This window comes from Leuciscus leuciscus (assembly GCF_965113295.1).
Source record: "Leuciscus leuciscus genome assembly, chromosome: 23".
NCBI lineage: Eukaryota > Metazoa > Chordata > Actinopteri > Cypriniformes > Leuciscidae > Leuciscus > Leuciscus leuciscus.
The window spans coordinates 8,786,367-8,858,455 of record NC_138747.1 but is presented as its reverse complement, the minus strand read 5'-3'; the positions used below and the strand labels follow the sequence as shown (position 1 = coordinate 8,858,455).

Sequence of the window (72,089 nt, the reverse complement as noted above, 5' to 3'; positions counted from 1 at the left end):
AGGAGAGCCGTTTACAGACAGAACATGCTGGAAGCTCGGACAGACCTTTCTGTGGGTCCTGTGCACCAAATATAATGTCACAGGGAACATAATTGGCAACATGCACACAGATTTTTTGGGGGGGATATAACAAACGCATTTAAATGCTGGAGTAAATCCCCCGAATCAAGGGGATCAACCCCTGGGGATATTCATTTTTATATATATATATAAAAAAAATCTTTAGTGTTGTTAAATTATCAGTGTTTTTTTTTGTTTTTTGTTTTATTTCCTGAAAAACTGCTTTGATTTGCACCTCCCCTGACAGGTGTAGGTGTTCCCACAGTGGGTGTAGCCTATCATACAAATATTTCTCCCTGAGAAACTTTGCATCCGCACGCAAAGAACTTGAAATTTTTGCAAGCGAACGCAAAGTTTCTTGGGAGAAACATCGACATAATTTTCATATGAGTTTCTCGGGAGAAACATTGACATTAATTTCTCATGAGTTTCTCGGGAGAAACATTGACATCATTTTCATATAAGTTTCTCGGCATAATGTTCTTCCCCCATCATCATGTCCCTTTAGGGGCACCAAAATCAGAGAACTGTGAACATGCGAATGTTTTGTTAAATGATTGAAATATTACTTACAATCTCAGGGGGTGTTTGAAATAAATATTTTAGGTTAAAGGGGTTCGGCTGACAAAAAAACGTTTGGCAAGTTTGAAATTCTGCACGAGTTGCGATGATTGACAATGGCAACCATAGCAATGTCAGGTGTCTCGTGGCTGTGAACAAGTTGTTCACACTTTTGGTATCCGCTAATTTTGGCCAACATAAAATTTGTGACCAAAAATGCATTGTGCTTGGCAGTTTTAGATAAAACACAATTGACAGGCATATTGTTTTGTTTATGCTTGCAAAGCTTTTACTCAAAGTTCATTCTCTGCCATGTCTATTTATTATAAGCATCTTTGGGCTTGTTTATAAAGTCGCTTATAAATAGGTTGCGATTTTTTTGTAGTCATTTACAGAGTGCAGTCACATATTTGGGTTGTTGAGACTTATTTTTTGTTAGGCGAGTTTTATTTTGGGCTTGTTTTGTCAAACCAAGTTACGTAATATTAGGGAGCAAAAGTGCATTATGTCTGGCAAAATTTAAATAAACCACAACAAGCAGACAGCATTGTTTTGCTTGTGCTTGTAAAGCTGCTTATAAATAAATTGCGCTCTCTTTGAGGGTTGCCATGTCTGTTTATTATAAGCGTCTTCACTTAGGCTATAAATAGTTTGCTATTTAATTTTTTCTTTGTTGATGTAACCGGTCCTACTCGTCCCGGAGCGGGATTTGAACCAGGTTCTCTGGCATGGGAGGCGGGTGCGCTAACAAGGACGCTGAAAACCGCAGCTGCTAACGCACCTCTTGAGGCCAAGGGAGTGAGGTTAACTTGAACAGCTCTTACTGGCCAACGTCTGTTACACTCACCCCCCTATACCTCACTCCCATCCGGGTCACGGCACCAAATGTAACCGGTCCAACTCGACCCGGTCCGAGCAGGATTTGAACTGGGGTCTCCGGCGTGGGAGCTGGGTGCGCTAACAAGGATGCTGAAGACCGCAGCCTCTATCATCAGTCGCTAGCGCGCCTCTTGAGGCCAGGGGAGGTTTACACGCACAGCTCTTAATGGCTTATGTCCGTTACACTCACCCCCCACTAAAACGTATTCCCATCCGGGTCACGGCACCAAATGCAACCGGTCCAACTCGACCTGCTCCGAGCGGGATTTGAACCAGGGTCTCTGCTCTTACTGGCCTACATCCGTTACAAAGGCAGAAGGGCTGGTTAGCATAATTAACAGGTTAAATGACAAATTTAGAGCTAGACAAATTTAGCAGTAGTGTAATGTACACGTGACCAATGATTCTTAGCATCAGTGGGATTAATCTTATTAGCTGATAATCAGTAAGGTACAAGGAACAATTTGGTCATTTCAACAAACAAAATTGAAGTCCTTTGATATTTAGAATCTAGTAAGCAAGCTTTATGGCAATAACGTTTGATCAAGTTTCACAAATTTCTCCTTAAGGGGTTTATTCAAATTTTCTAGTCACTGTAATCTTGCTTGTTTTATAACACAAGAAGCTTGGCTTTATAGCATCATTTGCAGTGGGTTGATCTCCTGAGGTGCCAAGCAGAATGTTTAATAATTACCTATGAAATCGTGTCCCTGGTGCTCTAGGAGAAATAGACTGATTGTTTTTTGAAGAAAAAAAAAAACCAAAAAAAAAAACCTGGGGCATCAATATCAACAGGAAGCAGAAATTGGTTATTACATTTTAAGCTCTCATAATTTGAATGTCAGGCAGTCTTGTATAAACAAACACGCATACACACACAAACTACATCAACAACAACTTTTTATAAACTTGCCACTATTGATTCCTCTTCTATGAAACCATTAATGTCAGAGAGAAAATAGACCTTGCACGCTCACATCTATTCATCTCAGTGATTACCGGTGTGAATACTGGCTTATATTTGGATTGGTTGGAAATTGACATTTATTATTTTTGATGACAAAATGCACAGGCGGCAGACTCCATCATTGTCATCTTCCTTTACCGCTGAGAGTAACAGGCATTTCAGACTCTGAGGAATCTCTGCCTCTCAAATCAGGGTTTATTATTGAGCGCTTTTCTGTAAATTGTAGTCCACCGTCTCTCAGGATGAATGTGCTGAGGTAGAGCGCGGAGTAATTTGTAGATGTGCTGAATTCAAGGTCATGTTTTTGATTCCAGATATGCTGAACAATCACGGATTTTGCACCGCTAGTGAAACGGGAGCCTGGGGCCTTTACAGATCTACTGTAAGAAACATCATCCCTACAATAAATGATGCTAAAAAATAACCAAAGGTTTACTTGATGATGTAGTTTTTTGGTTTACTTCCATTTCTGAAGTTCTAATAACTTATACCTTTCAGGAACACACTCAAAATCGGACTTTTACGCCCTGCTTAATTTACTTAAAATAATAATGCACATGAAGCTAATGCACAAAAATACAGAATTTGTCACAACTTTTGACATTATGTGCAATCCATTAGAATTTTCTGAAACCATCTGTGTTGGAGTCAGCATAGAAAACTGGTCTGGAAATGTCTAAATCCCAGCATGCTTTGGCCTGGATTTGGAGAGTAAGTGTTTTTTTAAGCACGGTGATCTTAGTGTTTCATGTTCTGTTATTTGGGGATTTACAAGAGTTTTTGTGACTTTTGTGCTGCAGAGTGCTGCTTATGCTTGGGTTGAGGATGGCTAATTTACATAAATAATAGATATTTCCATTTAAAAGGCATATGTATTACCAATGTCTTACAATGACTGGCCTCTGCTTCCTGCTGACTTCATTTATTATACATGCATGGTAAAAAAAATAATGTTTAGCATGTTTTAACTCGTTAGTGTGCAACTACAAGAGATTCAGTTCAGTTGGTTATTGCAATTACTTTAGTGATTTAGCTAAGCTTCAGCCATACATGGTTAATTGGAATATATTTTACAAAATGCATTTTATAGTGTAGTTGTTATAATGATGGTAGGTTATCAATCATAATGGGTACACCAGCGCAAAGGAGAGACAATAGCCTTGTTCAGACTGTCAGTCCAAATCCGATTTTTGTGCATATCCGATTGGAATCCGATCAAGTGTGAAAAAAAAAAAAAAAAAAAAAAAAAAAGACATGAATGCGATTTTTAAAAATCTGTTTTGTACTACATTGATGTGTGGTTTGAAATCCTATTCAGATCGCATTTCTGGAAATCTGTTTCTAATCGGATTTCACTTGGTTTAACTTTCTCACGTCACGTAAAACGTAAAACGGTTGAGCAGAAAATTACAATATAATGGAGATTGTCATTGTCATGTTGTAAATAAAACAACAACTGTTTTTAAAACCACTCCACAGAGTTATTGTTGTTGTTTTTGGCGTGTGCCTACTAATGAAAAATGAAAAAAATTAAATTACATTTGTGTGTCCATCAGATCCGAACAGTTGCGATACACAGTGTGGACAGTCAATAAGTTAGACCAGATTCCAATCGGATGCACAAATAATCGAATTTGGACTCACAGTGTGAACATAGCCAATAAAGCCTCAACTCCAGCAACTCCACTTAGCAAACAACAACAATACCAACCAGTTCATGATGGACAAAATCAAATCTGTGTTTCACTCATATATACCGTATGTCACAATAGGAAAGAAAAATGATCACAATTTCCATTGCATGTCAACTTTAAGCACAAACCCACCTCTTTCAAAACATTCAAACGCCAACCTGCTAAAAATATCCGACCCCTTTATCAGAAATGCTGAAGTGTACTTTGCAAATGGCTCTCCATTGGACATCATAAATGATGCAAGCAGTGGATTTATAGCTTATAATCGGTAGCTCTTAGTTCATGGGAAATATTGCCCATGGAAATCTAAGACCTAAGACGGTGGGAAACCGGTTTTCCGTTAGCTTGTTTGTTTGACCAAGACTAATTTATGTTTAAAGAAAATATTTATCTTTTGTTCCTGGGAGCTTGACATATATTTTAACATTACAGATTCAGTACACCTGAAGAAACACCCAAAACACCACAGCAGTGAGTTTTTAACAGAGACGCATATTTTGTTCAGAAAATGTAAAAAATAATCAAGGTCTTGTTATTGCTTGTTATTGTTATTGTAGAAAAAACGTGGCTATGAATAAGTTTTCCCAAATACTGGCCTCCAGATACAAATCCACATTTTCTCATGAGATCAGGCAGAATGAATTATGCCAATCCATGCTGTTGCAGGCCATTTTAGATTTTAAAACAGATTTACAGCAGATTTACAGATAAGTGCATATCAATGTTTTAGTCTGAAACTTCATAACATCCTCCAGATGTCACAAATTGTGACTTGTAAGTTCATGTGTGTAAATTGACACTGTAAATGTCAAGTGTTGCATTTTTAGAATATAAAGTTGACATGTAACATCTTACAATAGCAAACACTCCCTTCATAAAACTCCTAACTGACCCTGGTCTAGACCCACACTATAGACATCAGGCACTGTTAAATTAAGTAAACAAATTCATGAGCAAATATGATTCATGCAGCCCAACTGTCAAACAGAGAAGGACACAATTCCCTCTGGGAGCTTAACTAACCTTAGCTGTTTGCCAGGTCATTCCTGCAGGGCTTGGGAGGCCAAACTAAAGCCAACCCAAAATACTATGTTCCACAACCCGTTCCCATGCAGCTCATTCTAGATGTGACAGAATTAGACCTTTCGTCTCCAACACTCCAGAACGAGACCAGCCTGCACTGGAAAATTAGCCTTTTAAAGAGAACATAGACTGAATGTGTGTGCGGTTAACTTTGGGAGATGTCAGGGTTAGGAGTGCAATAACAGCTCTGGGAGAATATGTTTGGATGTCTTTGAGACATTGTTGATGATTCAGACGTTCATCTGTTGAAAATATTCAGACCTCCCCTGCAGTGTCATTCTTCTGGCCGCAAACCAAGAGAAGCAATTCACAAGAACGTGAACTGACCATACATGAATTGATGCATTAAATCTGCTGATCTGTTAAAGAAATATTGAAATGAAAGATGTCAACTAAAACATATCCTCGACTATTTGTGTGAAACAAAATATTCTAATAACACAGTAAATAAAACAAACGCTTCCACATACTACTACAGAAGGAGCGCTGTAGTGTTTGTGGTCTGCATGTCAGATGATCAGAGATGATTCCCAGCAGCAACACTGACTAACAGATCTGACTGAGCAAGGGGTCTAGAGCCTCTAGATGAAACAGACACTACAGAGAGAGCCGGGAAGTTTGTGAACTCATTCATTCATTTTAAGTCGGCACGAGAAGTTGCGATAGTCTTTTATTCCTAATTGTGACATATATATTTGAGTGAAACTGCTTCTCGATCAAGAAAAATATTGGACAGGACTTGATTTAGTCCATTGGGAATTGATTGGATCGTTGGATCATTGTCGTTTACTATTGCTGTGATCTCATGTGAGTGACGGGTTCTTCAGCCCCAACATCATCAGAGACCCAACTGCACCGTCTTATGCCTAATATCTAATAAACTTGGGTACGGCATGTATGTAGACTGTACGATGATGACATCTATTGAATCGTAGGCTACGACGCAAGTTAGTATAGAAGAATAAAACGTCATCAGCATGCGCTAGTGGTAAACAAATACAGCAAGACAATTGCATTTTGGCAGTTGTGGTTTTTATGGGCGCTGAAAAAAAAGAGGAAGCGAAAGAGGATAATATGGACACAGTCATGGCTAGGATAAAGAGGCTAATTTGACATGCATTTTGCAAATGGAGCTTGAGGTTAGTAGTTTTAAGTTTTAGCGCCATGTCGTGTTATTAATATGCCATGTCATGTTGTATTTTTATTGGCTAGTCAGTAGACGTAGGTCGTAGCAGCAAACACACTGTGAGATAATCATGCTACATATCTGACACTGTCAGTAAATTATTGCAGGCTATCTTTGGTCGCAAGACTGTGACAATGGCCTTCTTTGAAAATCTCTTACTGTACGACATAGAACCACTATTTAGGAGCCACGACCACAGAAATCGCCACGACTGGTCATCTGGGACAAGCTAAAATCGTTCAATGTGTACGTATTAAAAGAGCAAGTCTCCCTCCACCCATCCTCACCAGTGTGCTGACCAGCTGCATCACTGTCTGGAATGGGAACTGCAGTGCTGCAGACCACAAGATCCTACAGCGAACAGTGACCACAGCTGCAAAGATCATCGGTGTCCCTCTCCCCTCCATCCTGGACGTTTTCCTTGCATGATGCTATAGCAAAGCCACCAGCATTGTAAAGGACCACACTCCATCAGGAAGATGATACCGGAGCATCAGAACATCTCTGCCAGACTGCTCAACAGCTTCTTCCCCCAGTGCTGTGAGAGCCCTAAACTCCAATCACTCGCTCACTGTTCAAACCCCTACATCCTGAACCAGAAACATTTCAGCACTCACCCTACCACACAATTTACCTCTTGCTGTTATTGCACCCCAAGGACTGTTACAATTCTTTTGTGCAATACTATGTGAGGGAGTAGGCTACTCATAAGTTGAGTGGGCCTTACAAACCATCCATTTGGCACTGTGCCTGTTTGCACTGTTTTTTTGTTGTTTTTTTGCCCTGAATGTCTCTTTTTGCAGTGTCTTCTGTACCACTGCACTACGTGTTGTTTCATGTGTAAATTCATTCTATGTCTAAAGTTTCATGTAAAGTATATGTATAGGCAGATTTCTCTTTAAATAGGTTAGCTATGTGTAGGTTTATATCAGTTATATGTTTATAGGCTCTATAGGTATATGTAGATTTACAGTATATAGGTTATATGTTTATATATTTTTTTATGTTTTACATGTTTATATGTTGCACTGTGGTCCTGTGAGGGACTACATTTTGTTCCCTTGTATGTCTCCACACACAGTATAGCAAAATGACAATAAAGTTCACTTGAACTTGAACTTGATTCGAAGAGATGCCGTTGCAAGAGGGAGGGGATGTTATTTTGGTCAAAGTGGCGTTACGTAACGAAAGTGCGGACTCAGAGGAAGAACGCAAGTGCTTAGGGTGCCATTTGGGACAGGGCCATAGTATTTCAAATTTCTTGGTATATGCCTGGTCAGCCAACAAAAATAGTTCCAAACAAAGCCATAGTAGAATTGACCATTAAGATGTGGTCACATTTACCATTGTTTGGCGAATTTTCTGACAATAGATGTACCTTTTTTGAAGGTATGTAAATGTTACGCATCTCATGCAACTCAAAGTAGTGCTGTTTTGTTCCTGAATGAATCAGTGTTTTTAACTAATTGAATGTTTCAGTGACTCGCTCATATAGCCAGTCGCTTTTTTATTTCCTGAAATACGAACTGACTGAGTGAATCAGTGACTCACACTTGTTTAGTTCCTGGACAAATTTTGATTCAGTGACTCACTGCTCATTTTTGTCATTTGTCTTAAAAAGTTAGAATAGCTTTTATTGGTTTCCTGCAAAGTTGAGACATAAAGTTGAGGCAAATCTGATTAATGCCATGAGACATGATGTGATTTGTATGCATGCACATAAATATTTTTGTTGCATAAAATAGGCCTATCAGCCTTGATACCATATATATCAGGAGTGGTGAAATCCTCATTAAACATGTAGTGGTCTCTAGTGGGCCGGATCTAATAGGATTGCACTTAAATGTGTCCGATTGGCCAAATTAAAAATTAATCTTTCGGATGCTAATCCACGAATTGACTCCAGTGCCACTGTAGAGATAGAATAAAAAGTGCTTTACCAGTAAATGTGAGGTGAGGTCAACATTTTCTGTGTCCAAAAAAGTGAAAATGCCATTATTCAGGCGACATTATTGTTCGAAGATCATATCTCTGTATTATACAGTCAGAGAGAGCACTGAAAAGACACGGTATGAGGTGTGGTTGTGAACATCCTTTAATTTAATGCAAAACACTCTCCGTTTCTGTCTGCCTTTCTCTCTGTTCATCTTTTTTATAAGCAGACATGTGCTAATGAAGTGAAAAATTTGCGCAATGCTTGCAATATCACACCCATGAAGTCATATTTCACCTCGGACAGACATGAAAGTTATTTCATGTCTGAATGAATATGTACTCAAGGATATATTCATCTATCCATCTAATACCATATGAAATGTAATCCTTCTCCCAGGAGTGGATGAAGAGATAATTAGTACTTCTCTCACTCCCTACTGCTGTCTTTCCATCCATTGATGATGCTCTGTGTCTTTCTCTCTCTTTTTTCATCACTACACTTATTGAGAAATGAAATCTTATATTTGATTTGGTTTCCATGGCAGCTCCTGGTGGGGTGTCAATACAGCAAGAGACGGATATGAGCGAACATCATGTTTACGTGTGAACGGAGAATGTGTGTGTGTGTGTGTGTGTGTGTGTATGCGAGTGAGAGAGACAGACAGACAGCGTGCTTGTGGGGATAGACGGAGAGGTGTGAGCGTGATCAAATTAGCACACTGGCACTTCTTCCAGTCCTCTGGAGAAAGAAGAGAACAGGTGTAGCTAAAAATCTAGCTTTAGCTTTGCAGTAACAAAAGAAAGAGAGCAATTGTCTGATAATTGAGATGTTTTTGACGTGGGTTTGAGTTGGGTTGTGCTTAGTGCTTTATTTAAGCAATTACATGTGAGGCTGTGATATATTGTGTGAATAAATCTCATAAAGAGTGTCACAAAATGTCTGGGTGAAGATCAAAAGAAATATATCTTTTAAAAAAGACCACTTAGGAAAATTAGACCTATTTTATTTTGTGACATTTACCCTAGGAAAAGTAGTGCAAAGAAATCTTAACGATAATTTTTATTATTAATAATAATTAAGTACATTTTAAAGGTATATAAGTTTTTGTAAACTTATGTAAGTTCAATCTTGGTATAGTGTGTGTTGTATCATATTTATTTTTTCAATGTTTTCCATGCAGGATGATTTTCATTACTGTAATGATGAATAATTAAGGAGTTTGCATTGAAAATAGATTCTACAAAACGTGCCCTTTTTCCCCCTGAACATTTCACAGGTGCTGTGCAGTCAAATAAACACTATCTAGAATGTTTTAAGGCAGTGTCATTATCATGTGTCAACAGGCAGCCTATGGGAGTTATATGAGGCTCATTCTGTGTATGTTGGGAAGGCTTTCTTTCATGTGATTGTGTTTGTTGGCTGCCACCTCATAAAGTCAGAGTGCAATTCAGTTGTTCAGATGAGTGAAGAAACTGCACTATTCATCCAAGAAGAAAGTGGAGGAATGAACATGACAGAAGTTTTCTTATGCACATGATCATGTTGGATGGTGTTTGCACTGCTGATGGACGAATGGGCGAACAGACCAACTCATGCAGTTTCACAGAATGTTAAAAACTAAAGCATGAAATCTACATTACCAAGAGGCAAAAAGTGTTTCTGTTCACTATAGGTTAGCTCAAAAACCCATCTCCATTAGATTTTACAGTCCCGAATGACTACCCGCTTAAGTCTTCATCTTAAATGATGCATGACCATATAGGATTCAAAATGCAAGTATTATATAAAAAATTCAGTGTACATGCAAGAATACTTTCAGTAAAGCTGTATATTAACTGCTTGTGCTTAGATCGCCTTGCACCAGAAAGTGCATAAAATGAGTCATAGACAAATGCAGAGAGAGAGAACGTCATAGGAAGTTAGGTTCAGCATCTATAGTTCACTGGGCATGTGGATGATACAGTAAGATGACTTGCAATGCAGAAGACAGTGCAGCTGTGAACCGTGTCAGCATTTAAGCCTCTGTTAAGGAGATATCACATGACGTTCCATGGACACGCTGAAACTTTTCTCACGCCACCCTGTAGGCGATCCCTGACCCTCACTCGTTATTCAGACTTTAATGTGTACTGTTGTGATTGTGAATAGGTTATGGTGAGATTTCTCCAATCCCATTATGCATGTGATAACTGTGCCTGTAGCTCTACCTCCACACCACTAGATGTCACCATCCCATGAGTAATAGTTGGATCAGCTTGCTGTCTTTACTTGATTATGCTATTTGATAGTATTGGAAGTCATGCTTCTTTTCCTCTACAGAAAATAAAAGTTAACCAAGTAACTTTTGTTTATGTATATGACATGGAACAGTGTATTTTAAACTTTATACTTAAGGCTGTCAGCGTCACGAAAAGCACAATTTAACAGGAGGTATAGCATTCTCTGTAGGTATAGCTACTTCCTGTTTTTCATTTAATTTGACTTATAACGCACTGAAACTAAACCCTTTGTTTCTCACTTCTTATTATATATATATATATATTACACACACTCAGACAGACTCATGAGACTCAGACATCCTTTATTGATCCCTGAGAGGAAATTAAGGTATTACAGCAGCATATCAGAAAGAACAAGACACAATACAAAATTAAACAATACAATCAATAATCACAATAACTAAAAAAAATTACATAATATAATTTGTTAATTAGATCAATTATAATTATAAAATGATATGTATATGTCTGTGTATATATACATATACTGTATAATATATATATATATAAATTATTTATTAAATTATATATTTGAATTATAAGCTTTCTTTAATTGGCTTAATTAATTTCTCAGCAATCCCACTTTATTAAAATTTCATGCAAACTCAGTATATCATAAAACATCAGGGATTCAGGATCAAATTTAAAACCCATTATTAAGCAGAATGCGAGTCTGAGTGTTTCTTTGTTCTCTTGACACCCGATAATGTCTAGTTTCTGTTTTAGTGATGGCCAGGTGTTTTTCATTCAACTGAAGCAAAGACCTATTTAATCTAGGCTAATCAAAATACTTGTCTGATTGACTTTTTTTCATCCAATATAGAGACTGGAAGAAGGAAGGAAGGATTTGGGCCTGTCTTTGTTCTTATAATGCCATCAGCCAATCAGTGTTGTCATGATGTCACCCATCAGCAAAGATGGCATGGCAGATTCGAACTATGTACTTCCGATCAGCCAAGCAAGTGCCATTGAGATGAAGGCAAGGGAATGCTAACGGATAGCATTCTCTTCCTGGTCTTATAGACCATGTATTGTTTCACAGAGACAGGACATGTATGAAACATGTCACATTGTGATCGCCATATGATGTGTCTGTCTCTGTATTTTATTCATAGTGAAATTCAAAGATGTCTTCCTCTCTCTCTCACACCATCTCTGCTACTTTCCAATTCAGAAAGCACAAACTGCAGCTCAAGGAAGGAGAGCTAATGACTAGCCTGAACAGAGAAGCACATGGTGGGGGAGCTGTCAGTCAAAATCTGTCATCTGCTGTATGTGGCAACAATTAACGCCTACAAGATAAGGTACACACGCCTTAGACTTCTCCTTCTGCCTCATTTAATAGACAATGCCTGTGTTTATTCCATCTGGGTGCACAAAGTGATGCGAAACACAAGGAAATGTACAAAAAGTGTCGGTCAGGGGAATGAAAGTTTGTTGCATCCTCTGGAGGAAGTGCCTGAATTACAGCTTAGAGTTTGAATGAGACAGAGTTTGCTCTATTCACTCTGTTTAAAGGGAAACGTAGTGACAGGGCCATTTATGCTGGCAGAAATCTTTTATTCAAGTCAGAAAGACAAGCTGGAGAAAGTCATTTGGGATGTTTAACCGTTTTTTTTTTGTTGTTTTTTTTTTGTCCAATTTAAGATCACGCTTGCTTTGCTCCACTAGCGATATGCAAAGCCACGAGAAGGAGCAGAAGGCGAGGCAAAGCGATTCCAAATTTTAGCGTGCTGTCTATTTTTGCTACAGCTTTTAAGGGTGGCCAAAGGTGCTGAGTTGGGTAATCTGAATATGTGTGTTTGTGTGAATGCATTCAACAAAGCAGAAAATTGCAGATTCAGACCCAAATGTTGTTCAAAGCTGTCCTACTCATATTTTAGCATTCTAGGTCATTCTAGTCCACTGCATCTCCATATAGGGTTGGTTGGCATCATTTCTTTTTTTTCTTTTTTTTTTTTTTGCTCAATATTTTGCTAAATAATTTCTAAAAATTATTATGCCAGTCAATCAATCTATCTTCAATTATGCTTTTATTTGGTCAAAATTACAGTAAAACAGTAATATTGTGAAATAGTATTGCATTTAAAATGTAATTTATTCCTGTGATGCCAATCTGAATTTTCAGCATCATTACTCCAGTCTTCAGTGTCACATGTCACTTCAGAAATCATTCTAATTTGCTGATTTCCTGCTCAGTAAACATTTATTATTATTATTATAATAATCAATGTTGAACATGTTGTTAATATTTTTGTGGAAAATGTGATTCTTTGATCATACAACCCTATGTATGTATATATTACATGTAGATATAATTAATAAAATATGCGTTGAATGATTCATTCCTCTTATATTATAGTAAATTCTATGTGCCAACCAACCCTAAAGCCAGTGTGCCAAGCATCTTAATTCACACTCTTTTTCTAAAGACTTTAGGCAGGCAACATGATTTATCATGTGCTTCCAAGTATTATTCCACTGTCTCTGCCAATTTACAGTTCCTCCATCATACTATACACATACAGTACACTGACACACAAGCAGCAATGGGACCTTGCGTGAGAAGGAGACATGTAATATGCATTTGACCTCCTGTCTGCTGAGTTACTGAAGCAACGATGCTGCTAAGACTAGCACAACTGACAAACACATGCAAAAACAAACATATGTCGCTTAACAAACTACCTGATGATTAGGGAACTGCTCACTGTTCCCGCAGAGGCTGGCCAACAATCTCCATGCTGACAAGCGATTCACACATGTGAGTTTGCCAAACCAAGTTCTGACAGGTGTTAAAATGCACCCGTGGACGTGCACGATCGCACAGAGCTGTCCAGGCCGCTGGCAGAGAAGAAATGACTGATTGCATATGTGTGTCTGCTTTGCACTTTTCTGGCTGCAAGAGAATTTAGCGGCAACGCTGTCTTCCGCCCAATAAAGTGCTGTCACTTCTCCACAGTCATCATGCTCTGTGGCCTCCTGTTAAGCGGTTCGCGTTCGCACGCTCAGCTGTCACATCAGCATCAGAAATGTCAAGTGGAAAGAAAGAAATCTTGTGACACTGAAATCTGCGATCACGGATGCAAAGTCCCTGCGAGAAAGTTACAACCATGTGAACATCTGATTACCCACAGTTCAGGACATCCAAAGGTCATGAATGTGTCAAAGGTTGTGCGTGTGTCATAGAAAAAGAGAAATAATACACATACACCCGGTGTTTTTTGCTAGTATCAGCCCGACGCAGTTATCATTTTAATGTCCTGCGCCACGTCGTTTAAATAGCAAATGCATTTGCTCCCATTTGTGCACCCATGGGCAAGGTGTGTTCAGGCGCATTGTTGGCGCGTTGAGGCAACTGAAATAGACTGGCCATTGACCAACCTGATCTAAAGTCAATGGCGCAATTTGTTATTATTATTTAAATAGCGTGTTAGTAATATGCGCCTAAAAGGGGGTCCACAACACGCGTACACTTTGTCCCGTAGATGGTCTGCTCGCAAGCTTTAACCTCGCGCACGAGCAGATCCGTTTCCTCGCCAGAGAAGCGTTTTTCCGCTACCAAATTCCGCCATGTAAATAGCGAATCCACCATGGTGTGAGCACAACTGACTTTTAAAGGAAATAGGAGATTAGATTCTGATTGGTTTATTGCACATTACACCCGATTCTGATTGGTTTATTGCACATTACACCCAAAACACCCATTACTCATTAAGAGAATAGGGACAGCCCCTTTAGACCATGCGCCGGGAGCGCCAACCATTTTTCCCGTCGTTAAACTAGCAAAAGTGGATTCAAATATGCGCTTTAGACCATGCCCTTAGATTGTTAAAATAGGACCCAAAGACTGCCTCAGAGCCGTAGACTGTGACCCAGTGTTCCGTGAAATTTAGCGAAACAAAAACAGAGGATTTTTATGGGTGAATTTCATCTCACAGAATATCTGCTGCATGGTGACAGTTCACCCATAACAATTTTTGCCAGCCATATATAATTATTTTTCATTCTCAAAGTAAATGCATATTTATATATAAGTAAAATATTTTAAATAAATTGCTTATTATACATAGATAATATATACGAAGTAAGTAATATACACTCACAACCACTTTATTAGGTACACCTTGCTAGTACTGGGTTGGACTCCCTTTTGCTTTCAGAACTGCCTTTATTCTTCATGGCAAAGATTCATCAAGGTGCGGGAAACATTCCTCAAAAATGTTGGTCCATAATTGACATGATAGCATCACGCAGTTGCTGCAGATTTGTGTCTGCACATCTCGTCTGGCTTTAGACTTTCAGCTTCTTTATGTGACAACACAATGATTAGCATTTTACTTAATCTTGTGAGGCACAAAACCGAAAATAGCCATATTACTTTAAATACTTCTCCCCTTTAATGAGTAAATAAACTAATTGCTCATCTAGCTTGAAGAACAACTTAACCCATAAAACGCAGATGCTCTATAGGCAGCGAGAGAGCTGGAAATGCGTCATATTGTAAGGCCCGAGGTACAGAATGCTTCTTTGACAGGGACGGGCATGAATATTCATATCTGCCAAGAAAAACATTCAATATAAGCCTTTTTGTCCTTGTCAATGTGGAATATAGTGAAATATATTTGTGGGCAAAAACAACATTTAAAAAGCAATGTGAAGATGTGGTGGATAAATAGCCTCTAAAAAGCTTTTTACAAAAAACCTATGAATTCAGGGCAGTGGCAGCACGATTGGGGTCAATATGAGTGAAATTACAATAAAATCCTGCCAGTTTATTTGCTAGCGCTGTTGTGCCACTAGGATAGTTCAAATCCCAGATGCCGTGAAAAGATCTCATCTAGTATAAAAACTAACTGCCAAGGCCAAGTGTACAAGTGCAACCAGGCAGAAAGTGACACATCATGAATCAGGTGATGGGTGATAATCTGCTCAAACATTACAGGGGAGGAAAACATCCACAAGCTATTAAGTGGGGTGGGGGGTGGGGGGGGTCTTACAGCGGCCTAGTCGTGGCCTGGGGAGCTACAATATGTTTGGGATGGAGGGTGACTTTCTTTTCATGATGACATGCTGTTCTATGTAGGAGTGACAGAAGTAGGCTGTGCTGCTGCGCCTCAGGAAGAGTGCTGGCACAGTCACAAAACAAGAGGTCAAGAGGTCGTATTAGTAACAGAATCTCCAGCAGGTGGCGGTACAAGGTGGAGATGGTGGTCTAGTGGGTTAAACCACTGAACTGGTAAATCGAAGGTTGCTGGTTTGATCCCAGCAGTCACCACCAGTGTGTCCTTGAGCAAGACACTTTACTCCATGTTGCTCCAGGGGGATTGTCCCTGTAATAAGTGCATTAGGCACTTTGTAAGTCGCTTTGGATAAAAGCGTCTGCCAAATGCATAAATGTAAATGTAAGTACATTCTGTCATTACCAGTATTTACTGACCCTCGTGTTGTTCAAAATCCATTTCTTTACTCAGTCAGTTCAACAAAAAAGGAGATATTTTGGGTGAAATATCCCTTAAAAACTGTGAAAACTTGTTTAAACTTTTCTTTAAAAAAATAATAGATTTATTCAGCAAGGATTAAAGACTTTACCATTGTTACAAAAAAAAAAAAAAATTCTTTTCATCATAAATCCTGTAAATAAATAAAAAATACATGCATTTTACAGAAGAACATCGTTTTGGTTGTGCTTTGGCTCTGTATGACTGTTTGGATGAATATCCTACTGCTCATAAAACATTCACTATTAAAAGATATAGCTTGTTTAGATGGAAAGGATCTCAAGCTGACTAGCTATACCCATTAATACGCTGATTTCACGCAGCCGTTATTTTGAAATCGAAAGCGAGGCTCCGGTGGGAAGAAAACCGGAAGTGTCGCCTTTAATCACAGGAGAGTCGTGAATGCGATGGCGTATTGTTGTGTTTAATGATGTTGTGTCAATTCTAAAAATGTACATACATTTCTTTCATACTTTAGACTATATACAGTGAAATTCATTTATAAAGAAAATATTTTTTTTATATATAATTCAGAATGTAAAAAAAGAAGCAGGAATGAACTATATATATATCCTATATTGAATAGTAACATCCAATAGTGTAAATCGCGGCAGCAGCTTCAGGTTGGTAATCCAAGGCATTGTTGTTTATCTTTACTTCCGGGGTTCTTCCCACCGGAGCCTCACTTTCGATTTCAAAATGGCGGCTGCGTGAAATCAGCGTATAGACACGGTACTTCCTTGAAAGTAAATGCATTGCAACAACCATAATGAATGAATTGATGATGTATTGACTCTAAATTTTGTTACTTTTGAACAAAAACAAATTAGAAAACAGTTGTTTCAAAATATAATAGCATTTCACAATATTACTGTTTTTACCATACTTTGTCAAATAAATGCAGCCATGGTGATCAATTTTTATTTAATTTTTTATGTATGGTTTCAGCACATTTTCTTTACCGCTAAAGAAACTTGAACCTGCAACATTTGCATTGCTAACCCAGCTCCTTAACTCCACCATCAACCCCGTACCGTCCACTAACTGTAGAAATGGAGCTGTTCTGCTGTTAGTACCCGGGGTGTTAATGACATCCACAATCACAGGTCTATACTTGTAAAGTGCAGCAGTCCCTGTAAAGACATTTGAATCGTTGGGTGTGAATAAACAGCAAATTTTCTCAGGCATGAACCTAAATTACTGATTCCATATTAAATGGTCAGAGCGGTCAGGCTGCTGTGTGAAAGTTCTTATACATCTGTGAACTGAAGCATTAACAGTTTACACTGCTGTAGATTAAGACATTTTTTGTCCTGGTGGTTTTAGAGTTTATTCCAACAGCTACTGGTGTGGAAGGATGACGTTTTATTAATGTTATCATGTGTTCATGCCTGCCGCTTGAGGTCCTGATGTGTGTCTTTGTCGTTGCTATGTTTGTCTGATCCCTCCAGGGGTGGGCGAATGTAATGAGCTGGAGAAAGCAGGCTAAGGCGAGGATCTAAATGCAGGGTTTTTAAATCAAGTAACACAATGAACAGATAAAGAACTCAAGGAACAAAACCACGATGATAACAGAACCAGAAGCAACCATACATGTGCAACAACTGACAATGTAACAAGTGAAACACAAGGGCTATAAATACACAGGGGAAAACAAGCTTAACAAGGTAATGAGGAAACAAGATACACCCGAGGAAACTAATCAACATTAAAAACTACAAAGAACTACAAAACATGGCACAACAAGACAAGAAATAACAAAAGTCCTCACACAAGACCTATCCCTATCCCTCAAAAAACACAGGCTGAGGTCGTGACAGCGATATGACCAAAATCTTAAATCACGATATGAGCCATTTTATTTCACAATACAATATATACAGTAGGCTATCACAATATTGTTATTTTTGCTTTAAATAAGGTTTTTATAAAAAATAATTATACCACTGACATTTCATAATTCTTTTCACCATTTTCAATATATAAAATAATAATAATAATAAAAAAATACAAGCCTAAGAAAAAAAAAACTAAACAAAGATAGAACAAAGAAACTAATTACAAGCATAGGAAAACAAACTACAATAGAACAGGCACAAATGAAATAGACCAACCTGAAAAACTTCAGGCACTAGAATTAAGAAATACTACATAAATTGTATAATCAAATGTAGGCTATATAAAAAAAACACACTGCATAGTCTTCACTTAATTACGACTTAACTTGGGATTTAACTTTTTTTCGTATTAAAGTTACAAATGTTATTCAGTCAAGAGCAGTGAGATATTTTCCCTTTTTTTATGATCATTAATAACGACAGCAGGTCAATTTGGATGCTGTCACTTTAAGACCAACTGCACGGATCCAATCTACTCATGCGTTTTCTTTCTCAACTGTTTATGTTCACTTAAGACATAAATTACTGTGTTTACTGCAAATCATTTTTCACTTTGACACATAAGTATGTGTATTTAACCATTCAAGCCCAATTAGTCTGCAAAAAGCACTCGGTTCAGATCTCACGTGCGTGATAAGTGGGCGGCTTCATGTGCTCGCATCTCTCAGACAGCGCAGAGAAACAGTCTCTCTGACGCAAAATGAGTTGTCTTTCCCTGCTAACTGCGCTTCAAAGATTTAAAGTCACTTAAACCGCAATACTTAAAAACGCATGCAAATGATAGCGGTCGTGAAGTAATTACTTATTTAAAGTTCCTACTCAGGAGAGTGTGCAGTTTCAGATATACATAAATAAATATATTTTAATATATATTAAAATATATTTATTTACTTTTTTGGGTGGCATCTGTGTCTCACAGCCTCGTTTTATGCCCTCTGTTGCTGTAGGACAGAGCAGTGTTTAGATTAGTATCCTGAAAGAACAGACCTCTCATGTTGTAAAAAACAGGCACTGCTTATTTATTTTTTCTGCTTGAAGCTACTTTTCAAAAACATATCTGTCAAATATCTGTACCTTTAAGATGATGCATATGGACGGCTGATCATTACAAATGCTTTATGATAGTTTAGTCTACAGTGACCTCTAGTGGAGAAAGAAAGAAGTCAAGTCTATCATGCGAAATTCATTCACAAACTAGCTTACATATGTCCTCATTCCATTTTAAAACCCAAAGGATCAGTTTCTTTCTCCGCTTGTACAGTAATTAAGTATACGGTTTTGCAATAGTTTTTAACTTATAAATTGTATTATTGTGTGCCATATTAGTAATTTTGTTTTATTTAAGCCCTTAATACTTTACCGATCAAAGGTTCGGGGTTATTCACTTTTATTCAGCAAGGATGTATAAAATTATATAAAAAATTATATTGTTACAAAAACAATGCAATGCATAATGTATTTAATTATCAGGCCTATTTTATATATATAAAGCAGCATATTAGAATGATTTCTGAAGGATCATGTGGCACTGAAGGCTGGAGTAATAATGCTGAAAATTCAGCTTTGCATCACAGGAATAAATTACATTTAAAGGTACAATATGTAAGATTTTTGTAATAAAATATCCAAAAATCACTTGCACAGTGTGATATATTTCCTGCTGTTGTGTACTTACAATATCCCAAAAGTTCCCAAAGATTTTTAATTTCAGAGAAATTACCATTTTAAGTAATGGCTGGTCCCTGGTCATTGTCGCCTGTCAATGATGTAATATCTGCGTTATTCCTGGTTTCCACTCGTACTGCCATAGTAACCATGGCAACAGACGTGGACAACTGCGCTACGTCTAGCATCACGCTCACGCTGTTGTTGTTGTTGCGTTCAAACATTATGGACCATGGCAAGCAGACTCAGAGCTTCACATCCGCGACTAACTTTGACTTGACAGAGACGCCGCTCTTGCATGTACTTTATTAGACAGGTGAGCAAATGTACATAAAACTAATCAATGTTATATAGTTCAACATGATGAAATGTTAGAATATGATCAGTATGTTATTCTAATGTTGATCCAGCTTACTGCTAGTCTCATACAGCCAACAAACTAACACAAAGAATAACATTATAACTTTCAATACACTCAAATGCAATTTAGATAGTGTAGTAGACCAAGTGAAACAGCGCTGCGTTACCTCACAAGTTTAATTCGTATAATAAACTGACCTGTATGAGTATTAATTCTGCACTTGCGAGTAGTTCGGTAGTATGAAATGTCATTATTCCTTTATATCCGCTGGACTCGCGTGTGGCGCTGATATCTGTCTCTTATTAGCAATTGTGCCCTGCTTGATACCACAGTCATGTTAAAAACATCAATGTTTTCACTTATCCATAAACATTATTATTAGATCCATAAGCATGACGACAAGTCCCATCATTCCGCTTATGCGTCATCAACCTACGCCTTTGTTATTGTTAGAGGTTAGTGACCCCAGGCGGCGAAAAAAAACCCACATATTGCAGCTTTAAAAATATCTTAAAATAGACTACAGTTTTTTATTTTACACTATTACTGTTTTTACCACATTTCTGATCAATATTTACTGACCCCAAACTGTTGAATAGTATGGTAAATATATATGAGGCTAAATAGCCACAGCTGAGTCATATTATTATAAAATCTCTCAACAATGTCAGATCTTGTCAAAAGATAAAAAAGAAATAAAAATACAAAAGTCCTATTCAATTTTGTATGGTGCTAAGCAGCACATAATAAATATAAAAAAATTAATGTTTGATTTTCATGTACATTTTTGTTTGCTTTGGTATGGCAAACAAATTTGGTAATGCATACGGAAATGCATTAACAGCCAAACAAGAAAATCAAGAAATAATAGTTCTCATCAAACATAATGCATCATACTCAGGAAAGCAATTAAAACTTTTGAAGGCCACACCAAATAACTTGACACTCAGAAGAAGATATACTGTATATGAGTGAGTGAGAGAGAGAGAGAGAGAGAGAGAGAGAGAGAGAGAGAGACAGAGAGTGTGTGTGTGTGGTAAACAGGACACCTGCTTTATGCGACAGCCAAGAATATCAAAACTTTGTCTTGGGGAAGAAACACTTTGGCCCCGTTTCTTACCAGCTGTTGATCTTTCACTAATGGAACTGAGAAGGTGGTCCAAACATCAAAAGACAAGTCACTCACAGGCTGAAAAACATCCCACATTGCAGTTGAGTCTAACTGGTTAAAGAGACAATGTGAACGTAAGGGCAGGAATTTATTTGGTATGTGTGGCTTGAGGAAAGAAACAGCCTGTGTGTGTGTGTGTGTGTGTGTGTTTATCAAAGTCAGATAAACACCACTATTGTTTTCAAGACAATAGATCAAGGGTGGATGTTCGCTGGCACTGCTGACTTTATATGGGTCAAGGTGTGCAGTTAACCTGTTTACTGAAGGCTAAACTGCAGCGCTCAACCTCATTTAGATGTTTGGAAGTAAAAAGCTTAGGTGACGCCCAGTTAGATCTGATAAAACAAACTGTACACTTCCATTAACATAAACATAGTAAAAAAGAGTATTTGGTATTTTAAAAGACATACTTAAATTTACCTAATAAAATAAACATGTACAGTACACTATCATTCAATAGTTTGCAAACACTATTAAATTGATTAATTGCATTAATTTAGTTTTTTTGGAACTTTATTCACCAAGGTTGCATTCAGTTGATTAAAAATTACAATTAAGGCATGTACAGTGTTTAGAAATGTCTTTTCAAATAAGTGCTATATTAGGACATCTTCAACTTGTATGTTTGCAGACCTTTGGCATTCAATCTGTCAGGTTATTAATATAATCATGTTAAGTTTCTTTGCATCCTTTCTGTAGCACTTCTCCCAGACCTTACGTCCAGCTCAGTGTCAACATTATTCAGTTGTCTTATGTTTTTATAGTATTGCAGATGTGACTTTGTATTTGAAACTCTAGCATCTTGAAATTGGTGTTTGCTATGACCTGTCCAGTATCTGGGGCTTCCTCTTCTCTCATTGTCCTGCAGTTTGCTTTCTTAATAAATTTATAAATACAAGTAGCACAACCATTAACTGTGTTGAGATAACAATAAAAGTTTATTCGTGGCAAATTAACAGCAAAGAATGATTGCTTTTGCATGACTTTACACAATTTTTCATAGTTGGCTAATAAAATTATGAAACAGTTATTTTAAACAGTAATAATAATTTGCATCTTTAATAATGTATTTGTATTAAAATGCTATAAAAATGCTACCTTGGTGAAGTTTCTTTCAAAAAACATAGATTTTAAGATTTTTAAATGCCTCGTATGCTCACCAAGGCTACATTTATTTGCTCAAAACAGTAAAAAGAGTAATATTGTGATTGTGAAATATTATTGTTAGTTCAGATAACTGTTTCCTATTTTATATACAGTGTATTTAAAAAAAGAATTGATTACTGTGATGGCAAAGATGAATTTTCAGCATTACTCCAGTCTTCAGTGTCACATGATCCTTCAGAAATCATTATGCTGATTTTCTGCTTATGAAACATTTCTTCTTATTATTATTATTATCAATGTTGAATTATAAAATGAGTTCAATTCAGTCATAAGCAGCTCTGCAGAAGTGTTGATACTCACTCTCTGCCTTTGCATGTCTTGATCAGAAAATTATGCACATTTACGTTTAAGCACAGTTATGCACTTATGATAAAAAATACTGCTTTTTTCCTTTGCCAGGCCACCGATCAACACATAGTCCTGTCAAAAATAGAACATCCTCCTGAGGTATAGGGCAAGAGAGAGATGTAGGGAAGATGAAGGAGGGGGCGATGGCCTCAGGCTTGGGATAGCCCTCCATAGGGACAGCGATGAGGACTGGTCCTGGATGTGGGCCCACCCTGAGCTCTGTATGACTGAAGTACTCCAGGGCTGAGATGCAGTCTGCATAAGAGAGAGATAAACACAAACATGCACACTGAGACTGTAAATAAACATGTCCTGTGTGCGTATCCGAACTCGCTGTGACAGTTAGGCCAACAATGCCCTCTGTGAGAAATTGTACTCCAAACATCAGCCATGCCAAAACTAGACTGACAAAGTCATGGCCGTCGCTTCACCCTTGAACCCAGCGAGGACAAAACAATCTCAGTCATGAAAGGCTTGAGTGTTATCCAAACGCTACATAAAACAATTGTGACGACACTTACAAAGTGTTTTTCCGACTGTAATTGAGGTAAGGGAACTGTCATCATGACTATCACAAGTTTCGCATTACATAAGCAGCATATTTTGGCATATACATGATGTAACTGTTACATGAATTCATAAGAAAAATAAATGCTGTGCACTGAATGAAACCATCTACATAAACCAACCCAAGATCATCGGTGAGGAAGCAGAGTATCATTTTAGTTTTATCTTATACAGTGCAAAGCTAATCTTTATTGCTCCCATGAGAATAAGATTCATTGGTAATGGAAATTACTTTGCATACTTATGCTACACGATCGGAATGCAAACCAAGATTTCATTTGGACTTTGCTTTATGATATGACATCAATGAGTACAGAAACTAAAGATTGATAGACTATATATAACTTTTATGGCCGAATTGTAGAGATTTTTATTTGAAGGAAACCATGTAGCAAATATAGCTTCATAAAGATTGAAAGGTGTAAAGTCTAATTAAGGTAAGTCCTTTTCCATTAAAAAGCAGTTCTGTTAGGTTTCTTTTATTTTTATTTTCAATATTTTTTTTTATGTTCCTATATGATTTTAAAATAGACTTTTCTTCCTTTCTTCATTAAAAAAACTATGTTAAATAATTTGCTATGCTAAATAAATTTAAACAATTTTTTTAATAATTTGCAAATAGTTCATACCTACAATTAGACCCAGAACTACATTCTTATTTCTGATAGTAAAAGTTTGTTTTAAGTGTTGTTAGTTTATTTTTGATTATTTTTACTTTTTGGCCTTTCTATTATGCAAATTTGGAGTTTATTAATTCGTTTGTGGTTTTATAGCCTACTTTTTTTTTTTTTTTTTGAAGACACAGATGCAGTATTTCTGCTCATTAAATGTTTTTGGGCGATTATATATTTATTTGTGTTAATTTTCACTCTGCCCACATGAAGTTGAGAAGCACATGTGAATCATGCCCACAGTGTTGTCTATCCTGTCTCTAGTGCGCATGCTCACATGGTTGACGTGCGCTGAGCGCTGAAGAAAAGGAACAGCAGGCGCCATGCGCTTCCATCAAACTCACGGCTCGCGCTGAGACTTCACAAGTGTCAAACCATAGATGTCGCGGGAATGTGAGAGCGTCACGTTGCCCTCCGTCAAATGGAATGAAATTGGCAGCGGGGGCCCAGGGACAATTTCGCTTGATACTTGTAGTGAAGTTGCAGGCTGATACTGTAATACAGCACAGCGCTGAAACATGGAGGGAAACTCAAGGGAAAGCGACAGTCTGGAGCGAGAGCGCCAGTACTGCGAGCTGTGCGGGAAAATGGAGAACCTGATGAAGTGCGGACGGTGTCGTAGCTCCTTCTACTGTAGCAAAGAGCACCAGAAACAGGACTGGAAGAAGCACAAGCGGGTATGTAAGGAGGCCGAGGAGAAGCAGCAGCAGCAGCAGCAGCCGCCGCCGGCTGAAGAGCCCAGCGCCGAACAGTCGAACACTTCAGAACAGTCGAACTCTTCTCAGAGTGACTCTGCTCTTACGACACCCGGCGAAAGAATGTCAGATTTTATCACGTCCGCCACGAGCTCTGACGGCAAACCGACCGCGGACAGCTCGAAACCCAACGGACAGACGCGGTCGCCTCCTCAGAAACTAGCCACGGACTATATCGTGCCCTGCATGAACAAGCACGGAATCTGTGTGGTTGACAACTTCCTAGGGGACGAGGTCGGACGCAGTATTCTGGAGGACGTGCGGGCGCTTTACCTGACCGGCGGATTTACGGACGGACAGCTGGTCAGTCAGAGGAGCGACTCGTCTAAGGACATTCGGGGGGATAAGATCACCTGGGTGGAGGGGAAGGAGGCCGGCTGTGAGAGGATAGCGTTTCTCATGAGCCGCATGGACGATCTGATCCGACACTGTAACGGGAAACTGGACAACTACAGGATCAATGGAAGAACGAAAGTAAGTAGAGCTGTCAGTAACTTAGAGGAGAACTGTGATGCCTGTCACTTAAAGGTGCGCTCAGTAATCTTTGATGCAATACAAATGAGAGATTTGAGAAATATCTTTAAAATGTCAAAGACGTCATGTGTCTACATACGGCTCTACTATTTTCAAAAGGTAGATCCTGCTATATCATGCCATTTATGCCTTCCTCATGTCACATGACCAGCCACACATCCGCTGCAGGTAACCAGATGCGCACCATTAACATGTAAAAATCTTTCTATTATACAGTATGTTGTGACGATACTGGATTTTCCAACTTCGATATGATACCTTTAAAAAAAAAAAAAAAAAAAAATGGGGAAAACCGTATATACCTCCATACAAAAAAGAATTATCCTATAAACTCTTTCTTTAAGATTCTGACTTTATTCTGACTTTATAACTCGCAATTGCAAGTTTATATCCCGCAATTCTGAATTTATAACTCGCAATTGCAAGTTTATATCCCGCAATTCTGACTTTATTATATAATATAATATAATATCTATTATATTATAATTCTTAGAAAAAAAGTGAGAATTGCAAGATGTAAACTCGCAATTATGAGAAGAGAAGTCCGAATTGTGAGATAAAAAGTCACAATTATGAGAAGAAAAGTCAGAATTGTGAGATAAAAAGTCACAATAATTTTTTCAGGTCTTATATTTCCAGGTTTTTACAGATAGATCTAACAGTAGTTATCTATAGATTAGGTACAGAAATTGCATAAAGTAGCCAAATGTAAAATAGGTAACTGCATAGTCTTCACTGTATACATTAAATATAGATGGATCCTTATTAAAGTTACAAAAGTTATTCAGTCAAGAGTCTTTGGCTTTTTGATTAACATTAAAAACACAGACAGCAGGAGTATTAGGCTGCTGTTACTTTAATTAATACTGTTACACATGCGTTTTCTTTCTCCACTGTTTACATTCACTTTAGACATAACCGACTGTGTTTACTAGGATGCTCGCCAAGACAGACATTTTGACATAATTTTGTGTGAAATTGTCCGTTCAAGCAAAAGAAGGCGTGAAAGCTTAATTCAGTATTCACCTGCTGTCAGACGCGGCTTTCTGGGTTATCTTTCACGGCATCTTTAAGTGCGATAACCCACGAAAAATTTGTCCATTTGGCTCTCGCGAGCTGTTTGAGAGGTGGCTTTATGTGCTCGCCACTTATACAGATCAGTGGTGCACGCGCTTTTTGTGTGAGCGCGAAACCTGTGGGAATGACTACAATTATGCACAATACAAGCACTATTCAACTGGAGAGAATGAGACAAGTGAGTGAGAGAACGCGGGTGTGTGTCAGTTCGCCATTAGATGGAAGAAAGAGCGAGAACGTGCAGCTGGTATCGGTGAATTTGATACTGCAGAAAAGGAATATTGAAACCGTTTTCAATATTTCAGTGTCAATACCAAAATATCGATATTTTTGACAACACTATTATTCAGATTTGTGTAGGATGAGATACACAGATAAGAAACAATACAAAAACTAAACAGCTTTGGTGTGAATTAACTAGTTAATTAGTAAACAAAGCCATGCCGATAGGTGTCCAAAACCTCTGTGACGAAGAGGAGGCTTAATACAAGCAAGAGCAAACTGAACCTGTTACATTTTCTAGACGTTATCTGGGAAAGGGAAAGCTGAAAGTATCAGGTCATTTTAAAGGCCTAGAAATTCAGAAATTTCATAGGCAATTTCTTTATAGTTGCGCTCATCTCTGCTTTATGTCAAGTGCAATAGCTATGAAATTGTTATTTTCTTATCTAGTAATGTCATGGAAAAGTCATGGAAATTCTCAAAATGTGTGGGATCATATGTTTGGGGGATCAAGTGAAAGCACCAGTTAAAGCACATCTTTTATGGATTTGGTTAAAACGCAGATCAGATTTGTAGCAAACATGAAAATCTCCTACAATAAAAATTCTGGACTAAACACATTAAAGACTCTGAATATATGCACCATCAGGTCTCTTCCCCAGATTCAATTGTTCTTGAATTTTCTATCACCACAAATATGTCAGGCTGACCGTTTTTTTAAACAGGAGCTTCCTTTGGGGCCACAGACTGTTACTGATAGTGCCTTTGTGAGTTATCCACGACCAGCATGGCTCTCATATTTCCCCAGGTCAGGGGAACGCCTGCGACCACCAGCTGCTATCAGGCGTACCCAACGCATGCACAATGTTTGGACAAACCTACAACCTCTCAGGGTTTAGGGAAGCCATCACCTTTTCCATCTTGCTGTAAACAACACACGCACACTTATTGCGACTTACAGGAAATTTGTAACACTTATGGTTTTGCAAGAGTTGGTATGATTATGTACAAGTTAAGTTGTAGGCTATGTCTCGTTTTATATCACACACTATGGTGAATCTTTTGGATTTCAAGGTCTTCAGGTCTTTCGGCTCATTAAAGTTAGAAGGGTCTCTTATTCAAAGACAAAGACCGCAGTACTTCACTGACTGTGCCTGGGGGAGTATGCGTTCCCTTTTTTTATTTTTTAGATTCACTCCCTGTACGCCACAGCAAGCCGTCACAGGCATGCTTTCCGATCAGTCACATACACCATTATCAGACGGTCAATAGAAACCAAAGTGTTATGAAAGAGAAACACTAATGCTTAACATTTATTCTTTAAACGTAAACGTTTCCTTGGCTAAAGATAAAATAGCATAAATAGCATAAAAATGTACTTTATTAATTTGTGCTTAAAGCAAAGGCATATGCTGTGCACAGGATGTTGTAGTGTGAATATCAGAAGGCTTGATGGGAGGTGATAGCACTTCCTGCGACTGCATAGTTTTTTTAATGTCATTGTGAGTGTTGCAGATGTACAGCTGGACAATTCAGGATGCTCAGCAGGCTTATGAAAGAGTCACCCGAAGGGAAAGAGTCTGTTACATAAAACACAATGAACGGATAATGTGTTTATGTTTTGTATTGATATTAAACTATGAACGAGCTTTGTGGTTGTTAAATGTTGGAGGATCAGAGGCAGAGTATATATATATATCTGGACTTCAGTGAGGCTGTAGATTGTGGAAGGGAAAGAGATGAGTAGAGAAAGAAGTGAGAATAGGAACAAAAGGTAATGTTTATTATGAAGTAGTTTTCATAGATTTGGACGCATAATGTTTTGATACATTAAAATTGCATAGAATATAGCCTAAATATTGTGAATCTTCTTAAAGGGATAGGCCTAGTTCACCCAAAACTGAAAATTCTGTCATCCTTTATTAACCTTCATTTCATCCCAAACCTCCTGTATCCCAAACTGTTTCTCTTCTGTGGAACATATAAGAAGATATTTTGAAAAATGTCTCTGTTTTTGTTGTTTTTTACCATAAAATGGAAGGTCACCAAAACTGCTTGGTTACAGTATTCTTCAAAATATCTTATTTTGTGTTCCGCAGAAGAAAGTAAGTCATACAGGTTTGGATGAGTGAGTACGTGATGGTAAGTAATTTTAATAAAAAAAAAAAAAACTACCCATTTAATGATTCAAGTTCCATGATGTGATAGTCATCATGATATCAAAATTAAACCCTATTTACTTTGTTAGCTCACATTACTAGTCTTGTGGTGAACAATTAATCCGTGCAAGTTAATAAGTAAGGTGAGGCGAGGTGCGCTAAAATAAAACCCTGCCCTCTATTCAATATTCCGTTTCACTTGGAAATACGTCACAACACTGATGTAAAGTCGGTTGCAACTTTTGGTTCACGGGGACTTTAACAATTCCATTATTGAGTCTTGTAGTCCTTTTGAGGAAGTCTCTCACAATAAATATTTGCACAGTGTGGACCCTGTTGGTAATATTAACCTGTTTGGTAATAATTAAAAAAATAAATAATTTTTTTTTAAACTAAAATAAAGTTTAGTTTTTGTCATTTTTATTGTCATATTTTATGTCACAATATTTAGTTCATTGTTTAATATTTTCATAATGTACCATATGGTTCCTTGTATCCATTCCATGGTCCTTGCATCGCTTTCAGCAGCAACGTTCCCTCCTGAATCCTGTTTCATGACAAAAAAAAAAAATGATACCCGAGTTGTGAATGTGCAGTCTGTGTGTTAATGCAATGAAAAAGACTGTTTAACACAAAACAATGGCAGGAGTTATCTTCACGCAAACACAAGCATACGACGCGACCAATCAGTTGGCTCGATTTCCGAAACAAATGACTCTTTTTCTAATGAGTAATTCAGTAGGATGCGGTCTGAAACCCCTGTATAATTTACAGCAGAATCAAAATCGAATCAGAATCGAATCAAGAGCTTGTGAATCTGAACACAAATCGAATCAGAAAAAATCGTTCTTGCCCCTCAAGCTTTTTGTGTGGTGTTTTTGGTGAATTATTGTTTATCATTGGTTTATGGGGTTTGTCACTTCCTACTCAGAAAGCTTCTAGGTGTCAGGGTGAAGAATGTTTGCAGCGGTATAACACAATGAATTGCCACGTAGTCATGTTTACATTATGTGACCAGAGATGCTGGCACTGGATCAGAATGGGCTGTTTTTGAGCGTATTTGTTAGAGCATTGCATTCCCTTTGGAAAGTCCCACCTCACTAGGAAGGATGTATAATATTTCTTTGCTTCTGCATCGAAGTTTAGTTACGTGATTTTTTGTTTTTGTACCCTTATGTCAGGAAACCTTGCGTGCAACCAACAGGAGACTTGTGAGGTTGTTTTTTGAAGGCGGAAAGCTGATGTGTAAAACACCTGTAGACTTCATAATGACCCATAATGAAGCATGCTTTTAATTTTTTTGGTGCAAATTTTAAGTTTATATTGTACATGCATTTGATGTTTTTGTGTGTGTGCTGTTAGTTGCAAGTTGTGCCTATTTTTCATCAGCGAAAGCTTATATGCATGACTTATCTCTTGGACATGTTGTGCGCTGTCACTGCTTTTTCCTCAACGTGTTTATTAATGGTGCAGTGTGGTGTCAGTCTGTCAGGGTGTCAGCGCTGGAACAGCAGTGCAGCTGCACGCTCTGCACGTAGCTGGACTATTAGAACTGTCTGTCTGGCTAAAGTCCAGGAGCTGAGGTTTATATCAGCTCTGCATTGCTCAGGTTTATATCAGCTCGGCATAGCTCACTGGAACAGATGCAGTATCACATAAAGGAGAAAGGACATGTTGTAAACCCAAGAGGGCCTCTTACAGGAAAATCCCTGAATCTAAGAAAACAAATGACTGTTATGGAGATCTGTTGGAGTAAATAATGACAGGCATGATTAACATACTAATTGGAAATCATTGAAGACTTTATGCAAGCTCCAAATCAGTTCATAGCTGCGACATATGCATGTTATGTATATTTTAACATACAAAATATTTGTCAAAATGTTAAGCTAGTTAGCTAAAACAGCATCGATTTGAATCAGTAGTTCAGTGTATTTATCTAAAAATAACATGTATTATAATTTTACCTGGACATGGAAAAAAAATCTGGCTTTTTCAGGATTAATAATAGAAAGTTCCAACAGCATTTATTTGAAATATAAAATCTTTTTTAATATTATAAATGTAAATGTTTTGCACTGTAGCTCCTTTTTGATGACAACATAAACCAAACTCTGAATTTTTCTTGTAATGTTTAACAAAGCAATTGCCGCATGAATGCAAATTACTACTACTACTACAAAAAAAAATCTATAATTTCAATACTATCGGCTAATGGAATAAAAAAAAATTCTGCTTTTGTCATGAATATTGACAATCTAATAAATATATAGATAGGAGGCGCAGCTGTTTGTGCACACAGCGTCACATCCAGGTGTGTCTGAGACATTGAAACGGGAATACACGCACACTGAAGCTCTGATTGAAATGCTCTTTGTGTTGTGGGACTATGGCATCCCCTCAATCTCCTTTACCCTCCTCCACGGTCATGGATCTTTGCAGATGATGATGGGAGAGTGGCGGCATGGCATCCTGACGCAAAAGCTGCTGCGTGATGTTGATGCGTGCCATCCGCACCCACCTCTCCTCACCCGGTTGTTTTCTCATCCAAGCATGCCCTTCTTACTCTCTGACGCAGTTGACTCTCACACTCACCCCCACCTGAACGATTGAAGCGCCATTGAGCGATTTCACCCTTATCTGCTCCGGCCCATTCACGTGGGGGGCTCGCAGATTGCGTCAATGCCCTCAGCTCGCTTTTTTGTCCTGGCTTGTCTTTCTTTCCTTCTTCCCCTATATCCTTCTCCCACTGGCTAAAGCACACGCTCGCTCGCCCCTCCCTTCATCTTTATTTACGTTGTCCTTCGCTTTTGCACCTGCCACCAGGGTAAACATTTCAGTTGAAATGTTGTCACATGTATTGTGATCTGTCGTGTATTGCGTGCCATTGCAGGCTGCGAGACTTGGCTGGGAAGGCCCCTATTAAACGAGCCGAGGTGCGAAGGTTATTGAAAACTATGGGTTGGTCAAAATCTTATCACGCTATGAATACGTTTATTTCACAATAACGATATATTCTACTACAATATGGTAATTTTTGCTTTAAATAATATTTTTCGGATAACAATTTTTGATACCATTCAATTAAATATACAATTATTCTTAATAAAGTTACAAAACTATTCAGTCAAGAGCAATAAGATTGTTTTGATTAACATTAATGGCACAGATGGCAGCGGGAGCATTAGGCTGCTGTCACTTTAAGACCAAATGCATGGATCTAATATACTGATACACATGCGCTTTCTTTCTCAACTCTGTTTACGTTCTTTAGACATAAACAACCGTGTTTACAAGGATACTCGCAAAGACAGGCATTTTGACACATAAGTGTGTTTATTTGTTCATTCAATCCCAATAAGGCGCCAAAAAGAACTCAGTTCAGCACTCAGCACACTTTATGTGCACACTTTTCAGGTGTGTGCACTCAGAAACTGTCTCTTAGACAGTGCGCGTATATAACGAAATGAGTTCTTTAGCTGCTTATTGCGCTTGAATGGTTTAAAATCACTTGTTTTTAACCGCAAGGCTTAAAAACACATTCAAATTATAAGCTTCGGTGACAGCGCAGCACGGCAACATCATGTCTCTGCTAGTTAATCGTGTCCACTGGTACACCCCTAATGAAAACTGTATATTCCTTATGAGCTGAAAGTTTTTTTTAATGGAATATTGTAGTGATGCTCCGATTGATCGGCCGCCGATCATGATCGGCCGATATTGGCAAAAAATAGCTTGATCGGCAACCCCCAAAAGCGCCGATCAAAAAAGCCGATCACGTGACGTAAATAGCTCGCGCAACTTTTCCGCATGCGCGGCAACACAACAGCAGAGCAGAGCTTGCTTAACAGTGGCAAAATGAGTTCTCCTATGACGGCAATTCAATGGCAATTATAAACGAGCACACAACTGATGCTGGCGCGCGCGGTAAATGACATTCGCGAGAGGATAACAGATCTACGCGCGAGGAAACGGGAACTCGCGAGCTCATTCAAACCCTGCGCGGGCGCATGATATCTCTGCCCTCGCGCGCGCGCATGATCATTCCCCACACGCTCGCGCTTGGATCTCCTCTCGCCTGCTGATTTTGCTCGCTCGAACACTTTTATTTTTGGCAGTCGAGGGGCGGGACTTACTGTTTTAATAACCTCAAATGTCATTGTCATTATTTAATTTTTTGGATCTGATGTAGTTAGTTCCTCAACTACATCCATTGTAGTCTGCCTGACCCCTCTTTGTTTTGAAAAATTATACTGTGCCTTATTTGGAAAAGGTGGCCTACAGTAGCCTTATGTTATCTTGTTTTCTAACTACAATTAAATAAATATTGGTGGTTCTTCAAGATTTTCTTGACTCTAGCATATTTCCATTCTGTGATCGGCAGTGATCGGCAATCGGCAGATCATGATTTTGGTGATCGGTAATCGGTGATCGGCCCCAAAAATGCTGATCGGAGCATCACTAGAATATTGCAGTATTTATTATAAATGATTTATCCGTGCATATTGTTATTCTTTTTTAAAATAATGTGCCCTCATAATCTTTAATCAAAAGAACTTCCACTCCTACTTGCAGCGATGATGTTTTTTTTGGTGGGAGGGCGAGACAACCTGTCAATCACATCCAACGATCCAATCAATTCAGTGGACCTGCTCTACATTTTTTCATGTTCAAAAAGACGTTTCACTCGAATATACGTTTGAATAGAGAATAAAAACTATCGCAGCTTCTGTTTCATGCTGACTTTAAAAAGGGCCTATTATGCCTTTTTTCATTTCAACATTCTTTAGTCTGTAATGTTGCTGTTTGAGCGTAAAAAAGGTCTGCAAAGTTACAAAGCACAAAGTCCACTCGAAAGGGAGTTATTATCTGTGTCCTTAAGCACTGTTTCTGAACTCCTGAAACATCTCGATTGTAGTCTTGAGTTTTCTACTGGGAACGTACACGTCACAATATTCCTAGTATAACTAGTGTTACTACCGACTGGGAAGAGAGGTGCTGCAACAATGTGAAATATGTAAAAACAAAAACAAAAAAAACTTATTCTACCTATTCTAGTAGACCCCAAAAACAAAATAAAGATTTTGTAAAAGGGCATAATTTTACCATAGTCATCGTCTTCGCCCCTAGTTTGGCCTTTCCGTGACTCCTGAATTCCCCATCTTCCACTTGAAGTGAGTGATTTAGTCAACCACACCCCAGCACCACTACCGGTTATGTTGCTTGGAAAAAAGGTCCTCATGTACAGTCGTTTTTAGATTTGTTCCCAGCATGTGTGGCTTTTCTCAGCTGGCGTCTTTTCTCCTGGAATGATGACGCTCGTTCTCTGGAAATCTAATATCAAATTATAGTCCTCAGGAAGCTGGGGAGGAGAAATGTTAAGGGGGGACACACACTGCTGTTAGCAGCTCTGTGTTTTTGGGTCTAACGGTTCAGATTTCCACTGTTCAGTTTGCATCACGTAGTCACAGTTTTCGTAAATACTTGGTGTGTTGCTTTTCAGGAGGTACAATTTGGATACCGATATTTTAACACTTTAATTGCTTGTTACCAGTATGATTGCTATGGAAGCTTGTTTCCGCCACTGAATAATAAATAAATAATAATAATTGCGACTTTTTATCTCACAATTCTGACTTTTTTTCTCACAATTGCGATATATCAAGTCAGAATTGTGACATTTTTTCTCAGACTTGCGAGATATGAAGTCAGAATTGTGAGAAATAAAGTCGCAATTCTGAGAAATAAAGTCGCAATTGCGAGATATAACGACAGAATTGCGAGATATAAAGTCAGAATTCTGAGAAATAAAGTCGCAATTGTGAGATATAAAGTCCCAATTCTGAGAAATAAAGTCGCAATTCTGAGAAATAAAGTCGCAATTGCGACATATAAAGTCAGAGTTCTGAGAAAAAAAGTCCGAATTGTGAGATATAAAGTCCGAATTGCGAGATATAAAGTCAGAATTGTGAGATATAAAGTCAGAATTGTGAGATATAAACTATTCTGAGAAAAAAAAAAGAAAAAAAAGTCCCGTCTTTTTTCCCCCTTAGAATTGGACTTTATATCTCACAATTGTGAGTTTATATCTCACAATTCTGAGAAAAGATGTCAGAATTGCGAGATATAAACTCGCAATTGCGTGTTATAAAGTCAGAATTGCGTGATATAAAGTCGCAATTGCGAGAAAAAAAGTCAGAATTCTGACTTTATATCTCGCAATTCTGACTTTATAACACGCAATTGCGACTTTATTTCACGCAATTCTGACTTTATAACACGCAATTGCGACTTTATTTCACGCAATTCTGACTTTAAATCTCGCAATTCTGAGAAATAAAGTCAGAATTGCGAGATGTAAACTCGCAATTGTGAGATAAAAAGTCGCTATTATTATTTATTTATTATTCAGTGGCGGAAACAAGCTTCCATAGATTGCTGATTTTTATAAAAAATAAAATAAAAAAAATTGCTGCACAGCTGCAGAATAATGCACTGTAAATTACTGACAAAAATGAGACTTACAATATTTTGCCACCATAGTGGTCATAGGGCTTATATTGGTAATTTATATTATTTATCTATTTATTATTATTGGCCAATACATTTGCCATCATCAAGCACTAATAGATGACTATTTAACCAGCGCCCCAGAAGAATCTTAAGGATCGGTATCAGGGCTGAATAAGTATTTTTTTACGCATCATATCGGCTATCCTATAGCCTGAAGTGACATGATCCAATTCATTTTCAATGGAGGGCTCTGGCTCTGGACACTTTACAATTCTTACACATTTTATGTTATACAGATTTTGTCTTACTATGTAAATGTGTCTTGAAAATTTTAATAAATGTATTTATACTGTTTATCCCTCGTTTCATTCTATATATGTTTATTAATTCTTGCCATGAGAATAATGTTATAACCTTAAAGGACAAGTTCGGTATTTTACACTTAAAGCCCTGTTTACAGATCGTTTCTGATGAAATAGAACGGTTAAGATTACATTTTGGACACATGCTGCTGTCCCGAGAACTTTAGGTTTCTTTCACTTCCCCCCCCCCACCTCCACAATGGCTGCATATGTGCACTGGAACAATCCTTCCTAAATCGCATTAAACTTTCGTTTACAAAGACGTGAAACTCACCGAGTGGCCAGGGGTGTTCACTGATATGCTCACACAAAAATCGCTGCAAAAGATGCTTTCCAACAGGTTTTATCGTAGTTTTTGTCCAATTTCATTGACTTGTATTGGATGAAAAACTACGAACTTGTCCTTTAAATGCTGACATGGCATAAATCAAGTAAATAAATACAAATATTGATCTTTTTTAAAAGTATTGCATGACATGACGTGACTGAACTACACTACGTATGCAAATCAAAACATAAAGTTTACTTTTTTTTTTTTCATGGGAACCATTTCACCTCTAGTATGTATGCAAGTAAGGCAAAGAATGTTGGAAGAGATGTTTGTTTTTCGGCCATAAGAACACCCTCCCTCCCTGCCTTCCTCAGACAGGCCTGACACACACACACACATGCTGAGAGTCAGTGGAAAACACGCTGATGTCGTGTCCCAGGGGAGGACGTCTCGGTCCCTTTGACATTATGCTGTTGGGTTAGGGTTAGAGGGTTAAGTCAAGGCCTAAAAATTCCCTGCTGGGCTAGTGCTGCTTATAAATAGAGTGTTAGGTCACAAACTATCAGTGATAAGTGATCAGATTCAGGAGCCTACGTGCAGAAGTGGGTGAAAAGAAGGCGAGTTCCCGGAGGGGATCGATATCAGAGAGCTGTTCTGACAGTGCTTTTTTTCAGTTCACAGAAACATGGCTCACAGTATTAGCCCAAAGGTTTCTGTTATTTAAGTGTTTGTTGGGTGCTTGTTTGAAGCTTTTGTTAATGATTTAAAGGTGAACGTTGGCATTAGTCATGGTTTTGTTTAAAGTTTGACATGTTTTTTACTTGGAGAGGAATATTCTCCAACCTTTTTAGTTATTTTTAAACTTCTAATTATAAGGAAGTACATGTTGTTTGCTCCAGAAATGTAGTTTAACCGAGTCATATGCAGGTCACTTGGACTGATGAACTGATGATCTATTTTTATGAGTTTTTGACTCGTTCTTTCCTTTGTAACACTGTCCTGATCGCTCCTAACGGATGTGTCCATGTGCACAAATACTTTTACACTGCGATTTTCTTCTTTGTGATTAATTAACACTTTCCATGTAAACTCGGAGACCAAAATAAAAGGGGCAAAGGAAGAGCAGGAAAAGAAAAACCTCAGCAAAGGAAAGACTCCAGCAATGGCTTCATTGTTCCCTCAGCCTCATAACCCAGATTCAACAAGATTAAATGATACAATCATCATAGGGCTGAGAATTTCACAGTTATCACCTTATTTTTCCCACTTTGATTTCATGTATGAGTGTGCTGTGGTATCGTACAGTATCTGAAAGGAATTCAGCGGTCTGAACTCCATTAGACAAATACGGGATAACAGTGAGTCTCATGAAGAATATATCTTGAATAATATTTCACTTCAAAAGCAAAAAGTTATAATATTTAGCATATTTTTGCAATTTTTTTGGACCCTTGACCCACCCTCCCCCCTTCATCATCTGTGATGAATCTGTAATCTTGATGTTTTCCCTTTTTAGTTTAGTAATTCTCAATGTAAAATGAACCTGTCTGAGCACAATGATTTGTTTTTAATTAAGCATATTAAAGGCAGTACACCAAGTCCTATGGTGAATAAACACTTTACAGTTCATAATCTTTTATACCAGACAAAAAAAATTGTGCACTCTGAGTCAGTGTATAAAATAAAAGTCATTATGTATAAAAATTTATTATACATAAAGTGGTTTCCATACATAGCCATATTAATAATAATAGTATTAATAATAATACTACATAGCTTTTTTTTAATTACAGTAATAATAATTATGGAAATATGTTTAATTGTCAAGAAAATGCCACAATGCAAAATTGTCCTAATGATGTGCTTGAAATATTATCAGTTGACAGTCTTTGTGAGGTTATTGTAAAAAAAGAAAAAGAATATAAAAATATGAATAAGACTATAAATATGTTCAAAAATTATCTTATGATGGGGAAAAATAGAAATCTTCATTTAACAGTGTCTTCTTGTAGAGTGTGCTGCATCCAATCACTGTGAAAGGTCTGTCGTCACATGTTCTTTTGATTGGCTATATTTTGTCCAATTACTAAAACAACTAGTTTTTCCTTCCAGGCAATGGTGGCGTGTTATCCTGGCGATGGGACAGGATATGTACGGCATGTGGATAACCCTAACGGAGATGGGAGATGTGTCACATGCATATATTACCTGAATAAAGACTGGGATGCCAAGGTAGGAGTTTTTTTTCCACCTTCCTTTGAGCTTTGAACTTGTAAACGTTCTGTAGCATGTAAAACTGCATGAGATTGTTTAAGCTCTTCTGTTTGTTTAGGTATCTTATCTGATGTAGACTGCTTAAACTTGCATCTGAGCTTTCATTCAATTCAATGGAAGTTCAAAACCAACCTTGTGCAGAGAGTTTGCTGTTGGTACTTTAAATAAATAAGCCACACAAGAGACTGTTATTAGAGGTCTACTAGAACAATGAAACTTTGGTTTATGTTGGGTTTGTATATAATAGAAAAATAAATTATTGTCAAATATTTAGTGTTTAAGTTTTACGTATTTGTACATTGTACTAGTGTTGTCACGGTACCAAAATTTCAGTATTCGGTACCGATACCAGTGAAAATCCACGGTTCTCGGTACCAATTTCGGTACCAAAGCTTAATTTAGATTAAATGTACATAATTATATTAAAGTGTATATCACAAAGATGGAAACTGTAGTATTAAAAACACTTTACAATAAGATTCCATTTGTTAGATAACATTAGATAAAATGACCTAACAAAAAAAACTATAGTTATATACTGTTGCAATTATTCTCCTTTAGGGGTTAATTTAAAAATATATTTTTAAAATCAAAAGTTAACATTATTTCTGTTAACATTATTTAATGCACAATGAATGAAGTGAACAAACATGACCAATCAAGTGTTTTGTATTAAATAACATTCACAAACATTAATTAATGTTGTAAAAATATATTGTTCACTCAATGTGTTATGTTAGATAACGCATTAAGTGATGTTAATGAAAGGTATCTTATTGTAGCATTACCAAACTATACAGGAGATAAAATATGTTTTATTTGACTTGACTATACTTTTATTTAATCCAAAACTGTATTCATATTTAACTTTAAAAGGGCTTTTTAAACCTGCTAAGAGTTATCCAGCCAAGAATAAGACTAGAACTGCTTTTCTGACGGACTGATATTAATGACGGCTTTTTATTTCTCATCTCCATAAATATATCTAGTTGTAAAGCTAATGCAAGGGCTAGAAATCAATGAATAGGCCTATGTCACACTTCCTCGTCGTCATGGAGAGCGCAGTTCGCACAAGCGTTTGTACTCCCGTGGCGTCTGTCGTTGCTATGCATCCATGAACGCACATGGAAAAGTGAGCGCGCCGCTTCTATTAAGAGCGCGCTTGCCGCGCGCCATTTGAAATAACATATCTGCACGCGCAAAAACATCAGCACCACATCAGCAGCAGCACCGCCGATCGCCATCAGCGCTTTTATGAAGAGGACGCAACTGCACGCGCTTCAGGCATGCACGCGCATCAAGTACCGGGTTTGAGAAAACCTGGTACCGTGACGTTAAAAAAAATTTGTACCGACTTGGTACCGAAGTACCGGGTCTTTTGACAACACTACATTGTACTGCAAATTAATGGAAAGAAACATATTTCTAATCAGTTGACCACGTGGGCATCACACAAAAACACAGCACAACCAATAGTCCGATTCATATAGAAAAGTGTGTATAGAAGTGTGACCAGTGTAGCCCGACTTCTGAAACAAAATACTTCAATAAGCCGATTTTTTTTTGGGGGGGGGGGATGAATCAAAACCAAACCGTGGTGCAACCAGTGTCAGCCTATTCCTGAAACAAATTACTCTTATGAGCTGGTTCTTTTTGGTAAATCAAAAACATACAACAACAAGACCAGTGTAGACTGATTCCCGAAACAAATGACTGGTTCTTGAGTCCCGAAACATTACAAACTGGTTCTTTTAAAGACTGGTTAAAATGAACAACTTTATTTAATGATTTGAATCCGTCTAACACAGCCCTGTATACTGTAGTGGACACAGAATGGTTGGTTACTAAAATACAGTATACCTAATTGAGTCATAATCTAATCAAAATTGGAATTGAATTAGGAAAAATGTATAGATAACCTGTGAAATGTCTGCCTCCACTCTTATGGTTATGTTAAACATTTACTGTTGAAGTTCCATGAGCTTTCGCTGTGACCGCAGGCCTGACATTTTCCACTGCTGACTCTACCACCTTCCGTCACCTTCCAGCTGTTAAAGCCAGCACTGCGTCAGAGAGCGGTTCTGCTCTAGAACATTCCGACCGGCCATGGAAACCATCCAGAGTTAATCAGATGTTCTTATATGAAGTGAACGTTAAAGAGAGAGTTGGACAGTTTCACAGGCAAGATACAGGGATGGTAGAAGGGAAAGAAGGATGTAGTGCTAAGTGTACATTAAACACTCAAGGGCATGTTGCTCTTTATCTAGATGCTGTTTAAGGTTGAACTCGCTCTTTGCTTGAGGCTCGTAAGAATGCAGGACAGTCTGCAAACGAACACCGTTTTCTTCCAGTCATCGGTTTCTGTATCAGTGCTGTGATGTAAGGATGGGTCACATCTCACACACATTCAACCATGATATTTTCCATCCTTCTCAAGCTGCACAGGATGCCAGGATTGTCTTGGCTTATGTAAAAGCTACAGTTGTGTCAGAGTTTTTTATTTAAGCTAAATTTAGCAACAGGTTGTCCTGGGGCAGGAAAAAAGACATTCCCTCTCAGAGTTTTCCCATCCACAACATTCTGTTGTGTGTAAATGAAATTTGAAATCCAAATTCTTAATTGAATTTTAATGTTTTTGAAAGATGTCTCTTATTCTCACCAAGGCTTTGTTAATTTTATCAAGAATATAGTAAAAAAAACTAATATTGTAAAATATTATAATTTAAAGTTTTCTATTTGAATATGTTTTAAAATATAATTATATATAATTCCTGTGTGTATATATATATATATATATATATATATATATATATATACACACAAAAGTACAATTCACGGGGTAGAACTTTTTAATGAAGAAAAGTGGACAGTGCAAGTTTAAATTGTGAAGTATTTATAACTTATAATTAAAGTTATAATATTACCTAAAATAAGGTCATATTTAATGTGCTAAATTAAATTAAAAACAAATCATATTTTATAAAAAATATTTTAAATATTGCAATCCACACTAGGGATGTCAATTTTCACAAATTCCCATGATCGATCGTCGTTTAAATTAACGATCAATTAATCGTTAGCCTTAATACTGCGATATGCGTCTACTGCAGTGGCTATGACAGCACGACAGGGTCTGCAAATGCTGCTCAAAACGCTATATGTTCCTCACCAAATCAATTAGAATGGTTTTAAATATAAATAAAGGGCTAGTAGGATTGTAAAATGTTTCGATGTGATTGATAATTAAATTAATTATTTAATAATCAAATATAACTACTAATACAACGTGTCACCAACGCCGCCTCATATGCGCTTAGAATGTGTGACTGTTGTGGACGCGCTCTTCCTGGAACAACTGCACGCGCTGAATGAATCTGCTACCGTTAAACTGGAGCACTTTGCTAGCACGTTATTTATCTAAAAGAAACGCGTCCTATATGAGATTAATCAGGTATATTCAAAATAAACATAATATTACAAATTATATCTGCACAAAATTACGCAAATTCATGCACAAGTGAACTTGAACTAAGTTACGTGCCATTCATTCAGAACTACTCATGTTGTGGACGCGGCCTTCCTGGAGCAACGCGACACGGCAACTAAACCCAAATAATTCACAATGTTTTATTACAATATTGTTCTCTTTATAATGTTATGTGATATTACAGTCCCAATAGTCATTATTAGTCGTGCACTGTCGTTTGAGCTGCGCGCGCTGAAGCTGACGCTTTACTACAGAGTTAATGCATCCAATATGAGATCAATCAGATATAGATAGGCCTACAGAAAATAAACCGTATTACAACTTACATTTGCACAAAACAAAAGGCTGCGAATGCACACGCAAACTTATAGTCATGATGAAGGTGTAAAATGGTCCCAAACATAACTCCGGCGCGCTCGCTTTACATGTTGAGCAGCACGCACGCGCATGAAGACCTACTTAATCGATGATCGATAAGTTGTATCGATTAAATGTATTATCGACAATTAATCGATCGTCGATTAATCGTTGACATCCCTAATCCACACAACATAATGTGTCACATATCAGAGTTCAAAAGAGGACAAATTGTTGTCGCTGGCTCCTCTGAAAGCCCTACACTATACTAATAAATGATTGTTGTCTAAAACGGTTTCAGTTTCACTGTCCGGCCCCTGGAATATACCATAATTCTCATCTGCTCACTCTATAGGACCACGGTGGTCTTTTGCGGATCTTTCCAGAGGGAACCTCTCAGTTTGCAGACATAGAGCCCAAGTTTGACAGACTTCTGCTGTTTTGGTCAGACAGACGGAACCCACATGAGGTCCAGCCAGCTTACGCCACAAGGTCAGTGACACATTTCATTTTGTAAAATAGTTGTGTAAACTGCTAATGCTTAAAAGCAACTCTGTGTGAATTCATGTGCAGGTATGCTATAACGGTGTGGTATTTTGACGCTGATGAGCGAGCTCGAGCTAAGGAGAAATATCTAACAGGTGAGGTCTGCTCAAACATGACCAGGCACTTACATTGATCCTGAACAACATTATCTAGATTTCTGTGCTGTATCTATGGGATTATGGCCAGACTGCTTTGTTGGAATACTATTTAAAGGAGCAGTGCAGCCAAAAATGAACATTTACTCACCCTCATGTTGTTGTTTCACACCCATATGTTGTTACGATTTAAAATACTTTTAAAATATTTGTAAAATGTAATTTATTCCTGTGATGATAAAGCTGAATTTTCAGCATCATTACTCCAGTCTTAAGTGTCACATGATCCTTCAGAAATCATTCTAATTTGCTGATTTAGTGCTCAAGAAACATTTATTATTATGATCAATGTTGAAAACAGTTGTGCTGCTTAATATTTTTGTGGGAGTTATATTGTATGTTATTTCCTGTTATAAACCAATAAACATTCAATTTAACCATGATACATTTTGTTTCAAGATTCTTAGAATAGAAATCTCAAAAGAACAGCATTCATTTGACATCATCAATGTCGCTTTTGATCAATTTAACACATCCTTTCTGAATAGAAGTATTAATTGTCTAGTAATCAGTAACCGCTCACTGTCATTGTACAAACTGCTTGTATGACATGAGGGTGAGTAAATAATGACAGTATTTTCATTTCACGATTTCAAGTATTTTTCATTTTTCATTTCATTTCTTCATTTCAAGTATTCCTTAAAATATTGAAATAATGAACCACAGTGGGTAATCTTCTACCTAATAACAGATACGGATTGTCAGAGAGAGCGATGAGCAGGTCTGTATTCACATTTATGACATTTTTCTTTTCGTATTTTAGGTTCCGGTGAAAGGAGCGTAAAGGTGGAGCTAAACAAGCCGTCAGAGCCCAGCTAGTGAACGAGGGATGAATAAAGAGGAGTGTACAGGGTTGGACCTCCAGAGTGCTGCTGAGAGATGATGAGCAGAGGGCAGAAGAAAGTCAGGAAGCGACTTTCTCTCTCATTCACCTCTCCATCTGTCATCTACATGGGGCTTCTCACAGGGACTCAGAATGTGAAGACAGGCGTGAATTAACATGCTTTGTGTTTCCTTTATGAAGAATGCTGGCTTACATGAGCATAGGATGGACATAATGCGAAACTTGAGGGTGTTTGTGCACTTATTCAACAAGATTTTGAGCTATGACCCCCTACAGTTTCCTTCCCCGGTCCCCCTTGTCAACTTTGTTATTGCACGTGTTAATAAAGGTACAGTTTTGTTTGACAACGCATATGCAGAAACAACACAGAAAACCCCTTTTAAGGTTACAAGCTCTATGCAATGTCCTATACGTGTTATTCTGCTCATAAGCAGTTGGATTTGTGTTTTTGTATAGCTCTTAATTCCGCTTTCCAAGCTCTCCTAATTGGAGCCACAAGGAGCGTGCTTTATCATGGCTTGCACCTGTTGCTTGGTCACCGGGAGCATTGCTGGATTGTCTTTGCCAGTCATCAGCGATATGTCTGTTGTTGCAGACGCTATGTCTCTCCTGTCTTAAGCCAAACTTGACTTGACATCTCATGCCTAACAGCTCTGAGTTTTAAATAAAAAAGCAGTTTTCCTAAATACATCTTGTTTGACTGTGTGTGTACATGTTTTATTTGTTTCATCATTTGTTCGTCGTCTGATGGTATTAACCTTCTTGTCACTAAAAGTCATGTGACATTCATACACTTTTTCTGTGTGTTCGGAGTCTTGCAGCACCCTCTACCTGTTTGTAGCGGAAGAGCATTAAGAAAGGCTTCCACATGAGAATGGAGACTTGTTTACTTCTTTTTTGTTTCTCTTTCATAATTTTTTTTTTCTCTTTCAAACAGAATGGTAGAAAATATTGCACAATTGTCAATGTATCACTACAGTTAAATATGAGACCTACAGTATATTGGTTTTGCAGCACAACAGCACTGGGTCACCAACATTTTGCCTGCATACTTTTTAAAAAATAAGATTTTATACCTGAAAAGTCATACAAATGAATAAAAGTCATTAAATTCTGTAGTAGGCTACATATAATTTGTTAACCTCTAAAATATTTAATCAGCCAGAAGCATGACTGAAAAAATACACACACATATATATTATTGTTTAAAAGTTTGGGGTCAATATGATTTTTATTTTTGAAATAAGCATTTTTTTCCATTTCAAATAAATGCTGTTCTTTTGAACATTCTAATTACTAGAGAATCAAAAGTAGAATAATTTACACAAAAATATTAAGAAGCACAATGGCTGCTGATAATTCAGAGGAATAAATTACATTTGAAAATATATTATAATAGAAAACTGTTATATTAAATTGTAATCATATTTTACAATATTACTGTTTTTACTGTATTTGTGACCAAATCAATGCAGCCTTGATGAGCATTAGAGACTTATTTCAAAAACATACTTATGTAGGATATATGCATAAAATACGACTGGAATTTGAAATCATATAACAGAAGCATTACCAAAAACATCCAGAATTGTCTGAAAGGATTGGAGGTATAGAAGTAATGTTGCCTGCAGCTTCGCGCCACAGAACCAAAGACATCAAGGGATAAAGTGAAAACAGGCCTAAAGGTCTTTTCCCGATACTCTGACGCGGCTCTGGTAATTGAGGATTTTATCCAACTGGGAGAGGAGGGTTTAGTGTTAATGACTACATGCCTTAATTAGCCCTTTTATTAACTGACTTCGAAATAATCCACTTTAATGAGCAACAAAAAGTTCATCTGGGACACAAGATTAGACTTTTTAACGTTCAGTGTTAACTACACATTCAGCCAAACCAGTGCTAATGCAGAGATATTTTAAAGATCTCTCACCTCCATCATCATGGATCGGTCTGTGGGATTTCTTTGGATGAGGGCTAGCCTATAAGTGACTGTATAATATAATATAATATAATATAATATAATATAATATAATATAATATAATATAATATAATATATCTGAAATAGTTTGCTGCTCCAAAAGCACAAATTATATTTTAAATCTTTTATAACAACTAAGAATCTCGTCAGTAGCTTTTAGGTTGAAAATTCCAGTTTGCAGTGTAGGCTATGTGTGTACGCGGCGCTGTGTTGATTCTGGCTTCACACTCTCGCGCTCGCACTCATTGATCAGAACTTGAGAGTCGCGCTTTATATGGTGAGAAATGTAAAGTTTATCATCAGTTTATCATCACCGTTTGACACGTGCCACTTTGACCATTAACCAAACTCATGTTTACTCGATATTTTTCTTATTTATTTACAGCTGTAATTAAATGCTTTAAAAAGTTGAGATTATATGATTTCAAAATTGTTACATTTATTTTATCAGCACTATCCTGCATTTTTGTTACAAGTCTGCATGTTTCCATTTCGCTTAAATGTGTTGGTGTATTTTATTTGTTTCAGTTTTTGGATAATGGCCAGTGTTGAATTCATCAAAGACCTTTGTACTCCAGCGCTGGTTATTGACCTGGATAAAGTGAACAGAAATGCCGAAGCCATGCGGGAGCGCTTCCAGAAACTGGGGGTCCAGCTCCGACCTCACATGAAAACACACAAAACACTGTAAGATTCTCGTGTCAACAACACCAGCCGCTTTATCTACTGAATGATTTCACTTGAAAATGCTCAGACATCTTGCTTGCAATATACTTTTATAATATGTTATATGTTATTAACTATAATTCACTAGTTCACTAGTCATTTTGGAAATATGTATTTGGACACTTAAGACACTTAAAGGAATACGCCTCATTCACCCAAAAATGAAAATTATCCCACAATTTACTCAAGCCAAGCTATTCTAGATGTGTATGACTTTCTTCTTTCAGCCGAACACAATCAGAGTTATATTAAAAAAATATCCTGACTCTTCCAAGCTTTATAATGGGAGTGAATAGTGCCTGAGTTTTAAATGCTCCAAAAAGTGCATTCATCCATCATAAAAGTGATCCATACGACTCGAGAGGGTTAATAAAAGCCTTCTGAAGTGAAGTGATGTGTTTTTGTAAGAAAAATATCCATATTTAAAACTTTATAAACTATAATCACTGGCTTCTGTCAACGGCCGTACGCGCGTTCAAGAGAGAGTTGAGTTCCAGCGGAAGGGTGACCTCTGACCCAACGACTTCTCTTATATCGAAATCCTCTGACATTTTTCTTTAAAACATCTCTCTTTTTTTTTTTTCTTCAGAAGGCATTTATTCACATGTTGAATATTTTTATGATGGATGAATGCACTTCTTTTGGAACTAGGGCACTATTCACTCCCATTATAAAGCTGGGAAGAGCCAGGATATTTTTTAATATAACTCCGACTGTGTTTGGCTGAAAGTCATATATAAGTAGGATTGCTTGAGGCTGAGCAAGTTATGGATAATTTTCATTTTTGGGTGAACTATTCCTTTAAAACATTTGAATATCTTTTTTTATATAAAAATGTATTATAAAAAATTGAAGGTAACACTTTACAATAAGATTCCATTTGTTAACATTAGTTGATTCATTAGTTAACACGAACTAACAATGGAAAATACTTCAAATGCCTTTTCCCCCATTTAATCATTGTCATTGTTTTCTCATCTTAAATGTTACATGTCTGTTGTTTTCAGGGAATGTGCGGACATCATGACAGGAGGCTCTCGTCGGTGTATCGTGGTTTCTACTCTAGCTGAGGCATCATTCTATGCTGATAATGGCTATGATGATATACTGTACGCATACCCACTGCCATTTGATAAAGTTGAGCGCTGTGCTGAGCTATCTGAGAGACTCTCTCTATTCCACATCCTAGTGGACAACCGCCTTGCCCTACAGGAACTGAAGAAGAGACCTTTGAAGCAGGGAAAAGTCTGGAAGGTGTGGATGAAACTGGATTGTGACAATGGGAGAGGTAACACTTGAAGAGGGAGTTCACCAGATGTTTGAAGTGCAGTTTTTGGGTGTACTGCAGTAAGATAAGTTTGTTTGTTTTGTGTTTCGACAGCGGGTGTTCCTCACTGTGACCCAGCTGCGCTGAAACTTGCCCAGGAGGTCTGGGATACTGCAGGGGTGGAGCTGACAGGAATTTACGCCCACTGTGGGAACACCTACGCCTGTCAGGGGGAGGAGCAAATCAAAGCCGTCGCTCAGGAAACCACTGCCATCACGCTGCAGTTCATGGAGAAGTATATGATGACATCACCTATCGCTCACTGAAAGTTTCTCTTTGAAAACACTGATCGTTTAGCAAAACTAAGAAATGTAATCCTTTGAAAAAAAGAATATTCATTTTTATTATACATTACACTATAAATTATAATATTGTGATCCCTAAGTTTAATTGTAACATTTAAAATGATTGATTTTAGTTTTTAGTGTTTTATTTTTAAATTATGACAACAAGGCAAATAAATGAACAGCACTAATAAATGGAATTTGTTTTAATGTTTGGTTTTTAATTTATTTAGACAACAAAACATGATAATTTACCAACACAATAAATGTAATCTTTTGCAGAAAAGATAAAAATGTTATATATATATTTTTATATTAAACATTATAATATTGTCATGCTTAAATTCGCTTTAATTTAAAATAGTTGATTTTAATTTGTAGTGTTTTATTTTTAATCTATATTTAAAGACAAACATAATTGTAAACACTAGTAAATGTAATCTTTAACAAAAAAAAATATATAATTTTTTGATATTGTACATTATAATACTGTGATGCCTGTGCATCAGTATGTGTAGCATTTAAAGTTAATAATTTCATATTTTTAATTTATTAATTTTTACTTTATTAATTTTTACTTTGTTAAGAATATAAAAAAATATATAAAGCATATAAATGTAATATAGGCATGAAATGAACATTATCATCAGCTTATCATAATTTCCAAAATTTTTATATCAGTGCATCCCTTCTCAATATGCATTGATTGTATTATATCTACTTTCCATAGGCTGAAGGCTGCTGGGATACACACCCCCAAATCCAGCATTGGCTCCACCCCTTCCTGTAGCCACCCAGTTCCAGACATGGCCATGTTGAGTGAGGTGCATCCTGGGAACTACGTATTTTATGGTCCGTGTTGCCATGTTCTCCTGTTTAATAATTATAAGCAGTGATGTTCTCATTTTTTTTGGAATCATAATATTATCTGTTGCACATCCAGACGTACAGCAGTCCCTCATTGGGTCCTGCAGACTTGAGGATGTTGCAGTACGGGTACTGACGCGGGTCATAGGTCACTATCCACACAGGAACCAGTTACTTGTCGACTGTGGGTGGACAGCACTGAGTCATGATGGTGGGGGGCGCTTACCCACCGGATACGCCATAATTGAAGGACACCCGGAACTCAAGTAAGAGATCATTATGTGGATTTATATGAGGACTGATTTTTTTCTAGGGATGCACAAATGGTACCATATCAGTTATTGGCAGATATTAGAGGGGATTTTTTTGTGCTAATTTTCCATATTTTTCCATATACTCTACTGTTCAAAAGTTTGGGGTCAGTAATATTTTTTTGTGTACTTTTTCACGGCAAGGATTGAATTAATCAAAAGTGACAGTAAAGACATTGATAATGTCACAAACAAATATATATATTTCAAATAAATGCTGAACTTTCTATATATCAAACAAAAAATTATCATGGTTTACACAATGCACAGTACAATATTAGAATGATTTCTGAAGGATCATGTGACACTGAAGACTGTAATGATGCTGAAAATTTTGTTTTGTCATCACATGAATAAATTACATATTAAAATATATTAAAATAGCCAAACTGTTATTTTAAATTGTAATAATATTTCACAATATAAATTTACTGCGTTTTGAGAAAATAAATGCAGCCTAAAAGACTTACAAACTTAAAAACAAAAGAAATCTTAAAGACCCAAACATTTGATCATCGAATTTACCAACATTGGTAAATGTTATCTTTGCAAATGTCAAGATAAATATTCATTTTTTACACTGTGGATTATAATGTTGTGATGCCTAAATTCACTTGTTGCTAGTGCCGTCAAATCGATTAATCACATCTAACATAAAAGTTTGTAAATATATAATATACTGTATATGTAAGTGTGTATATATATATATATATATATATATATATATATATATATATATATACTAACTTTTAGGTTAATTGTGATCAATCTATTTGACAGCTCTACTTGTGGCATTTTTTGTGTTTTAAGTTATATAGACAGTAAAGAATTTTAATATCAACCATTTATCAGTTATCAGCCATAACATAATTACCAACTTACTTTTGTTGGCATGAATTTTTATCTTGGTGCATCCCTTGATTTTTTCATAAAGCACCTGTCTGCATTGAATCAAATCCATTCTGAAATATTACAAATTAAGCAGTGACTTTACATAATCATTTTTTGTACACGTTTAGATGTTGTTGTTTTTACTTCCCAACAGTGGGAGTTGTAGGTTTTGTGAGTCAGATGATATAAATAGCATGAAGGGTGTCGTCTGTTTTGCAGACTACTGTCTATGACTCAGGAACACGGCAGGGTGGAGCCCATCTCTGGAAAACTGGACTTCAAGCAGTTCCCGCTGGGGTCACTCCTCACACTCATGCCTTACCATGTGAGTTACTAACCCTCTCACTGCAACAAAGCACACACAGAAACACAGTTTTACATCTGACTAAGCCATTGCTGTAGTCTATCATTTTTATTCATGTGTTGTGCATTAAAGTGAACCTGTTATGCTTTATCGGATATTACCTATCATACATATAGCTGTTTGTGAATGTAAAAGTTCTGCAAAGTTTCAAAGATCAAAGTGCACGATAAATGGAGTCATTGTCTCCTAAATGAAAGAACTGCCTGAAACGAGTCATCAGTAATTCCAGTCTTACTTCTTGCACAAACCTATGTAGGTTTGTAACAAATTTGCATAATGCCCACCTGAGGTCTTCATTGGCTGCTTGTGAACAACGTCTACTTTGACCCGCCTCCAAACACTTTAGTTGTAGCTGAGGCTTCGAATAGTTTGGTTCGTGTTTTCAACATGTCAAGAAGATGCTATTTTCTTCACTACTTAATATTCTTAATATTACCACAAAATGCATAATCCCAATACTGTGCAAAATTATGAACATGACCAGGGCAGGCAGAATAAGAAAATGTCCAATAATTAACTGCACAAAAACATTGTTCTCAGCACAAACTTTGTTTTTTGAGAGCACGTATTTAACATAGCTTGAGGGCTTGTCATACCATCTATCACTGTTGGAAACCGCACTTACCATTGTTTTCATTCCTGCTCCTTAATGCTAATTGAACATGGTACATCTGAATGAAATGAATGATTGATTTCCTTTAAAATTAAGAGCAGGTTGGTGAAAAGAAAACCTAATCCCTTGTATGTTTTGTTGACAGGCTTGTGCTACAGCTATGATGCATCCGGTCTATTTTGTCCATTCTAATGGGAAGATTATAGACGCATGGAAACCCACTCGAGGCTGGTAAAAATCTCTACCAGAGGGACTGTGGTACAGCTAGGGACTGTTAGAAATGTTTAGGACTTGTAGCAACTGTGAATTTACTGTCAGGTGTCTATTAAAAACCCTTATTAAGAGGGAAGTGCAGCCAAGTGCATTATGAGTTGGAAGCATGGCAGTTTTGTCATTGAGCAAAATAGCATTTGTGTCAACTGGAAGGCTTACATTGGACTTACAATTAATTCTTCTTTGCTTCTTTAAATGCCTAAAAGACTACAATATTCTCTGCAGATTTATGAAAGAATGTGAAAAGACTGATTTCTTCTTTGTATCTGAATGAACTTGCATGCGGTATGTTTTATGGACTCAAAAAGAGTTTTGGGGAGATCTTAAATGTCTGAATTTCTGCTTTTTACTAAATGTTAACAACATGCGCCTCGGTTTGTAATAAACTCCTCTACCACAGTGGGAATCAGATGCTCTAATTGCCTTTTGTTTTTATGTTCCAAATTGAAGTATTCTCTTTAAAATACAATAAAGCAGTAGTGGGTAAGACGGTTAATAATAAAACAAGCTTTTTGTTAATAGATGTTTCTTCAATTTTGGACACTTTGGCCCTGTGGACTTCAAGAAAATAATCTCTATAAAAAATTTTTTCCAAAAGCACATACAGCCAATAGAGGATCATTTTGTCAATTCTGTCTTTAAGTATATAGATCCAATTAAAAAATATTTTCACAATTTTTGCATAGTTCATCAAAAAATACAGTTTCATAAGTAATGTATTATGTAAATAATATATAATGTATATGTATGATTACATATGTAGAACAGTAAATCATATTTTCATTTTTCATAGTTGTTTTGGGCAAGAGTTAAAATGTATGCATAAAAGTAATTGGAAATGTTGATGTAACCTTCATATATCAAAAAAGGGACATAAAACTGCCTGAAGTTGACAATATTCTATTAGTCCCATGATCTCGTGCACAGTTAGTCAGATTCCATATGGAAAATGCAGAGTAACAGCACCCAGACAGGCTTGCTGTTTTTACATGACCCCCACACATTATACCACAAGAGCATTGCAAACATGAAAAGGAATTTAAATTACACCCAATAGTCTCTTTGATAGTAACTGGAAGTCCAGTCAAATGACACTTCCCTGAGTGCGTTTTTACTAAGCACGGTTCACCTATTCACCTGACCAATTGAGTCGCTCTGATCAAGACCACGACACGACTGGCCAATAACAGCGCAGCGCGATGAGCACCGATACGCTCACAAATCACCGCACTGCGCAGCTATTGGCCAGACGCAGCGAGGGCTCGATCAGAGCGACTCAATTGGTCAGGTAAATAGCTGCAAGTTGGCAGGAAGAGCAGAGCTAGAGAGCGGAGATACATGATGATGTCAACACGGCAGTGAACCTTTCGATCAGGCAAACGCAAGGCCCTATTTAACCCGTCGATTCATTGATATTTACGGTAAAGGTCCGGTGGGATCTTACAAGTAATGTTCTGCTTGATCTCAGAGGTGGTCGTTGTGTCGGGTCTGTCCTTTAAGGCGCATTGCAGCTTTGCTCAAGGACTCTAGCGATCATCTGCAGCATCCGGAGGAGTCCAGATCCTACTGGTATGTAATTCACAACCATACCATTGATAAAACCTGTGTGTGTGTGTGTGAGAGAGCATAGATGAGGCTATTTAAATACATTTGAACCACATACGTTGGAAGATGTAACCGATTCTGTTATATTGATGTTTTAGGCCGAATGTTTATTACATGTATTAAATCACATTTATGGTCACTAAAAAGTTAACAACAACATGTCATGTTTGATTGTATAACTGATTATTTGTATAACCCGTTCAGACTTGAATTATGTTCCAAGGACACAAAGATCTGATAATGCTTGTTTCTCTTTAAATACAAATTTCATTCAAATGTAAATGCCACCATAATTATTATAAATAACAATATCCAGTTTTTAATTTTTATTTCAATATATATTGCAGTAAACAGTGAGTCTGAGCAACATTTAGATAATTGTACAAATGGATTTTATATAGGCTGTTTTGATAAAACTGTGAATTGTAGTGTTGTTAACTAAAATATTATTACTGTAAACACATGAATCACTGTTAGATCATTAAAAACTATATGGCAAACAAAGAAAGGATAATAAATAATTCAGGCTAAGCATTTACACTTATTGTACACTTAGCCCCATAGATTGACTTTTAGTGCTGTATTTTGAACCTGTAGGCTAATAGTTAAAATTCTGTAATATTTTTTTCAGCCTCGTGTCACTGGCTGCCATGCTTTTAGTTTCAGAGGGCTATTATTATTATTTTTCTGTTGTGTTGACAAAAATCAAACAATCACTTGTCAATCACAAAAAAAAAAAAACATTTAAAAAAAGAGAGAGTGATGTCCAGTGGAATCCACACTGGGTTTGAATTGGTTAATAATATGTTAAAAAGAACATCATTCTGCATATCATCTATTTTTATACCTTTAAAAAAAACATGCACCCTAAAGTATTACCATAATGGTTTGGCCTTCAGCTAAATTTGGAAGCATTTTTCAATATGCATTCTCTGTTCTCTGGATACCTTTGGCCCACACACACATTGGTACTATTCCACCTGGCATAACATCAGCTTTAACTCTCATGCACGAAGTGAATTGATCAAATGCCAGTAGGGCACACCTATAAACCACCAGTATGAAGTGCCGCCCCCCCCAAAACACAGATGCACCAGTGTTGAGTGCAGGAAGCCGGCGTTCACTAAAAAACCACAGTCAAATGACACAGGAAGGGTGGCGGCAATCACTGGGGCTTGATTTGCCACTGATGTAACCCTAGAGTAAATCTTTAATCAAACCAACTCGGGTCTTTTGTGCCCTAGACAAGGGGTTGTTTTCATCTCAGAGGAGCTGGATTGTGACCCTTGCCAAGGACTTGTATTCTGTGCAGCACAGAGATTTGCCCGGGCGAGATTAGACACCATCTGGCTAATTTGACAGGATTGAGAGTGATGAGACGCATCTCGCACTGTCAGAACAAAATAATGCTTGTTGTGTTTGAACGCATGCATATGCTAGGAGTGCATCTGTTCGTATATCGGTCCATATGTTTGCTTGAATGTTTGTCCTCACTATGGGAACAGCGTGAGATATGCATATCCTGGTGTTCAATGAGATTTTGAGTGCAGGTAAAATTGTGTCTGTGACAGTTTGGAGTGCGTTTTCAGTCGAGTACGTTGAGTGTGTTGCGCAACCTATTTAACAATGACCTTTCTGTTGTGTCCCGCTGCAGTCGACAGGCCGATCATAGTAAACTCTCTTGTTAATGCTCATTGAACGTGTACTACTTTGATCTCCGTTCAGTGAAACCACCTCTCATTTTCTCTCTTCCTCTCTCTCTGCACTAAGCTCTTTTCACAATGGCTATTTTAGGCCTGGCTGTGCGTCCCTCTTCAGGGGACTGTATACACTTAATTATCTGGTGCTGAATCTTGTAAGCTTCTTACCTGTTGGCAAGGGTTGGAGAGAGCAGGCGCGCTAACCGTTGCGTCCACGCAGCAGAGGAATGTTTTGGTTAGGCAGATTGCCCCCATCTTGACATAAGGTGTTAATACTGAAGGTCTACAGCTTCTGTGTAATGAGGGGAGTATTTCACTGCTATTTTGTTGCAGCCACGTTGCATTTTTCAAATATTTTAGTCCTGGTTGAGTCAAAGTGTTTCAAAGCCTCAGGATAAACCTTCTCTTTTGGAGAAATTGAATGGGTTGTTGCATAACATGTCCATGAACATTTGTTACAGCATCAAGTTTTTAGGTTAAGATTCATGTTTAAGGAAAAACTTTATGAATGTTTAAGAATGCTGCTTTTCCTTTACTGTCCGTCTTTCTATACTTTCAAATACTTTCTATTTGTCTATTTTAGGTGAAGTAAAGCATGTTAAACCAGAGGACATTTCTGACATCCACTGCCCAAATTTAAAGAAAAAACAATGTACTGTTGAAGAGGAATGTACTAACATTTGACTAAAATTTAGATAAAAAAATGCTGAAATACATGGCCAAAACCACCAAGTTGCATTCGTTGACATGTAGCCAATTCTCATATGCATAACCGGGTCATTCTATAATTTAGGTTAAATTTCATATCCATTGATGATAATGTTTTTTTCTAACAATTTTCTTCAGAAATATAATTTCAAGTCAAATATTATATCAAATTATATCAAAATATAAATATACCTTATAAAAGTAAAATAAATAAAATTTTCTTTCAAATAAGAAAAATTCTGTCGACTATGTTACTAACCAAATACCCCCATTATGAGGCAAAATGGTGAAATTTTCAACTGTTACTTGCGTCAACTGGCATTATCAACTATGTTTTGACAGAATTTTTATTTTATTTTTTACATTTTAAATGCCAGATTTTATTTTATTTTATTTTATTTTATTTTATTTTATTTTATTTTATTTTATTTTATTTTATTTTATTTTATTTTATTTTATTTTATTTTATTTTTCTGTTCAGAATCGTGGGAGAATCGTGATCTCTATTTAAAAAAAAGAAAAGAAAAGTGATTCTCAATTTATCCATAATCATGCAGCTCTAATAAAAATATTCTTGTCCTTAGTGACCGTGCTGATAATTTTACACAAATATCTGCAAAAAAATACGATTCTTAGAAGTCTTTCAGAAATTGTCACTGTACATATGGCAGAATAGACAAAAAAAAAAGTTACTGTGTAGCACTTAATCAGTGTATGTAGTGGCATACAAGGCATACAAATAGTTGTTTTATTGCTTTTGCTAATGTGAAATGTCCCCTAAATTATAGAATGACTCAACCTATATAAATGTATATATTTTTTATGTTATTTGCAACATTCAGTGATGAAAAAGCTTTAAATGAAGCAAAAAACAGTGTACAACAATAGCGGTACAGTAATGCAGTTAGCGCTGCTTCCTCTAGGCTATCTTAGGTCATGTCTTCATAGCACAAGTAGGATTTTGTTTAGCGTGTAAAGCATCTGTTCTATTCACCTCAGATTCACTCCCCAACCACCAGCACAGCACTGCTTTCTAATCAGAGCAGAGCACACTCCCCCTCACCGTCACACTGCCATATGCAGAGCCTGCCATTTTAAGAACTGCACACAAACATGCATAAACAACACAGACGTCCTGTATTAGGACTGAATGGGGCAACACCTGCGTGTGTTTGCACTATTAAGCTCTCAGTTTGGAACATGAGCCCACAGTTGTCGTAGTAACTGTGATGCTCTGTGTGTTGGGCAGGTGTGTGAGCTTTAATGGAGATTTTGAGCGGGATGTGTGCGTCTTCTTTTTATCTGCCGGCTGTTTGACCAGAGATCGAGAGGCATGGAGAATCTGAGCCACATCTCTCCTTGTCTACACTTGTGAGCTGGGTTTGAGTCAGGTGAGCCACAATGAACACTAAAATGGTTTTGTGGAGTAAATGAAAGTATCAGCGAATTTGCACATTTTAAGACGATAGTAATACAATAGCACAAATGAAAAAATGGGAATTATGTAGTGATCAAAAGATGTTGAGCAAATCAAACCATCTTATATTTCCAGGGATTCTTTGAAGAAACTCAACCTTGCTTAAAAAACACACACACTTAACCCAGATGGTTTTCTGGTCTTAGATGGTTTACGCTGGTCTACCAGCCAAGCCAGATGGTCTCCTAGCCCGACTAGCTAAAAAGAAGAGACGAAACGGAATGAAAAGTTCATGTCCCGATTATAGTGACCAAAATGATCAGAGTTATCAATATTATCACGGTATCGTTAAAATGAGCTGGAAATGTTCAAAAAGTACTGATACACACACACTGAATTAATTTCACCAAGTTTTGTCGAAAACCAACAAATAAACATTAAAATAATAACATTAGCAATGAAATCCAGATTTTAAATGAACAAAAAAGTTGAAAAACCTCACATTCAGAGTTTTATCCATTCAAATTCATCTTTGATCACCAAAAAGGCATACTTAAAGTTTTTTTCCTGTGAAACTTTTTATTAATGCCATCTTGTAACTACACCCTTGCTTCATTTAGTTAGCCTGACTACGTCAGACTTCATACTTCCGCTCAATTTCAGTTCGCTTCTGTACTCAGTCTCAGATATCGACCCATCTCCCAGTTTTCCTCCGGCCTGAAAACAGCCGGCCAAACAACGAACAGAGGGCGGCTGAGAGCCGTGACGTAGACGCTGATTGTACCGTGGATGCGTAGGTTTACTTCACATAATCTGCAAAAGTCGTTCACAGCCATGTTCACTCCGGTATTTCGCTCGATGGTTTTGTTTTCGCATCATACACGTGTTTACAGTGGAAGTTCGATGCAGCTGAGCCGGCGTATAACACACGCCATAACCAAACGTTATGTGATTGGCTTACGGGTAACCAATGATTTTAAACTTCAGACAAGCACCCCCCCCACGAGAAAGAAAACGCTTTTCAATTATGCCCTTCCAGACTCTGTCTACGAAGCAAAGCGAAGTAGCAGAGTTTGGTATAACCAGGCTATCATTTAGTATACGTGGATTCATGAATATGCAAATGAGCCCCGCCTCCACTCACTCATACAAGGTCGTCCACAAGTCGATGTATCAGAATGGTAATAAGTTTTATGCATCGCTCTCTACAACGTCAGACGCATAACGGTAATTAATATAATTGGCTTTTGGCTTGACTGTTATCAAACAGCTTATAACGTGTTGCTAATGTTACACAAACCATGTTCCTGTCCGCCATCTCAGAGTCAGACAGCTGCCTTCTAAAAATCAGTATCTTTAGAAACGCTTTGAACAACTTAGAACGTCAGTGGAGAAAGGCATATAGTTCATCATAACATTCGCCAGATTCGCAGCTGAGTAATGATGATATGCTAAAGCCCGCCGGCATGTTGACGTGATTGGTTACAAGGTAGTTTGTGACATCAGAAACACTGGCGATTTCAAACCGAGTTTTTTAAACTGTCTCTTTTTCACTGCAGTTTTAAGGAGAAAATACTCTGCAATGGTCTTGACTTATGAATTTGCACATGGTTTAAATTTGTAGAATGCACATTAGCTTATTTTCTATTAACCTGATGAGGTTATGGGACAGCAGTAATAGAGCTGTTTCCCTGGTAACCCTGCGAACACGGAGGTAAGAAGAAAAGAAAATCTAAATGCCATAAACTTTTCCGAAGACCGTCAGTCTCCTTCAGAAATTCATTCATATGATTAATAAATTCGTACATTAATTTACCTTCAGCACTCTTGTAAAACCTCACAGCTTTCCGCCATGTTTTCACACCAAACGAAATACTGCGCCTGCGTGAGACCGTTGCTTATCTTTGCTTAATGCTGGACAGTATTATTTTACTTCGAATTTTTCAATTCGTGGTAATTAAAGGTACAATATGTAAGAATTTTGTATCAAAATGTCCAAAAACCACTTGCACAGTGTTATATATTTCTTTAAATTGTGTACTTCCATTATCCTAAATGTTTCCAAGAATTAGTAAATTCAGAGATATTCACAATTTAAAAAAGTGCCCGTCCCTGTTCACTTGTTGCCTGTCAATGACGTAATATCCGCGTTATCCCTGGTTTCCGCTTGTACTGCCATAGTAACCATGGCAACAGATGTGTTCTGGACAACTGCGTAGTGCGTAACGTCTAGCGGCACGCTGTTGTTGTTTCGTTCAAACATTATATAGAATAACATTATAACTTTCAACACTCTCAAATGCTGTTTAGTATGATATTGCAGCGCTGCGTTACCTCAAGTTTAATTCGGCAAATAAACTGACCAGTTTGAGTATTAATTCAGCACTTGCGGTTAGTTCGGTAGAATGAAACGTCCTTATTCCTTTATATCCTTATATATGTTATTGTAAGAGGTTAGCCTGTTACCCCTAGCGGCGAATATTTTAATTTTTTTACATAGTTTAGCTTTAAATAAGGTTTAAATGATAATTAATATATGAAACGGTAATACTGACTGTAGAGTAGTACTATCATCAATTCAGTAACAGTTTCATCCCTACTAAAAAGTGACCAAACCCCACGAAAACCAGGCAACTGACCAGCGTGACAGAAGGGAGAACAACTAAGACCAGCAAACCAGATTAAAAAAAATTCATTTGTACACTAGCTTCCAAAAGTTTGAAGTTGGTTGGCATGCTCACCAAAGCAGCATTTATTTGATAAAAAATACAGTAAAAACAGTACTATTGTCAAATAGTAAAATTTCAAAATGTCTATTTTGATATAATGTAATTTATTCCTGTGATGGCAAAGCTGAAGCAGCCATTACTCCAGTCTTCAGTGTCACATGATCCTTCAGAAATAACTCTAATAAACATTTCTTCTTATTATCAAAGTTGAGAACAGTTGTGCTGCTTTATATTTTTGTGGAAATCGTGATAATTTTTTTCAGGATTCTTTGGTAAATAGATCATTCAAAATAACCGCATTTATTTGAAATGGGACCTTTTATCCTTGCTACTAAAAGTATACATTTCTTTAAAAAAATAATAATCTTACTGACCCCAAACTTTTGAAAGGTAGTGTAGATATACTTTATATTTGTCTAAAAAAACAAATTTGACCTCAACCTGTGACAGAGAAAATGCTGTTAAAACCAACCATGAAACTGTTTTGCATTACTTAATGGAATAATGCAAAATATATGAGAAAAAAAAAGTGCCTGGCAAATTCTCAGATTTCAGTGACATTGACAGGTGTGGCACATTTAATTTTGGGCCACGATTTTGCTGCAAGTGTGGTACTAATATTCATTTTCTTTACATGTTTCATATTTCCCTAATTTTCTCTGTCAGGAGGACCATGCTCAGCTCACAGCGTGTGGTGGAGGAATGGCTCTCTGAGTTCAAGGTGAGAAGTTTGACATCCTTGCAGGCTTTAATATGGTGTTTTTTATATAGCTCAGTCAAATTAAGTCCTCCTTTCCCAAGTGATCCGGGTGCAATGTCCCATTAACCACATTTGGAATCTCAGAACATAATGGAGGAATATTTCAGCCTCCAAGTTAATTAAACTCCAGGCCGATTCAGGTTGAGGCTGCTCAGTCATGCCAAGCACCGTTTCTCCTCTTTAGACCTTACCTGAAGAGCAAATCCGCAGCTATTCTGGCAGCCTGCGTCTGAAGAAAGCTCTGGTACCTGCTCTCTATGCTGTTATTCAGGAGCAGCCCTGCAGTGAGGTACGATGATGAAGTGTTTGAAATGATTTATATTTTATTTAAAAATGTTATGGTTATTTACTTGTGTTGGGTGATGATTCCTTCTGAAAGCACATGTTGATACAAACTTTCAATGGTAACTTGAAATGGCATGTTGGTTGAGAATTATTTTTATTTGGGACTAAAATTTCTGAAACTAATACTAAATAGAAATCTTGAAAAGATGATAAAAAAAATCTCAAAAGCATATAACAAAATTTACTAAAACTAAAACTGAAATTAAAATTAAAACTGAAAATAGAAAATGTATAAATGCTAATTAAAAATATTAATATTAAAATATTTAGTAACACTAAAATGATACTGATATTATTATTGGTGAATGTTATTTCATGCCTTTGTGATCTTAGTTATGTCAAGGCATTTCATTTTAATTTATTTAATAAAACATTTATTTAATATTTCTGAAAACATTTAAGAGAAAATTGTGTGAATTAAAATAACTGCAAAATATAAGGAAATAAATTTGAATTTCGTATTGTCTTTAATATCTTGATCTGTTATGTTCAGTTTTTCTTACATATGCTGCCTCCTTGTGTAAATTAATTAATGTTGCAAAGGAGTGTTCCTCTCAGTGCCTGTGTCCATCCCATACTGTCTCTTTCACTTTAAATCACAATTTTTTTCTCTCTCTCTCTAGCTGCTGGCTCCGGTGTGTCATCAGTTGTTTGAGTTGTACCGGAGCTCAGAGGAGGGTTTACGTCGGTTTACCCTGCAGTTCCTGCCTGAACTCATCTGGGTGTACTTGCGTCATTCAGCCAGCAAAGAGCGCTACCGCAATGGCTGCGTGGAAGCCCTGCTCCTGGGGATCTATAACCTGGTGAGAGATTGGTCAATGTGCTAGCAATACCTGTCATTTCCTGAAATTCAATATCTAAAGATGACATATGGTATGTGTACATCTTCTGTTATAGGAAATTGTGGACAGTAAAGGAAATTCCAAGCTGCTGTCTTTCACGATACCAACTCTCTCTAAGCCTTCAATATACCATGAGGTATGAAGTAAAATACAAACTATGGTCTGGGTCAAATTGACCTTAATTGGTTTCAATACATTTCACCAAAAATCATATTATGACATTTTTAACATATGAAGAGTTCAGATGCAAAAGCCTCTAAGTGCCATCTTAAATTTTCTTCTAGAATTATAATTTTTATCAAGCTCGTATATTTAAGTTTAGTAATTTCACTTAAATGACAATTAATAGGTAATTTGCATTGCCATTTAAGTGAAATTATTGAACTTAAATATACGAGCTTGATAAAAATGATCATTCTAGAAGAAAATTTGAGATGGCACTTAGAGGCTTTTGCATCTGAACTCTTCATATACTTCTCACACATTACCAAAAAAGGAGAAAATATGTATATTATATAACAGTATTACAACAATTTGTAAAAAAAATTTAAAACGGTCTGCTCTATGTGCTTTTCTTAAGCTCAAACAGTAGAGCATGGCAACAATGGCAAAATCTTGGGTTCGGTTTCCATCGAACTGAACATTCATGAACTGGTGAAAATGTGTCAGTTGTGTCAGCCACTGTGGAAATGGGTCAGTTAGACCCGCAACATAATATAAGAGCTAGTTTAATAGTAAAATAATAATACCTTAGCTGTTTTAAGATGGTCCCCCACCTTTGCCAAGCTGGTATTTATCTAGATTTGCTGGGAGGCCAGCTTGTTCATCTGAAAAGTGTCCAAACCTCCTCTAAAACTAGCCAATAGACAAGGCAAACCAGTTTAGACTGGTTTAAGATGTTTTTTTCAGCAGGATATACTCCACCTGACACTTGTTTACATGCTCTGCCAATGAAAATCCTATCATTATGGAAAGTCATATCATTTAGAATGTTTCCATTGAACTTAAGGCTGTAAAAAACTTTTTTTTTATTTGTAGGGCTTAAACGAATGAATAATTAAAGTCGAATACTTTTCTGATTAATGCAGCCATCCAGCCTGGGGTCCATGGCGTTAACCGAGGGAGCCCTGAACCAGCACGACCTCATCCGGGTGGTGTACAGCGGCCTGCTATCTCAGAGAGAGACGTTCACCTCACAGAACAGGTGCTTTTTTCTTGTCAGACTGGGGTTTTGTACTCATTCCTTCCTGTGGAGGAAGTAGGTTTGATCTGTGGAATATTTCTGGGCTTTTGATTAATCGTGCTATCGCCCGCTGGACCGTTTTATTGCCATGACTCAGCTTTTACTTTTTCCTGCTGGCTTTAATGGTATCTCAGCATTTTATTTCATTAAACCGCTGCTGGAGCATTGACAGCGAGATCGGTGCAGATGTAGTGTGATTTGTTATTACCCATTCCACTGGCTAGATACACGGCGACAGTCGCTGACTCATAATGTGCCGCTGTCTGATTTGTCGATGTAAAATTATGCAGATGTCAGAGGGGGTTATATATGTGTGTTTGTGTCTCTTGCAGGTTTGAGGTGCTGTCTTTTCTAATGCTCTGCTACAACTCAGCCGTGGTCTTTATGCCTGCGTCCTCCCATCAATCGGCTTGCAGAATGAGCACACGGTAAAAGCATGAGTTCCTTTTTCTGCTAACGATCCGGGAACGTCTCGGCCTGTCTGTCTCTCTGTCTGTCTGTCTCTCTCTCTCTTTCTCTCTCTCTCTCTGAAATGTATTGTTGGAACAGGCAGAGATGGAATGATTAAATGGATTAAAGGGAATATTTGATTTTGAGACAGAGAGCAAAGGATTTCTGTGGCGGGTCATAGCATTAGCATAAAGACCTCAGAATAAACATGTCATTAGAAATTCTCTATGAATCTCTCTTTATGCAGGCTGTGTGTGAGCGGTTACCCGCGGCAGCAGCAAAAGCCATGGAAGGAGCCGTATTACCGTATGCGATTGGAGCCGGAGTTTATGGTGCAGATGCTGACTGCTGTTTACCATGCCATGTAAGCGCTACATCTCCATTATAGCACAAGTTATCAATTTCTTTTTGTTCTATGCTGCTATTCTTCTCTAATAAGAGGGTTATTTGATATAGATATTGCATAATTTCTGCTGAATGCTGAAGATGCACTGTTTTACTGTGGTTTTGATCAAATAATGGCTGCCTTGGTGAGCATAAGAGGCTTCTTTCAAAAATATTTAAAAGTCTTATCGACCCCAAACTTTTAAATGGTTGTGTATTTCTGAGCAGCGCTCAGATCTATTTTCTTTTTGCATTAGTAAGAGAAGGAAATTGTATTATATATTTAATTCCTGTTAATTCTCAATTAACGGTTTGAGTGGTGTGCTAATGATCTCATCTGCATAATGATACTCTCTCATATCAACTCCAGTTATAATGGGCAGTGGGATCTGGGGAGGGAAGCTTTGGATGACATCCTCTACAGAGCACAGCTAGACCTCCATGCCCAGCCATTACTGGTAAGTCATCCGCTGTCTGCACACCAATGTATTATGTGAAATGCTTTTGTTACAGTACACTTATGGAAATATAAAGTGGGGTCTGAAAGTCTGAGACACTGATATTTTTTTTTGTCAGTAATCAAATGAGCAAATTTCAAACTAATTTCAAATCTTGTGAACAGATGTTTTTGCTTCCATTGATCCACAAAATGCTCTTGTATCATTTTAAATTTATGCAAGAACATCATCATCATCAGAGCTGTGTTTGAAATCGCCCCTTATACCCTCATTCACTATTCCCTACATAACTTCACTAATATAGTCCACTTAAAGGAGTGAATGAAAGCTAATTCGAAAGGGCTACTGCTTTTGCGAAGTTTGTGCTTTAATTCTAGTAGTAATTAAACTATTTATCTTGAACTCTGTCATGGAAACTAGCACTTTTAAACCTTAATGAAACAATTTAATATTTTATACCTGTATGATATTACGCTGTACCCACATTGGACTAGCCATTTGGAAAATGGATGGATGGCTGATTCAGCTGCGCCATCTTCTGGTGAAACGCGGGAATTAATTCGGCATGACAATTCCCTAGCAGTGAATTATGGGTATTCTCTAGCCGTTGAGTGTACATCAGTTGTACACTCGTTTTTGCAATGCAGTATGGGCTTGAATGAGTGCACTTGATAATGTCCACTATGGTTTCGGATTGACACCACTACAAATTACTCTTCCTTTAAATAGTGCCCTATGTAAAGGCTAGAGGGGGTGATTTCGGACACAGCCTAGGTTTTACCCAAACTTGTGGAGTTATACAGCTCAAAGTGCTGCTGCCATTGAAGCAAAATGAGGAAAAACAACAAATTAGTCATTAAATGATTAAAATTCATGACAATTTTTGCATTTAACTTGTCAAATTGTTACCCTGAAAATATACTGTACTGTACTAGTGAGGGTGGAGTTGTGGTTTTTGCCACAAGAAAATGTCTTTCAAGAGCAACATTTAAATTGTAATTCTTAATTGAAATGTAATATTTCACTACATTACGTTGACCCCATGATCCTCAGGTGGCAAATGCAATTAGTCGCTCACTTCCGTCCCGTCCTCCGGAGGGCTCGCGGAACCTTCTGGAGGTGGAAGTAACGCCTACCGGGAGATGCATCTCGCAGGCAGCTGTCACTGCCGCCTCCATTCGTCGCCTCCGCTGGAAACGAGAGGGTACGCGAAATATGCACACACGCACACACAGCCTTTTATACCAATCTTTTTATTTTGGTTGCTTTCTGCTTATTTATTTCCTTCATGATCATTAAAATCATAATGAGAACTTTAACATGACATTCTCATCCGTCCCCTCATTGCATCCATTCAAGCTTCAGGAAAGGCCATTTTTGTGTGTGAAATTTTCCCTCTGTCAGCATCATGTTTAGTTCGCTCACTGTCTTCATCTCAGATTGTTTTGATTTCACAACCACGGCTGAATTCTACGCCTCCATCATCCCCAGCCGATACACCCCCCCGGAGAGACCAGACAATCCTGTGGCATGCGGGCGGATAAAGTGCACCATTCACCTAACCTTGCAAGGGGGTAGGCAGGGCTCAGGAACATCTCACCATTACACGGTGTCACGGTGTTAGACAGTCCTTACACAAGCCCTGCCCTTGTTCATCATAGAAAGTGTTCATTATCATTAATATTTTCAATAATCATTATCACTATTAAAGTGACCCCATTGCATGGAAACTTCCTCCTGCCTGTTACTAATGTCTCCACATACCTTGTGATCATTTGTGTTTAATCCTCTCATTTGTGATCAATTTCATTTTAGGAGCCCTTTACCGTGCTTGCAAGGCAAGATGATCTTCTCTACAAATTTCTGAAATTCAATTAGCTTGAGTTACTTAATGAACAGATTCATTCAAACATTGTTTTGTGGACAATTTTGTAGTGCACTACACTCTCACTACACTGTCATCCTAAATTTCTTAAAAGGAAATTCCCCTGAGATTTATATTGATAATGTTCTGCTTTCAAAATAGTAATAATATTTACATACTGAATTGTGAGTGGCCTTCTTTTGGTCAAATCATGTTAGAATGATTGTACAGTGTTTCAAAATTGAGTGCACATGAGTACCACCATCATATCATAATTACTAGTTACATTTTTTAAATAAGTTGTAAGTTTATTATTGTTTTTGATCATAATAATTTGAAGGCACAATAGTGGCCAAAAGTGATATCCAGAGGGGATATTTGTTTTTAATGAGCTTGCAAGTTCGATTAAACCATCAAACTATGAGAAATAATAATTTAATAATAAATAATTTAAATATGAGGGAAGAACAAAACACTGAACTTGGTTAAGGTATTGATCAGACAAAATTATTTTGCAAAACTACATCTACAGGTTTTATTTTCTTAATTTAAAATTTTTTATAAACAAAAAGCATACATTGACAACATAATCCGTTATTAAGGTATGTTATGCAATATGCTTACAGAATCTTTAACACATTTTTTATAATATTTGAATAAAGGGTGAACACGTCAATTTTCCTAGGCCGGACATTACTTTTGCCCTCTACTGTAATTGTGAATGGTGGCGGTAATATTTTGTGTAAAATTAATGATAAATAGCTAGAAATTACTACTTGATAACCATTTGTCAATTGCACATCTAATGTGCATCTTTTACTCTTTATGTTGTATTAGTTCTAGAAAGCTTGCTGTCTTTGTCAGGAAGTGAAAAAGAGAGGGAGAATTATGATATTGGTCCAGCACCTCCACTGTATTCTAATCAAACTCATTTATATTTGCAATTTCTGAACTTAGAAATAGGAAATTCTGAGGTGGGCTTGAATGCAGCATTCCTTACATCTACAGTACTGTTCAAAAAAAAAAAAGTTTTTTAAAGAAGTCTTTTAGGAAATGCAGTAATATTATGAAATATTTTTACAATTAAAATAATTTTAATACATTTAAAATGTAATTATTCCTGCAATGGCGAAGCTGATTTTTTAGCATCATTACTTCAGTCTTCAGATTATCCTTCAGAAATCATTCTAATATCCTGATTTGCTGCTCAGGAAACATTTCTTATCAGTTGAAAACAGTTGTGCTTTTTTTGTTGGAACTAGATTTTTTTTCTGGATTCTTTGATGAATAGAAAAAAACAGCATTTATTTCAAATAGAAATAATTTTGTAACATTATAAAAATCTTTACTGTTACTTTTGATCAATTTAATACATCCTTACTGAATAAGACTTAATTTCTTTTTTTTTAAAACGTACTGAACGTAAAGTTTTGAACGGTAGTGAAATTACGGACTGAATTTTGATCCTTGAATCATCTCGTCAGAGTTCAACAACAAAATTTTGCCCCTGTGCTTGAGTTTCCCACATTCACATGTGTGTGAATATAAGTGAATAGAGCGAATGAAGACTGGTGTAATTGCAGCTTGACACTTCAAAGACGGTGCCATGTTGTTTTCTACCGGCTGTGAGCCTGTGTAGGAGAATTAACACAAGATGCGTGCTGAAATGTCAGATGCAGCATTTCACGGAGACCGATCCAAAAGCCAGAGCTTACGCCTAAGCTCACCTAACCCTATTCTTTTGCTGCCTTGCAAGCGCTAGTATTTCCTCCAAGATATTCAAAATCCAACATTCTGTTTTCTCTGCCTCATTTTCCCCTCGCTGTGTTTTAGATGCCGACGGTGTGAGCTGCGGAGAGGACTCTTTTGACCCAGATGAAGGGTTTTCCTCTGGGGCTTCCAGCAGCAGCCAGCCCAGCAGCGTGAAACGTGACTGGGTCATAACTGGCGTTCGACCTTCCCGAGATCCGGGAGCCAGGCTGAGGGAGAGCGTGTCGGCCGACACCAGAGCCGCGCTCCGAAGCCTCCAACAACGGCACCAGTCCCCTCCCCCTGCCGTCAGCCTCCGAACCGCAGAGAGCAGCCGCAGCCCGAGTCCCAGCGCTCCTCGACGCTTTCTGGACCCGCATTACATCTCTCCCTTTGCTGGTGCACCACCCAAAACCAGCAACACGTCTTCAAGCAAGTCTCTTGACTGTACCGGCCTCAACGGCTCATCGGGACCCACAGATAGCCTGTCGCTGGGAAGCCTCAGCGCAGACAGGGCTCACTATCTGTCAGCCATCAGTTTGCAAGAGGAACGTCTTGGGCAAGCGGCGCGGAGCCAGGATCTCCTTTCCCCCGGGAGTCCGTTCTCCTCTGGAAGCCCACTGTCCAAACAGTCTCGATCACCCAGTTTTAATATGCAGATTATTTCCCAGGTCTAGAATGATTTTGCTGGACTATATGTGTGCATGAGTGAGAGAGAGAGAGAGAGAGAGAGAGAGAGAAAGCGAGAGAGAGAGAAGCAGAAATGTTAACGTGCATGCGTACAAGCATGTTGTCTTATGGTGTGCGTGTGAATGTGTTCGAATGAGGGTGCGCTCATACACTTTTATTTGATCACTACATTATGCACTTGGGTTCGGTGTGGAGGAAATATTTGTTTTGCACAAAGGACATATTCAAGTGTACATGATCCGAGACTGTTTTAAATGTGCCATACAAACAAACAAACAATAACAACACGGTGTTAGTAGGAACAAACATTACCGTATCAGAGCAATGAACTTCAAAAACCGACAATCACGGTCAGTGCATCGATAAAGGCCTGATAGTGCATGATCCAAAGAGTCTTATCCAGCCCAGCTGTACTGTAGGTCGTCCTGAAGAAATCCTCTTCCATGTCACCGTTTTCAGTTTGTGCTGATTGAGCTTACTGTTGCCTGTGCTGTCCACCCTTCATAGAAAATACATTGTGTGGACTGCCTCAATGAAATGCTAAAAAAAACAGTATATGTTGTACTTTGGAACAGGTTTATATTTTAAATTGTGTATATTTGTGTAAATGATTATTGTACTATAGAAAGAGTATATGCTAACAGAATCTATATTGCTTGTACAGACATAGAAAGCTATCTGCTGAATGGTGAATAAATGTGCTGTTCATGGGAGTGCAGTCTTGGTTTTTCATATAACAGATATTTTATATGGGGATCAATGCAATAGACTTATTATACTTATTAATAGTTATTAGGTTATCATATGGTAGACATTTTGTATTATTAATTATATTATTAATATGAGATGTATAGAGTGTATATATATATATACACACACACACACACACACACTTCCATTCAACAGTTTGGGGTCTGTAAGATTATAAAAAAGAAAATCTTAAGCTCACTGAGGCTGAATTAGTTGAAACAAAAATCTTGAATATTATGAATAATTTGAAATATTACAATTTGAAACGTTCTCTATTTTACATGCTTTAAATTGTAATTTTTCATATATATATGTATGTGTGTGTGTGAGAGAGAGAGAGAGAGAGAGAGAGAGAGAGAGAGCGAGCGAGAGAGAGAATCATCCTATTGGTGCAGTAGAGGGAGACAGAGGACTGGAAACAGCACACACACGTTCTGTTGTAATCATAGAATGTTAGAATACCTTTGCTGTGTCTGATTAAAGGGAAAACTTTAGATAAGTTTAAATTCTTAATATGTCTACTATATGCACTATATATTAAAACTTAAATTTATCAGAGGAAGTACAGTGGATCTTAACTAGGGGGCCACAAAGCGGACCTCAAGATGACTTTTAATTCATTTCCTCAACTTAATTTCATTCAAGAACCAGGATTACCACAGTCTTGGAAAAACTGAATGTATAAGGAAATTTTAAAAGTGTAGTATAGTACTAGTAGGCAATTTATAGCAATTTATACCAAATAAAATATTTTAGAGCTTGACAGAAAAATATACAAAAAAATTTAAATAAAAATAAAAATGATATATATTTTATTTTTTTTCTAGTATGTTTTTCTGTCAAGCTCTAAAATATTTTATTGGGTATAAATTGCTATTTGTCAGTAAAAAAATAAGTACAACAAACTAATAAATATAATCCTGAATGTCTAGAAAAGTGATGTAAATTAATTGATATATAAAAAATAAATAAATAAATAAAAAGTGAAGAACTTTCAGTTATTGAAACTTCTAGAATTATGGAATTTGATTGAATAATTTACATGTATTTATTTAATTATTTAAATATATTGCCACTCCTAGTTTTAGTTTCTTTGGTGGAAAAAAACAAACATTTCTTGGGGGCCTTTGAATATTGTCTTTGACAGTGGGGATTTTGGAGTCAAAAAGGTTGAGAACTGTTGTTGTAATCTAGAAACTGGGCTGGAAAGTGTCCTTTCTTCAGAAGATCCTGCCAATTGCATTTCAAGAATGCAGTGAAAGTTCTTTTTAGCTAAAAGCTAGACAGTCCACTCTTCACTGACACCTACTAGAACTTCATTGGGTGCTTCTCATGGAAGGCTGTGTCCTAATTCTGCATATCTGCTAGTAAGGCTGCATATCTCGTCTGCCATGTCATCAAGCAACGCCAAAGGACGTCTCAATTTGAAGGATCCTCGGAAGGCAGCCTTCATTTTGCATCCTTTATTCAGCTCATTTTGAAGGATACATCAAGTGCATCCTTCGTGTGTGTCCTTCAATCACCCACAATCCTTTATGGAAAACAAATCAGCACTGAGCTTGTTTGAGTTCATTATAAAGCGTAAGACAAAAATAATGTTTTCGGAGATGAAGGCATAAATGTTATATTTTGGTGTAAATGAATCACTTAAAGGGATCGTTCACCCAAAATTGAAGCCCCATTGACTTCCATTAAAAATAAAAATAAAAAACAACAACAACTGCAGAAGTCAATGGGGCCCATCAACTGTTTAGTTAACTGTCTTCAAAACATCTTCTTTTGCATTCAGCAGAAGAAAGAAATTACTTTGGAAAAACAAATGATGACAGAATTTGAAATGATCTTGGAATTTTTTACATTTTGGTAGATTTTTTTTAAACCAAATGTATTTTAACAGTTAGAAATTCAAAATATTCAAAATATTCAAATTCAAAATTATATTAAATATTTATCCAATATAATATTGGATCCAATCTATATCCAATTTTCTGTAAAAACAAATACATTTTTAATCCTAATATTCTAATATATAATTATTATAATACATAGTATAAATATTATCTAGAAGTATAGAATATAGAAATTAAAATGATTGGGTAAAATGGTTTTGGTTAAAACAGTAGCTGGCCTACTGGTCAGTAAATTTAACAATAAGTAAATATTTTTCAAATTATATTTTAATAATTTGTTTTGTCTCTAGTACAGTAAAACATAATCATTTAACATCGGAAACAACATTTATGTTATAAATCAAATAAAAAGTTCTGGTTAGAGTAAAAAGTAAGAAAATATGCCTGTGTGAAGCCCGGATGTTGAGTGTGACCAAATGCGGAAGCTTACATCAGCGTGAATGTTCTTTCCTACGGAAGATTCTTTACTTGACATCACGTGTTGCTCAATCCAACGCATTTCATTGGCTGATTCTGAGGCGGGAGTTTCAGATTGCTGGGCATTCGGGAGATACTCCTTCTATGTATTTCAAACGAGCTCTAGTTTTTTACTAACTTGGACAACCTATACACATTGAAAAAAATTGGCTATTTTGTCGCATCGGAGTGTATTTTAAACTCTTACGCAAACCTAGGGCTGTGAAATGGGGTGTTAGTGAGATGTAAAGAACTGGCAATTGGATTACCGTCGTTAGCCGCCTTATTAGAAAACAACTACTGTCAACGCGTCTCGTGCCTGTTCGCTCGCGAACTTCAAGGTAATCCGAGCTCGCGCTTGTCTCTTTCAACGGTCAACCTTGGGAATATCATGAGCCCTTAGTTTTGCATTAAACCCGGAAACTTTGTAGAAATAGTTTTTATATCTTCACCTAGATATGGATAACTACCGCCATCCACGATTTGAAAGTTCGAGTCAAGGGAGGGAGAATAAAATACATCGAAAGAAAGGATTTGGAGTCGTAGTGTCATCCCAGGGCAATTCAAGTGGGGATGACGGAGAGAAGAAGCCTAAATTCGTAAGTTACACCTTTTAAAACTACCACTATCATTAAACGTGTTTCTGTGCTCATATATCTGGTTATTATTCTAGTAAATCATCATATGTCCCCACCCTGTTCATACACAGCTGCTGAATGGAATCACTTGTTCTTGAGTAACTTAGTGGGACAAAACAGCCTACAAAACATTTTGTGTCAAGGAATTAACTTTACTTTAAATGAATCTGTTTGCGTTCAGAGGCATTCATCTGTATTTTGGTGCA

At 37.2% G+C, this 72,089-nt stretch overlaps 4 protein-coding genes across 8 annotated transcripts in view; all 4 read left to right on the top strand.

Annotated features, from left to right (window-relative positions):
- The first annotated feature begins 24,268 nt into the window (after positions 1-24,268).
- egln1b (egl-9 family hypoxia-inducible factor 1b) lies at positions 24,269-44,236 on the top strand. Its single transcript, XM_082155614.1, has 5 exons — positions 24,269-25,223; positions 38,000-38,119; positions 42,361-42,497; positions 42,579-42,646; positions 43,470-44,236. The coding sequence occupies exons 1-5, from the start codon at positions 24,513-24,515 to the stop codon at positions 43,523-43,525; spliced, it is 1,092 nt and encodes a 363-aa protein (XP_082011740.1). The 5' UTR covers positions 24,269-24,512; the 3' UTR covers positions 43,526-44,236.
- Positions 44,237-45,711: 1,475 nt separating this feature from the next.
- Positions 45,712-51,599, top strand: LOC309487752 (D-serine dehydratase). Its single transcript, XM_082155557.1, has 8 exons — positions 45,712-45,806; positions 46,058-46,216; positions 47,263-47,543; positions 47,637-47,817; positions 48,597-48,718; positions 48,810-48,999; positions 50,155-50,260; positions 51,058-51,599. The coding sequence occupies exons 2-8, from the start codon at positions 46,068-46,070 to the stop codon at positions 51,145-51,147; spliced, it is 1,119 nt and encodes a 372-aa protein (XP_082011683.1). The 5' UTR covers positions 45,712-45,806; positions 46,058-46,067; the 3' UTR covers positions 51,148-51,599.
- A 900-nt stretch (positions 51,600-52,499) lies between these two features.
- On the top strand, positions 52,500-68,842 carry LOC309487669 (hyccin 2). 3 transcript variants are annotated; one of them, XM_082155415.1, is made up of 13 exons: positions 52,500-52,754; positions 56,448-56,589; positions 60,011-60,065; positions 60,289-60,393; positions 61,073-61,252; positions 61,347-61,427; positions 62,380-62,495; positions 62,867-62,962; positions 63,232-63,348; positions 63,739-63,826; positions 64,880-65,030; positions 65,266-65,400; positions 67,524-68,842. In XM_082155415.1, the coding sequence occupies exons 3-13, from the start codon at positions 60,018-60,020 to the stop codon at positions 68,114-68,116; spliced, it is 1,710 nt and encodes a 569-aa protein (XP_082011541.1). In that variant the 5' UTR covers positions 52,500-52,754; positions 56,448-56,589; positions 60,011-60,017; the 3' UTR covers positions 68,117-68,842. The 3 variants fall into 3 exon arrangements, with proteins under 3 accessions (XP_082011541.1, XP_082011542.1, XP_082011543.1); XM_082155416.1 differs by lacking the exon at positions 56,448-56,589; XM_082155417.1 differs by lacking the exon at positions 65,266-65,400.
- Positions 68,843-71,312: 2,470 nt separating this feature from the next.
- diaph3 (diaphanous-related formin 3) overlaps positions 71,313-72,089 on the top strand; it is a 330,760-nt gene continuing 329,983 nt past the window's right edge. For 2 of the 3 annotated variants that reach the window (XM_082156058.1, XM_082156056.1), the window contains exon 1: positions 71,313-71,844. In XM_082156058.1, coding sequence (XP_082012184.1) covers positions 71,704-71,844 — 141 coding nt within the window. In that variant the 5' untranslated portion in view covers positions 71,313-71,703. The remainder of the gene's footprint in view (positions 71,845-72,089) is intronic. The other variant, XM_082156057.1, reaches the window with a different exon arrangement.

Coding starts and splice junctions, on each gene's coding strand:
- egln1b (XM_082155614.1), top strand. CDS start 24,513: ATGGAGGGAAACTCAAGGGAAAGCGACAGTCTGGAGCGAGAGCGCCAG. Junction 25,224..37,999: donor GGATCAATGGAAGAACGAAA/GTAAGTAGAGCT, acceptor TTTTCCTTCCAG/GCAATGGTGGCGTGTTATCC. Junction 42,498..42,578: donor CAGCCAGCTTACGCCACAAG/GTCAGTGACACA, acceptor ATTCATGTGCAG/GTATGCTATAACGGTGTGGT.
- LOC309487752 (XM_082155557.1), top strand. CDS start 46,068: ATGGCCAGTGTTGAATTCATCAAAGACCTTTGTACTCCAGCGCTGGTT. Junction 46,217..47,262: donor ATGAAAACACACAAAACACT/GTAAGATTCTCG, acceptor TGTTGTTTTCAG/GGAATGTGCGGACATCATGA. Junction 48,719..48,809: donor TGGGAACTACGTATTTTATG/GTCCGTGTTGCC, acceptor TTGCACATCCAG/ACGTACAGCAGTCCCTCATT.
- LOC309487669 (XM_082155416.1), top strand. CDS start 60,018: ATGCTCAGCTCACAGCGTGTGGTGGAGGAATGGCTCTCTGAGTTCAAG. Junction 63,349..63,738: donor ACTGCTGTTTACCATGCCAT/GTAAGCGCTACA, acceptor TATCAACTCCAG/TTATAATGGGCAGTGGGATC. Junction 65,401..67,523: donor TCACCTAACCTTGCAAGGGG/GTAGGCAGGGCT, acceptor GCTGTGTTTTAG/ATGCCGACGGTGTGAGCTGC.